This window comes from Ovis aries, chromosome 17 (assembly GCF_016772045.2).
Source record: "Ovis aries strain OAR_USU_Benz2616 breed Rambouillet chromosome 17, ARS-UI_Ramb_v3.0, whole genome shotgun sequence".
Classification (NCBI taxonomy): domain Eukaryota; kingdom Metazoa; phylum Chordata; class Mammalia; order Artiodactyla; family Bovidae; genus Ovis; species Ovis aries.
In genome coordinates, this window is record NC_056070.1 from 38,655,866 (window position 1) to 38,727,954 (window position 72,089).

Below are 72,089 nucleotides of genomic sequence, written 5' to 3' on the forward strand. Positions count from 1 at the left end.
TTATTCTCTCCCTCAGGTGAAAAATGAAGATTTCATTGGTGCTCAAGCCTCAGTGAGGAAGCAGATGGAGCAGACTGTAGGCTTCCTGACCCTGAATGTACATGAGTTATACTGACTGGCATGTAACCTTCACTGGCTCAATTAATGTCTGAGTCCCAGATGCCCTGACCAAAACTGCCTTAAAATTCAGGATGGAGCTGAGGTCAACCTTCACCAAGGAACTAAGGAGGCTAGAGATTTGGCAGAGAGATTTGAAGTTACATTTCTGTTGAACATGGATACCGAAGTACCAAGTCCTATGGGGGAAATGGTTCTAGACTTGAAGGGGGCTCAAGATGATGAGAAATGCAAGGTAGAACCATGGTAACATGGGAGGGGCTAAAAGAGAGAAGCCTAGAGTCCTGGGTACTTCCCCGACTGTGGGAAGTATTCAGGGGAGAAAGTAATCATTTAGCTAGAAACTAAAGAGGAAACAACAACAACAACAACAACAACAACAACAACAACAACAACTGTCCAACCATTTTTTCTTAAAAAAAATTTTTATTGGAACACAGTTATTTGCAATGTTGTGTTAGTTTCTGCCGTACAGCAAAATGAGTCATTTATACATACACAGTTATCCACTCTATTTTAGATTATTTTCCCATATACGTCTTTACAGGGTATTGTATATAGTTCCCTGTGCTATATAGTAGGTTATTATTAGTTATCTAGCCATTTCTGCCACCTAATTTCTTTTCACCTTCATTCCTGCAATAGATTTCCACCTTTGAGATAATAGACAGCTATGATTTTAACCTTTGAAATGCTGACTAAACAGTCAGAGATTTGAGTAAATATGCATTGAAAACAACAAATCAGGATTTTGTGTTGTTTTGTTTCTTTTGTTTGTTAGTGCTTGGTAGAAATTGATGTATGCTATTTGCTTGTAGTTTCCCAAATCACAGTAGCTGAATGGGTCATCCCAATTGGGAAAACCTGCAGATAGAGAATTACGTTATTCAGACAAACTATTCTATTTTTGCACCAGTGGATGTGTCAGAATATAGCACAAATGCCACTAAATTTCAGCCAACTATACCTTTTCGAAGTGTTGGATATGGCTACTATTTATCCCTTTTTTGAAAAACTGGCAACTGAGCTTGCACTGAAATAAAAGTCTTCACACAGAGAGACCATGTGATTCCCCCTTTGAATATACACTTAAAGGTGCACTCCATGGCTGACAAGATAGAATATAACTAAAGAAAAAAAACTCAAATAAATGTGTTGCTTTTTCAGTGGACTAATATTAATGCTGAAAGCTCAATGGTGCCAAATTGAATCTCGGAGACAAAGTTTTGGGTGAAGTTTAAAAGAACAGCTTTATTGCTTTGCCAGCCTTAGGGGGACATAGTAGGCTAATGCCCTCAAAAATGATGTATCCCAACCAAGGGGAGTTTGCTGGGGATCTTTGTTTATTTTTATTACATTGATTGATTTGCAAATATTGGAGAATACTTCCATCACTGGAACAAAGCTCACTTGATCATGATATATGATATTTTAAAAATGTTTTTGGATTCTGCTTGTTAGAATTTTGTTGAGGACCTTTGCAACTATGTTCATAGTGATATTAGCCTGTAATTTTGGTTTCTGTGTGTGTGTAGCATTTTTGTCTTGTTTTGGTATCAGGGTGATGGTGGCCTCTTAGAATGAGTTTGAGAGTTTTCCTTCCTCTACAATTTTCTGGAAGAGTTTGAGTAGGACAAATGTTAGCTCTTCTCCAAATATTTGGTAGAATTCACCTGTGAAGCCATTTAGTCCTGGGCTTTTGTTTAGATTTTTTGTTACAGTTTCTATTGGGATTGGTCTGTTCAAATTTTCTATTTTTTCCTGGTTTAATTTTGAAAGATAATACTTTCCTAAAAATTTGTCCATTTCTTCCAAGTTGTCCATTTTATTGGCACATAGATGCTTAATGTATGATTGTATTTTTGTGTTGTCTGTTGTAATTTCTCCATTTTTTGTTTCTAATTTTGTTTATGTGAGTCTTCTCCCTTTTTTATCATGTTGAGTGCTGAGTGTGATAAAGTTTTGCTTATTTCATTTATCTTCTCAAAGAACCAGCTTTTGTTTTTATTAATCTTTGCTTTAGTCTCCACTTATTTTTCATTTATTTCTGCTGGCATTTTTATAATAATTTCTTTCCTTCCAAAAACAAACTTTGGGTTTGTTTTGTTGTTGTTGTTGTTTTTCTAGTTGATTTAGGTGCAAAGTTAGGTTGTTGTTTAATATTTCTCTTGTTTCTTGAGGTAGGCTTGTATTGCTATGAACTTCCCTTTTAACACTGCTTTTCCTAAATCACATAGGTTTTAGGTTGTTGTGTTTTTATTATCATTTGTTTCTATACATATTTTGATATAGTTTTTGACTTCTTCAGTGATCTGTTGGTTATTCATAAGCATGCTGTTTAGCCTCCATATCTTTAGCATTTTTATACTTTTTCCCCCCAGTGGCTAATATCTAATCTTACAGCATTGTGATCAGAAAATATGCTTGAAATCATTACTTTTATTTTTTTTATAAGCCTCGATTTGTGGCCGAGGATGTGATCTATCCTAGAGAATGTTCCATGTGCACTTGAGAAAAAGGTGAAATCCATTGTTTTGGAGTGAAATGCCTTGCAGATATCAATTGGTCTAAATGATCCAATGTATCATTAAAAGCTTATATTTCCTTGTTAATATTCTTTCTGGATGATCTGTCCATTGGTGTGAATGGGGTATTAAAGTTTCCTGCTATTATTGTGTTACTGTCAATTTCCTCCTTAGTAATAGCAATTGCCTTGTGTATTCACGTGCTCTTATGTTGGGTGCATATATGTTTATAATTGCTGTATCTTTTTCTTGGATTGATCACTTGATCGTTATGTAGTGTCCTTTGTCTCTGTTAACAGTCTTTATTTTAAAATCTCTTTTATCTGATATGAGCATTGTAACCCCTACTTTTTTTGGCCTCTATTTGTATGAAATATCTTTTTCCAGCCCCTCATTCTCAGTCTGTATGTGTCCTTAGGGTTTGAGGTGGGTCTCCTTATAGACAGCATATATAGGGGTCTTGTTTTATATCCATTAGGCAGTCTTTGTCTTCTGTTTGGAAAATTTAACCCATTTATATTTAAGGTAATTATTGGTAAGTATGATGCTGTACCATTTACTTTATTGTTTGGGGTTCAATTTTATAAACCTTTTTATATGTTTCCTATCTAGAGAAGAAAGATCCTTTAGCATTTGTTGAAGAACTGGTTTGATGGTGCTGAATTCTCTCAGCTTTTGCTTATTGGTAAATCTTTTGATTTCTCCTTCAAATCTGAATGAGATCCTTACTGGATAGAGTAGTCTTGTAGGTTTTTCCCTTTCATCACTTTAAATATGTCCTACTATTTCCTTCTGGACTGCAGTTTCTGTTGAAAGATCAGCTGTTATCCTTATAGGGTCCCCTTGTAAGTTATTTGTTGCTTTACCCTTGCAGCTTTTAATATTTGCTCTTTGAGTTTAATTTTTGTTAATTTGATTAGTATGTGTTTTGGAGTGTTTCACCTTGGGTTTATCCTTTATGTGACTCTCTGGACTTCTTGGACTTGAGTGGCTGTTTCTTTCCCCATTTTAGGGAAGTTTTGGACTATTATCTCCTCAAGTATCTTTTCATGCCCTTTCCATTTGAGTTCTTCTTCTGGAACACCTATGATTCAAATGCTGGGGGGGTTAACATTGCCCCAGAAATTTCTTAGGCTGTTCTCATTTCTTTTTATTCTTTTTTTCTGCTCTGCTTCATTTATTTCAACCACTCTATCTTCCAACTCACTTATCCTTTTTTTCTGCTTCAGTTACTCTACTGTTGGTTCCCTCCAGAGTGTTTTTAATCTCCGTTATTGCATTGTTCATTACTGATTGACTATTCTTTATTTCTTCCAGGTCCTTCTCAAGTGTTTCTTGCATCTTCTCAATCTGTTTCTCTAGCCTATTTATCTACAACTCCATTATTGTTTTCAAGATTTTGGATCATCTTTATTATCATTATTCTGAATTCTTTTTCAGGAAGACTCCATATCTTCTCCTCTTTGGTTTGGTTTGATGGATTTTTATCATGTTCCTTCACCTGTTGGATATTTTTCTGCATTTTCATTTTGTTTAGTTTGCTATATTTGGGGTCTCTACCCAGGATTTGATCCCTGGGTAGGGAAGATCCTCTGGAGAAGGAAATGACAACCCGCTCCAGTATTCATGCCTGGAAAATCCCATGAACTAAGGAGCCTGGTGGGCTACAGTCCATGGGGTTACAAAGAGTCAGACACGACTGAGCGAGTTTTCTTTTGTCTTTCTTTCTGCAGACTGGAGAATTGTAGTTCCTCTTAATTGTGGAGTCTTTTCCCTGTAGTTTGGTTGGACCAGTGGCTTGTGAAGGTTTCCTGGTTGGGGGAACTTGTGTTTGTGTTCTAATGGATGGAGCTGTATCTCGTCTCTCTGGAAGGCAGTGCAGTGTCGAGCAGAGATGTTTTTGCTGTCTATGGATTTTATATGGCTTTGGGCAGCCTGTCTTTTAAAGTTTAGGATTGTGTCCCTCTTTTGCTGGAGAATTAGTATGGGGTGTCTTGCATTGCAACTTGCTGACTCTTGGGTAGAGCTTGGTCTCGGTGAAAGTATGGAAGTTTTTTGGTGGTTTCTTGTCTATTAATGTTTCCTGGGGTCAGAAGTTCTTTGACTATCCAAAGTTCTGGAGTTGAGCTTCCTGCCTCTGGGTTTCAGTCCCCCTCTTACATTAGCATCAAGACTTTTCTGTCCACACAGAACAGAAGACAAATATCCTAGGTTAATTGTGAAACAACTCTCCACAGCCAGGGACAGCCAAAAAGATTCACAAAGCTATATAGAGAGGAGGGAGGAGACAGACAGAGGTGACCAGGAGGAGACACTGGAGAGTCAAAAGTGAAAAGAGTGATCAAGCCAGTAATGAAATCCCTAAGTGAAAGTGATACTAAAAATTAGAATCTTAAGGTAAAAAATTAATAACAAAATGAAAACCTTAAAATAGAAATAAGACTCAAATTGTCAATATAAAAAAAATTGAACACAAAAATTTTAAAAATATGAAATTTATTTAAAAATAAGTTTTTTTAAAGAAAAATAATAGTAGCCTATAAAAAATGAAAGTTAAAGGAGTGATAAAGAGCCATATTAGGACATTATGATGGGAAAAAAGAAAAAGATGGGGATGAAAGAAAAAAGAATTTTAAAATAATAAAAAATAATAAAATTTTTAAAATTAAAAAAATAAAAATATATCTAGGAATTTCTCTGGAGCTGTTACGAGCAGTGTGGGGTCAGTTCAGCATGAGACAATCCCTTGCTCAGGCTTTTACTTATCTTCAGAGTCTACAGTTGCACCTCAAATGCAGTCTGAGCTTACCTGCAGGATTTTAATCTGTTGCACCTGCCAGTTCTGGGAAAGTTCCCCCTCCTTTTCTGTGCTTAGGTTCGCCTCCTCTGTTTGCAAGTTTCTTCAGTGTCTAATCTCCGCCGTGACATGAGGAGGCAACAGTGGCCACTTATTAGGGCTCACTAGTCCTCTTGTGCTATGGAGAAGGAGGGACACTGCAAACAAATACTGTTGCCATGTGTGGAAAGTGTTCACAGTGGGTGGAGCACATGGGGATTTGCCACAGCCCAAGGCCACATGCACTTCTCAGGTCTAAGCTGCTCAAACTTCCAGGTGCTCCATGAGGGCACAGTCCCAGTTGAGGCATACATCTAGTGCACCTCCCAGGTTCAGCTGCTCAGGCTTTCTGGTGCTGTGTAAGGGCACAGTCCCAGGTCGGCCATATCCTTAGGGGATCTGGTCTCAGGCTGTGACACTCCTGGTACATACGAGCCACCCAAGATCCCAGGAAGATATGATTAGTGACTGGCCGCCTTCTCATAGCTTGGCAGGAGATGTGGTCTTTGGGGCTGAGATTGCAGGGCCCCCTTGCCTTCTGCTTCTGGATGTTGTGCACCTGCTTCTCTGCCTCCAGGGAGAGCCATAAACAGCAGCCAGCTTACTCTCCTTTGGTATTCACTAGGAGGTGATCCTTTGTTCTGTGAGTGAGCCAGGGGTCACATTGTGGCATTAGAGCCTTCCACATTGAAAAGTCCTTGTTTTTCTTTGCTTCTTTGGTGTTTCCAGAACGTCGACATCCCAGGAATCAGCAAACTAAAATGGACTGGAATGGGGGATTTAACTCAGATGACCATTACATCTACTACTGTGGGCAGGAATCCCTTAGAAGAAATGGAGTAGCCATCATGGTCAACAAAAGAGTCCAAAATGCAGTACATGGATGCAATCTCAAAAATGACAGAATGATCTCTGTTTGTCTCAAGGCAAACCATTCAATATCACAGTTATCCACGTCTACGCCCCAAAGAGTAACGCTGAAGAAACTGAAGTTGAATGGTTTTATGAAGACCTACAAGACCTTTTAGAACTAACACCCCCCAAAAAATGTCCTTTTCATTATAGGGGACTGGAATGCAAAAGTAGAAAGTCAAGAAACACCAGGAGTAACAGGCAAATTTGGCCTTGGGATGCAGAATGAAGCAGGGCAAAGACTGATAGAGTTTTGCCAAGAAAATGCACTGGTCAAAGCAAACACTTATTTCCAACAACACAGGAGAAGACTCTACACATGGACATCACCAGATGGTCAACACCGAAATCAGACTGATTATATTCTTTGCAGCCAAAGATGGAGAAGCTCTATACAGTCAACAAAAACAAGACCAGGAGCTGACTGTGGCTCAGATCATGAATTCCTTATTGCCAAATTCAGACTTAAATTGAAGAAAGTAGGGAAAACCACTAGATCATTCAGGTATGACCTAAATCAAATCCCTTATGATTATACAGTGGAAGTGAGAAATAGATTTAAGGGCCTAGATCTGATAGATAGAGTGCCTGATGAACTATGGTTGGAGGTTCCTGACATTGTATAGGAGACAGGGATCAAGACCATCCCCATGGAAAAGAAATGCAAAAAAGAAAAATGGCTGTCTGAGAAGGCCTTACAAATAGCTGTGAAAAGAAGAGAGGCAAAAGCAAAGGAGAAAAGGAAAGATATAAGCATCTGAATGCAGAGTTCCAGAGAATAGCAAGAAGAGATAAGAAAGCCTTCTTCAGCAATCAAGTCAAAGAAATAGAGGAAAACAACAGAATGGGAAAGACAAGAGAACTCTTCAAGAAAATTAGAGTTAGCAAGGGGAACATTTCATGCAAAGATGGGCTCAATAAAGGACAGAAATGGTCTGGACCTAACAGAAGCAGAAGATATTAAGAAGAGGTGGCAAGAATACACAGAAGAACTGTACAAAAAAGATCTTCACGACCTGGATAATCATGATGATGTGATCACTAATCTAGAGCTAGACATCCTGGAATGTGAAGTCAAGTGGGCCTTGGAAAGCATCACTATGAACAAAGGTAGTGGAGGTGATGGAATTTCAGTTGAGCTATTTCAAATCTTGAAAGATGATGCTGTGAAAGTGCTGCACTCAATATGCCAGCTAATTTGGAAAACTCAGCAGCGGCCACAGGACTGGAAAAGGTCAGTTTTCATTCCAATCCCAAAGAAAGGCAATGCCAAAGAATGCTCAAACTACCACACAATTGCACTCATCTCACATACTAGTAAAGTAATGCTCAAAATTCTCCAAGCCAGGCTTCAGCAATACGTGAACTGTGAACTTCCTAATGTTCAAGCTGGTTTTAGAAAAGGCAGAGGAAACAGACCAAACTGCCAACATCCGCTGGATCATGGGAAAAGCAAGAGAGTTCCAGAAAAACATCTATTTCTGCTTTATTGACTATGCCAAAGCCTTTGACTGTGTGGATCACAATAAACTGTGGAAAATTCTGAAAAAGATGGGAATACCAGACCACCTCACCTGCCTCTTGAGAAATCTGTATGCAGGTCAGGAAGCAGCAGTTAGAACTGGACATGGAACAACAGACTGGTTCCAAATAGGAAAAGGAATACGTCAAGGCTGTATATTGTCACCCTGTTTATTTAACTTATATTCAGAGTACATCATGAGAAAAGCAGAAATGGAGGAAACACAAGCTGGAATCAAGACTGCCAGGAGAAATATCAATAACCTCAGATAAGCAGATGACATCACCCTTATGGCAGAAAGTGAAGAGGAACTAAAAAGCCTGTTGATGAAAGTGAAAGAGGAGAGTGAAAAAGTTGGCTTAAAGCTCAACATTCAGAAAACGAAGATCATGGCATCCGGTCCCATCACGTTATGGGAAATGGGTGGGGAAACAGTAGAAACAGTGGCAGATTTTATTTTTTAGGTCTCCCAAATCACTTCAGATGGTGACTGCAGCCATGAAATTAAAAGATGCTTACTCCTTGGAAGAAAATTTATGACCAACCTAGATAGTATATTCAAAAGCAGAGACATTACTTTGCCAACTAAGGTCCATCTAGTCAAGGCTATGGATTTTCCTGTGGTCATGTATGGATGTGAGAGTTGGACTGTGAAGAAGGCTGAGCGCCAAAGAATTGATTCTTTTGAACTGTGGTGTTGGAGCAGACTCTTGAGAGTCCTTTGGACTGCAAGGAGATCCGACCAGTCCATTCTGAAGGAGATCAGCCCTGGGATTTCTTTGGAAGGAATGATGCTAAAGCTGAAACTCCAGTATTTTGGCCATTTCATGCGAAGAGTTGACTCATTAGAAAAGATTCTGATGCTGGGAGAGATTGAGGGTAGGAGGATAAGGGGATGACAGATGATGAGATGGCTGGATGGCAACACTGACTCAATGGTCGTGAGTCTGAGTGAACTCTGGGAGTTGGTGATAGACAAGGAGGTCTGGTGTGCTGCGATTCTTGGGGTCACAAAGAGTTGGACACGACTGATCGACTGAACTGAACTGAACTGAATGACATATTAATCCCCTCAGAGTATCCTCAGGGTATTCAACACTAGTCCTTACCCTAAGGACCAACAATGCCTCCCACCCTTCCACACCCAGCCCCCACTCACTGTGGACAGTTGTGGTCTTGTGAGCTGCAATTTCTGCTGGTAATTGCCATTCAACATGAATTCTGTGTTGATTTGTTTGTTTGCTTATACTGCCTTCTGAGATCCTAAAACTGCCCCACTGACCCCAATTGTGAGAGACTTTTCTATTCTGCGGAAACTTTTCCTCCTTCACAACTCTGTCCCCAGGATGGGTCTCCATCCCTAAATCCTTTGTCTCTCTTTTTGCCTTTATCTTTTGTCTACCTCATTTCAAAGAGATTTTTTGTCTTTCTAGGTATCTGGGGTCCTCTGCCAATGTTTGGAAGTTGTTTTGTGGAAGTTTCTCCACATGGAGATGAACTTTTGATGTGTTTATGGGGGAGAAAGTGATCTCCCCATCCTATTCTTTTGCCATCTTGGGACTGCTCCCCCCCACCCCCCCCACCCCCGCCAATAAGTTTTTTGACAGTGGGTTATAGCTCAAATGATCCTTTATTGGCAATTTACACAAACCACATATAAGTGCCATGCGACCCTTTATGAGATCAGGAAAAATGTTATCTTTAAGGAGTTGTCTTACTCATGCTAGAGAATTATTCCCTTTATGGTTTTGCAGGTATTCCTGCCAAGGAAGGAGGTCTGATCAATCCATAAATCAGATACACAATGCACAGTGGGGAAAAGAGTGTGCTATAAGGCAGAGAAAAAAATTATGGCTAAATTTTTCTTGTCTTGCCATAAAATATGATCTTTATTTCACAGTATACTAAAGAATTCAATTCTTCTGTCTCACAGTTATTTTGTCTTTACATAATTATCACAAATTATCACAAAACATGTGGGGAAAAAAGTTTTCTGCACCCGTATACCTGAAGTAGTATTTTGAACATTCTTTGGAATTGCCTTTCTTTGGGATTGGAATGAAAACTGACCTTTTCCAGTCCCGTGGCCGCTGCTGATGTTTCCAAATTTGCTGGCATATTGAGTGCAGAACTTTCACAGCATCATCTTTCAAGATTTGAAACAGCTCAACTGGAATTCCATCACCTCCACTAGCTTTGATCATAAGATGCTTCCCAAGGCCCACTTAACTTTGCATTCCAGGATGTCTAGCTCTAGGTGAGTGATCACACCACTGTAGTTATCTGGGTCATGAAGATCTTTTTTGTAGAGTTATTCTGTGTCTTCTTGCCATCTCTTCTTAATATCTTCTGTTTCTGTTAGGTCCATACCAGCTCTGTCCTAAATTTTGCCGATTTTCTGCATGAAATATTCCCTTGGTATCTCTAGCTTTCTTTTTTTTTTTTTTAATTTTAGTTTTTATTTTTTAAATTTTAAAATCTTTAATTCTTACATGCATTCCCAAACATGAACCCCCCTCCCACCTCCCTCCCCATAACAACTTTCTGGGTCATCCCCATGCACCAGCCCCAAGCATGCTGCATCCTGCGTCAGACATAGACTGGCGATTCAATTCATATGATAGTATACATGTTAGAATGTCATTCTCCCAAATCATTCCACCCTCTCCCTCTCCCTCTGAGTCCAAAAGTCCGTTATACACATCTGTGTCTCTTTCCCTGTCTTGCATACAGGGTCGTCATTGCCATCTTCCTAAATTCCATATATATGTGTTAGTATACTGTATTGGTGTTTTTCTTTCTGGCTTACTTCACTCTGTATAATTGGCTCCAGTTTCTTGAAGAGATCTCTAGTCTTTTCCTTTCTATTGTTTTCCTCTATTTCTTTGCATTGATCCCTGGGGAAGGCTTTCTTAGCTCTCTGTGCTATTCTTTGGAACTCTGCATTAAAATCAATATAACTTTCCTTTTCTCCTTTGTCTTTAGCTCCTCTTTTTTCCTCAACTATTTGTAAGGCATCCTCAGACAACCATTTTGCCTTTTTGCATTTCTTTTTCTTGGGGATGGTCTTAACCACTGCCTCTTGCACAATGCCATGAGCCTCCAACCATAGATTTTCAGGCACTCTGTCTATCAGATCAAATTTCTTGAATCTATTTCTCACTTCCACTGTATAATTGTAAGGGATATGATTTATGTCACACCTGAATAGTCTAGTGGCTTTCCCTGTTTTCTTCAGTTTAAGTCTTAATTTGAAAGGTCAGTTTTCATTCCAGTCTCAAGAAAGTCAGTGTCAAAAATGTTCAAACTACCACACAGTTGCACTCATCTCACATGGTATTTGAGTAATGCTGAAAACTCTCCAAGCCAGGCTTCAACAGTATGTGAATCATGAACTTTCAGATGTTCAAATTGGATTTAGAAAAGGCAAAAGAACCAGAGATAAAATTGCCAACAATAGTTTGATCATCGAAAAAGCAAGAGAGTTCCAGAAAAACATCTACTTCTGCTTTATCGACTATACCAAAGCCTTTGACTGTGTGGATCACAACAAATTATGGAAACTTCTTAAAGAGATGGGAAAACCAGACCACCTGACCTGCCTCCTGAGAAATCTGTATGCAGGTCAAGAAGCAACAGTTAGAACTGGACATGGAAGAAAAACTAGTTCCAAATAGGGAAAGGAGTACATCAAGGCTCTATATTGTCACCTTGCTTATTTAACGTTTATGCATGCAGAGTACATCATGTGAAATGCTAGGCTGGATGAAGCACAAGCTGGAATCAAGGTTGCTGGGAGAAGTATCAATAACCTCATATAAGCAGATGACACCACCATTAAGGCAGAAAGCGAAGAAGATTGAAAGAGCCTCTTGATGAAAGTGAAAGAGGAGAATGAATAACTTGGCTTAAAACTCAAGATTCAGAGAACTAAGATTATGGCATCAAATCCCATCACTCATGGGAAATATATGGGGAAATAATGGAAACCATGAGAGACTTTATTTTGGGGGGTTCCAAAATTACTGCACTTTGTGACTGCAGCCATGAAATTAAAAGATGCTTGCTCCTTGGAAGAAATGCAATACCAACCTAGACAGTATATTAAAAAGCAGAGACATTACTTTGCCAACAAAAGTCTGTCTAGTCAAAGCTATGTTTTTTCAGTATTCATGTGTGGATGTGAGAGTTGGACTCTAAAGAAAGGTGAGCACCAAAAATTGATACTTTTGAACTGTGTTATTGGAGAAGACTCTTGAGAGTCCTTGGACTGCAAGGAGATCCAACCAGTCCATCCTAAAGAAAATCAATCCTGAATATCCATTGGAAGGACTGATGCTAAAGCTGAAACTCCAATACTTTGGACACCTGATGCAAAGAACTAACTCGTGGAAAAGATCCTGATGCTGGGAAAGGTTGTGGGTGGGAGGACAAGGGGATGACAGAGGATGAGATGGCTGGATGGCTTCACTGACTCCATGGACATGAGTTTGAGTAAGCTTTAGGAATTGATGATGGACAAGGAGGCCTGGAGTGCTGCAGTCCATGGAGTCACAGAGTCAGACACAACTTAAAGACTGAACTGAATACCTGAAGCCAAACTAAAGCCACTGGCTAGTCTGGGGCCTTTGAGTGAGGTTCTCCTGAAGTCATGGGTGTCTCCCAGAAATATCAATTAAGCTTAAATATTATATTATATCCCATAGCTGTTCTAGACTTTTGAACTAACTGTGATTTGTGTCTAGGGGCTTCCCAGGTGGGGCAGTGATACAGTCTACCTGCCAATGCAGGAGATGCAAGAGACTTAGGTTTGATCCCTGTATTGGGAAGATCCCCTGGAGGAGGCAATGGCAACCCATTGCAGTATTCTTGCCTGAAAAAGCCCATGGACAGAGGGTCCTGGCAAGCTACAATCCAGGAGGATACAAAGACACAACTGATCACATAATCACTGATGATCACTGTAGTTTTCCGAAACACTCAAGTATTTAAGAAAATATGTCATAGTCTGTGGGCAGTTTTATCTACATGGGAGTTATTTTTCTTGAAAGGGTAATGTGAAATTTGGCTCTAACTTTAGCTGAAGTGATAAATGACAGTATCTGTACCCTTGAAGGTATCCATGTCAGCCCCAATTTACTAGCCAGTTTTGCTCTTGGTGACAGTCTTGTTCTAAACTTCCTTATTGTAGGTCAAGGTGACATATGTGCCAGTTATGATGATACCTTGTTTTATTTGGCTTTCCTGGTGGCTCAGATGGTAAAGAATCCTCCTGCAATGTGGGAGACCCAGGTTTGATCCCTGGGTCTGAAAGATTCCCTGGAGGAGGGAATGGCTACCCACTCCAGTATCCCTGACCAGAAAATCCCATGGAGAGAGGAACTTGGTGGGCTACAGTCCATGAGGTCACAAAGTGTCAGACATGACTGAGCAACTAACATTTTCATTTGCATTAATACCTTGAACCAGACAGATAGGTCTAATCACCAGACTTTCTCTGGTAGACTCTGAAAGTTAATGTAATTTCCTTAATTCTTTGAATCCAAGATCCTGATATCCACACTACGTGGTGGTCTCCCACTATTGCACTGAGCTCTGCTGCTACAGCCTTGATAAATACTGTGTCAGACAAAGAAAATGCTTGGTGCTCTCCCCTGCTGGTGACAGTAATCAGGATGGCCTATGAAGTAGCAAATAAATAGAAAATTTGACATAAGTAGTACCATATAAAATAGAAGGCAGAACTTTAGGACACCATTTTTTTTTTTGTTTGTTTGTTTCATAATGGTCAGGGCTTTCAGAATAAAAATTCCTGACAATCTGGCTTGCAGGATGCTTGAATGGTAAGCACTCTTTGCAAATGGAGCCCTACAGAGAGATTTATACGTTTATTTCTCCCCAAGCTTTTCTATTTGTTGTAAACATTAAGAGGCCTTCCCTAATTCTCCCAGAGAGGATTTTTTCACAATAGCAGGAGGAGGATTTGTTCCCTCTCTCAAGGCGGCACAGAGTTGCTGTGAGACAACACTTGTGATTTCAGGATTTTTCCCCATCTGTTCTTCACATGGCATCCCTAGAAGGGGGAGTGTGGAAGGGACTAGAAGAACAGGCTAGGTTATTGGTAGAAGTAATAATAAATGTGATCTGTGGACCAGAAACTTCATGTAGATATTAAAACTCTTCATTTAGTTGTTTATCCTTGCACACCAAGTTACCTGTTAATGAGAGGGCCTGTGAAACACCAGCTTAAAATTGCCTAGGTATTATTAGGTTACTCACTAGATTTGAGTTTTCACTATGAGGCCTTTCTTAACTCTAGAAATTTTTGCTGCCTGGAAATGTTGGAAACAGGAAACAGTTTTATTTTCCAATTCAATAAGTTACATAAAATGTTCTTGAAAAGGAAACCCAATTCTTAATCTCTTATTTCTTTAGCAATATCTTATCTTTCTCCACTAAAAGAAGCCAATTAGTAGTCTCAAAATCTTGCCTATAATTCTTCTTAGATCCACAAGTTCAGTGAGCAGATCTTCCATCTCTCAAGTAACCAGAGGTAACATTCTTGTAATTGTGCCATTGATATATAAAATATATCTGCTCCATTGTGCAATATTAACTTATATATTGCACTTCCTAGTCTCTTTCCACCATTCAGAGTTCAAACAAATGCTGTAATTTTTGTAAGTGGGACATAATCTTTACATACTTAGGAGAAGCTTTAATTTCCTCTAATTTTTGAGTGATTTCTTCTCACCTATTAACTATTTTACTATTTTCAGTATTTCTTCATTGATATGTGGTGGCTGAGTTTCCCTTTACACCATTGACTTATATTTTTTCTTCAGAAAATAGTTTTTTTTTTTTTTAAGTTATTACTCAAGTTCTACTTTATATTTTTACCAAGGAAAAACATGTTCAGTAGAAAAGCCAGCCAATAGTGTTGGTTATTGGCTTAATTGGAAGTTTACATTTAAACAATATTTTTAGCATTTAGAATTTGTATTTTCTAACACAAAAAAATAATATGTTAAAGAGCTGTATTTTATATTTAACAATTTAAAATATATCTAGCTGTATGGGTTATAGAAGTTAAAAAAGTGAGTTTGTTGTATGAGAAAGAATGCTTCCATTCTGGGGGAGGTTGTTAATGAAAACTTAGAGTTGCAAATCTAGTATTGAAGCTCAGAGTTGACTAACATATTTACTCTCTGAAATAGTAAGTTCAGCTAGCTGATGTTGATGTTTAATTACTCAGAATTTCTCTTGCTTATTTGTAGCATATCAACAAATATTTAAATTCCTTTAAAACCCCAAGGACTATTTTAATTTTATGGAAGTAATTGTTACCCAAAATATGTGCATATTTAGTGTATACAATCTGAGGAGTTTGTAAAATGCATACTCCTGATATCATCTCTACAGTCAAGATAATTGATACATCCACCATTACCAAAGTTTCATTCCCCTTTGTTTTTTGTTTCCAGGGGTGGTGTTTAACAGTGCATAATATGAGATCTATCATCTCAACAAATTTTTTTAAGTGTCCAATATAATACTGTTAACTATAAGCAGTATTGTGTAGCAGATCTCTAGTATATATTCATCTAGCAAAACTGAAATTTTATACTCACTGAACAACAAATATCCATTTTCCCCTCACTCATGCACTGGCAACCAAGATTCTATTCTCTGTGTCCATGAAATTTTAAGAAATATAAATTCATACTCCAAGATGCCAGTAACTTAAAATCAAAGTAGCCATGTGTACCAAATACATAAATAGATAAGGTGAAATGTCGTTCTGACAGATATGGACATAGTCAATTAAAGGCATAGACTCATTCTAAAAAAAAGATTAAGTGAAATGTCAAATATTGTAATGAGTTGTAAGCCACACAAGTGTAGGTATACCCTCTGTACAATAAGGAGCAGACTGCTTGTTCCAAAGTACTCTTCATTAGCCTTATCCACAAGCAATGTATACTTTCATTTCTTAATGTTTGGGAAAGGAAACTTTATTTGCTTCCTGATTTTTCCCCAAGGTTTCAGTATAATAATGCATCTAGCATTATTTCGCTTTTGTGATCTATGTCATTATTATCTTCAGTGTTATACTTCAAGATTTAAATAAAAAACTTATAGAAGTGATATACACATATAAACAAAAGTATGACATAGTATGTTTTCTTACTCTTATTTCCACATTGCACTCATTAAGGCATACCTTTTATTATACAAATAAGATAATATTTAAACATTTGTGCATACATGCTGAGTCATGTCTGACTCTTTATAACCCTATTACTATAGCCCTTCAGGCTCCTCTATCTATGGGATTCTCTAGGCAAGAATACTGGAGTAGTTCACCATGCCCTCCTCTAGGGGATCTTCCTGACCCAGGGAATAGAACCTGAGTCTCTTGCATCTTCTGCCTTGGCAGGCAGGTTCTTCACTAGGACCACCTGGAAAGCCCATTCTGGTTAATTATTTACTCTTCCTTTCTTATAGTTTTGGACTTCCCTGGTGGTTCAGATGGTAAAGAATTCACCTGTAATGTGGCAGACCTAGGTTCGATATGTGGATTGAGAAGATCCTCTGGAGGGGGGCATGTCAACCCACTAGGATATTCTAATTTCTTAAATATAAATAGGAAACTTCTGATTCAATACACACAGGAAAAAGGAGAAATTAAACACCACTTATGATTAAAAATGTTAGAAAACTAGGAACAGAGGGAAATTTCTTATGTTAGTTTTCTACTGGTGCCTTGCAAATTTCCTCCAAATTTCCAGCTTAATAAAATAGCCATTCATTTTCTCATGTAATTTCTAAGGTTTCAGAATTTAGAAGTAAATTTACTGGGTGTTTCGGCTTAGAGTCTTTCCCAAGATTGTGGTCAAGCTGCAAGCCCAGTTACACAGCCATCTCAAGACTTAACCATAGCTGTAGAATCCTATTCAAGATCACTCACATGGGTTTTGGCAGGTTTTTGACTGTTTGCTGGAAGCCTCAGGTTCTCGACATATGGTTCTCTCAATAAAGTTATCACGGCATGGCAGCTGGCCTTGTGTGGAACAAGTAATCCAGTAGAGAGCAAATCCACGTTTTACATCCATCTTTTAAGTCCCTTCTGTCATATTCTATTGATTTGAAGTTAGCCAACAAGCCTAGCCCATGCGCAAAGAAGAAGTACTTAAAATTATTCACGTGTGGATAATTCAGAGTCTTCAACTTGGAGGCAAGTAAACACATCCTTTAATTGTACAAAGACAAAACGTTAGAGCAAAATCACATTCAATAATGAATTCAAGAATTTTTGTCTCTGTAATGGTTAATTTTACATGCAAACTAGTTTGAGGGACACTCAAACAGCTGGTAAAATAATATTTCTGGGTGAGTCTGAGGGTGTCTCCAGAAAAGTTTAGGATTTGAACCAATAGAAGAAGATTACCCTCACCAATACTGATGGGCATCATCCAATTGGTTGGGACCTGGATAGAACAAAGAAGTTGGAGGAAGAGGAAGATTGCTTTGTCTGCTTGAGCTATTTTGCCCTTGACATCAGATCTCCTGGTTCTCAGGCCTTCAGACTCAAATTGGGATACAAACCACTGGATCTTGACTCAGACTGAATTACCAGGCATTTCTGGTTCTCCAGCTTTAAGACCACAAATCCTGGGAACTCTCATACTTTATAGATATTTGAGCCTGTTCCTGTAGTAAATCTATCATCTATCTATCTATCTAGCTAGCTATCTATGTATATATCCTATTGGTTTTATATCTCTTGAGAACATCAACTAATATATCCCTTGGAATCAAGAATGGAATTGTGATGCACCTAATTATGACTTCTACCCAATATTGTAGTGGAAGTTCTAACCAGTGTGATAAAGGAAAATAAACAAAAGTAAAAGGCATGAGGATTCGAAAGAACCAAATGAAATGGAGGCATTTACATACATGAAAGTGAAAGTTGCTCAGTCGTGTCCGACTCTTTGCCACCCCATGGACTATACAGTCTATGGAATTCTCCAGGCCAGAATACTGGAATGGGTCAGTTCAGTTCTGTCACTCAGTCATCTACAACTCTTTGTGACCCCATGAATTGCAGCATGACAGGTTTTCATGTCCATCACCAACTCCTGGAGCTTATTCAAACTCATGCCCATCCAGTCAGTGATGCTATCCAACCATCTCATCCTTTGTCGTCCACCTCTCCTCCCACCTTCAATCTGTCCCAGCATCGGGGTCTTTTCCAGTGAATCAGTTCTTTGCATCAAATGGCCAAAGTATTAGAGCTTCAGCTGCAGCATCAGTCCTTCCAATTAATATTCAAGACTGATTTAAGATTGACTGGTTTGGTCCCCCTTCAGTCCAAGGGACTCTCAAGAGCCTGAATACCCTTCATACTCAGGAGTCTGAGTGCTGGAGTGGGTACATATTTCTTTTTCCAAGGGATTTTCCCAACCCAAGGATAGAGCTCAGGTCTCTTGCATTGTAGGCAGGTTCTTTACCAGCTGAGCCACGAGGGAAGCCCAAGAATAATGAAGTGGGTAGCCAATCCTTTCTTCAGTGGATCTTCCTAACTCATAAATTGAACTTAGGTCTCCTGCTTTGCAGATGGATTTTTTAACAGGTGAGCTACCAGGGATATTATATATATAATAAGAAGGCTGAGTGCTGAAGAACTGATGCTTTTGAACTGTGGTGTTGGAGAAGACTCTTGAGAGTCCCTTGGACTGCAAGGATATCCAACCAGTCCATTCTGAAGATCAGCCCTGGGATTTTGTTGGAAGGAATGATGCTAAAGCTGAAACCAGTACTTTGGCCACCTCATGCAAAGAGTTGACTCATTGGAAAGGACTCTGATGCTGCGAGGGATTGGGGGCAGGAGGAGAAGGGGACAACAGAGGATGAGATGGCTGGAATGCATCACTGACTCGATGGACATGAGTCTGAGTGAACTCCAGGTGTTGGTGATAGACAGGGAGGCCTGGCATGCTGCAATTCATGGGGTCGCGAAGAGTCGGATACCACTGAGCAACTGAACTGAACTGATATATATATATATATATATATATATATATATATATATATATATATATATAACAGGTCATAAAATATTATTAAAGTACATATGAATCTAGAAATAAGGCTTTTAAAAGATGTTTGTCTAGATGTCCATCAGCAGATGAATAGATAAGAAAGCTGTGGTACATATACACAATAGAGTATTACTCAGCCATTAAAAAGAAAACATTTGAATCAGTTCTAATGAGATGGATGAAACTAGAGCTGATTATACAAAGTGAAGTAAACCAGAAAGAAAAATACTAATGCAGTATACTAACACATATATATGGAATTTAGAAAGATGGCCATGATGACCCTGTATGCAAGACAACAAAAGAGACACAGATGAGCAGAGTGGACTTTTGGACTCAGAGGGAGAGGGAGAGGGTGGGATGATTTGGGAGAATGGCATTGAAACATGTATACTATCATGTAAGAAACGAATCACCAGTCTATATCCTATGCAGGATACAGCACGCTTGGGGCTGGTGTACGGGGATGACCCAGAGAGATGTTATGGGGAGGGAGGTGGGAGGGGGTTCATATTTGGGAACGCATGTACACCTGTGGTGGATTTATGCCAATATATGGCAAAACCAATACAGTATTGTAAAATAAAATAAAGTGAAAATAAAAATTAAAAAAAAATAAAAAATGAAATTAACTTTGAAAAAGTAAATAAATAAATAAAAGATGTTTGTGATCCCTGTGTGCCTGCTAAGCCGCTTTAGTCATAGCCAACTCTTGGCAACCCTGTGGACTCTAGCCCATTAGGCTCATCTATCCATGGGATTCTCCAGGCAAGAATACTGGAGTGTGTCTTCTGCAGCTCCTACACTGCAGGCGGGTTCTTTACCACTGAGCCACTGTGAAAGCCCCTTGTAATCCCTACAATAAAGCAATCTATTATGGAGAAAAATTAAAAGAAACCTATGTAAACGGAGGAATGTATTATTTCCATTCTTTTAAAAACTTAATATTGCAAATTATAATTAATATACTTCCAAACTGATTTACCTGTTCTATGCAATCCCAGTCAAAATATCAGAAGAAGTTTATTCCTTTAAAAATCAACAAGCTGATTCTATTATTTAATACATAGAAATACGCCTGTTCAGTCACACAGTTGTGTCCAACTCTTTGCAGTCCCATGGACTCTAGACCCCCAGGCTCCTCTGCTCATGGAGTTTCCCAAGCAAGAATATGGAGTGTGTTGCCATTTCCTACTCCAGGAGATTTTTCCAACACAGGGATCTAACCTTCATCTTCAGAGTCTCCTGCACTGTCAGGTGGTTTCTTTACTATCAGTGCCTCCTGGGAATATAGGTAAATTCAAAGAAGAAGATTAATATGACTGCAAGAATAATCTAATTATATCTACTTACTCAGCAATATAAATTAAACAGTGTAGTATTTGCACAAGAATGGAAAATAGTACAAAGTAAAGAATAGGGAGTCTGGATACCAATATTTCACTTGATTGATTATAAAGGTATGCTGAATTACAGCAGAGATTTCTGAGTCAATTGGATATTCACTTCAAAACAAACTAAAAAGCAAGAATCTTGACCTTTACCTGACAACAAAAGACACATGCAAGCTTTTCATGGCAAAAATATTTTTAATAATGAATGAAATTAAATACATAACCCTGAATCCTAGAATGAATTACTACATTGAAATTAACAAAGCAGGATGCTATACACTGCAATAAATACTAATGAAATAAGACTATATGCAAGACTGACTATCACAACATATGCTGAGTAAAATAAGCCACAAACAAGAATGCACCTTGTTTGATTCCACTTCTACAAAGTTCAAAAACAGAAAATATTAATCTATGGTGCTAGACATAGGATTGTGGTTATTCATGTCACAGGGGTGGACTGAATGGAAAGAAACTCAAGACGGGCTTCTGGATTTCAAATAATTTTTGTTTGACTGTTAAAAAAACATTCTAGATGCTTATTACAAAGCATATTCACTCTCCAGTTTTGATATGCATGTTTACATATGAGTGTTATTCTTCAATAAAATTAGCAAACTAGGCTCCTTTTGAAAAGGCTGGAAATGGAAAAAATATAAATAGAGAATAATATAAAGGTCTTATCTTTTGAAGTAGTTTGAATTTTTAGTTTGTGTTTTACATCAGAAAAAAAAAACTTTTGCTAATATAATAATAATTTAAGAAAATCTAAAACATTCATTTTTTATTATTTCATCAGGTAAAATTTTAAATAAATATGAGTAATTGTTAAGTTAATGTGTCATTATTCTCTTTGAATAAGCAAAAAAAAATCAGAAATAATAAGTAAAAGAGATGACTCTGTCACTTTCTTAGTGTTCTTCCAGACTTTTCTTGATATCATAAAGATCTCCAGGCAATTTATAAATGAATTGTTATAATACACGAGGTATTCAGTTTTGCAATTTGACTATTAGAAATTGGATTCTGGGAGATCTGTCCTGGGTGTTCATTGGAGGGACTGATGCTGAAGGTGAAACTCCAATATTTTGGCCACCTCATGTGAAGAGTTGACTCATTGGAAAAGACTCTGATGCTGGGAGAGATTGGGGGCAGGAAGAAAAGGGGACAACAGAGGATGAGATGGCTGGATGGCATCACCTACTCGATGGACATGAGTCCGAGTGAACTCTGGAAGGTGGTGATGGACAGGGAGGCCTGGCGTGTTGTGATTCATGGGGTCGCAAAAAGTCGGACATGACTGAGCGACTGAACTGAACTGAACAGAGGAATACGCTTAATTTAAATAAAATCAGTGCTAGAAATCTAAAGACACAAAGTCAACAATCAAATCTACTTGCACATAATGGAAAGAATTACAGTAGTTTGAAATTATAATAATTATGGAAAGAAGTATTAAATTTGGAAATTATTAGGTTTAGCAAAAGATTGTGGGAGATTATTTAGTGGAACACAGTAAAAAAAGCACAAAATCCAGGCAAATTGGTATTCAGTATTCGGATCTGGTGAATATTTCTACTTCTTAAGCACAAGCGCAGGAGTTGCAACCGAGGAAATATTTATAGATGAGAATACAATGCAAACTAGCAACAGAGGAGCAATAGAATGTTCAATTGAAACTAAATCAAGAGAGCAAATAATTGTCTTATTTTTAAAAAATAATCATTAGGTTGATGCCATATCTTGAGAAATGTTTTGTCTTAAATATGGCAGTCATGTGACTCTAACAGTGAAGATTAGAAGAATTGCGGGTCCAAGGTTGGGATGGTGCAGATTCAGCTGGGTTATGACACTGACTTGGGAGAACTACTGTCAGTAGAGAACTACTGACAACCATGCTTTCTTTGCCCAAATGCAATGTGCCACATACAGAGACTGGTTAATTTATTTTGAAATCTTTCTAAATAACAGTATTTTTAAAGTTTTCTATATTTTATATCAAAATTGTCTTAATACTCATTTATAAATATGATGAACTGTCTACTTCCAAGTGGTTTCATGAAGTAATTACATTTTATCTGACAGCAAAGTTGCCAATGACATTAAATAATTTGCTGTTATTTTAAAAAGCTGAGCATCTTTTGAGGAAAACTATGTCTAGGGTTTTTCATATTCATAAGTATAGCAATAATAACTAGCTCGTATACTGAATTAATAACTTTCATCTTTACCTTGAGAATAATATCTTTGCCAAAATTTCATGGTAGATATATGTTAATAATAATTCCAGTTAAAATTTTAGCTTTTTTGTTCAATCACATTGTCCAAAGAAACAGCAATATTTTTCTTTACAATTGCTCTAAATTTGAATATTTTCTTCAATGAACTTGGCTTCAAATGTTGTAGCAAAGTAAGATACATTCCTTATCCTATAGCCCAAGGCAAATTTCAGCTCACCTGACTGATTTTAGGATTAAATCAGTATATCTACTTATAAGTAACACAGCCAGAACACTGATCTGGTAATAAATAATGTAGCTTGTACTTGAAAGCCATGGAAGTTTCCTTTTGCAACCTCTTAAAGTACAATTTACTTAGTCTCCTAGGAAACATGATGGGCAAATCGCTCAAGTGAAAAAATAGTTAAAATAGAGGTAAAATAGAATAGATATTTCACACAATTTATCAATGTCTTCTTTTACTCAAGACCTGAGAATGCTTTTACATGATATCTGTAATCAATAATTTTCCTAAATTGTAATTATCATAATACAAGCTACTTCCTAAAACATAAACCTATTATGTATTTAAAAGATAAAAATAAGGGGCATAATAATGGCACACACTTCTTGAGCATATACAGTGTACATCTCCTATAAAATAACTCTTGAATTCTCATGTGCTAGGCAGAATTCTAAGGCAACCATCAATGATTCTGCCCTGGTGTAATGCCCCCATACAATGAGATTGGGATGCACATGATGGATATTGTAATAGGAAAGAACAAATCTAACCCTACAATTGATCTCTTTTACTTTAATTTGGTATCGCATTGATTTTGCTACAAGAGTGTTGCTTTTAGCATGCAATATACATGTGAATAACAGGTAATAGCATGTAACATGAAATATACATGACAGTCCAAGTTCTCAAGGTTCTGACCTTTAAAGGTATAACACATTTCCATTAATGTGTGTGTATTAAGTTGCTTTAGTCATGTCCAACTCTGTGGGACTCTATGGACTGCAGCCTATCAGGCTCCTCTGTCCATGGGATTCTCCAGGCAGGATTACTGGAGTGGGTTGCCATGACCTCCTCCAGGGGATCCTCCCAACCCAGGGATCAAACCTGCATCTGTTACATCTAACCTTCATTGGCAGGCCAGCTGTTTATCATTAGCACCACCTGATAAGCCCTTTCCATTCATAGAGAGACAAAAAGTTGAAGAAAGAGAATAACATTTGTCTTGTTGGAGGCTTACAGGAATATTGTGACCTGACCTATGTGGTAGCTGCAACAACAAAGAATTCCTACATCAAGAAGTTTGTAACAAATGACCACACCCCCTTCCCCTTTAAGTATAACAAAAGTGTGAATTTTAACTTGGGGAAGGTGATTATTTGGGACACTAATCTACCATATCCTTGATCTGCTGTTTTTCCGAATAAAGTCATATTCTTTGCCCCAACAACTCATGTTTCGATTTATTGGCCTGTTGGGTGGTGAGTCTGTTATGTAGGATTTGATACAATATTTCCTTCATTATTATGTGATATGGTAAAATAGATTTTGTAAAAGAAATTAAGGTCCCTAAATCAAAGCTATGGTTTTTCCAGTAGTCATGTATAGATGTGAGAGTCAGACTATAAAGAAAGCTGAGCACTAAAGAATTGATACTTTTGAACTGTGGTGTTGCAGAAGACTCTTGAGAGTCTCTTGGACTGCATGGAGATCCAACCAGTCCATCCTAAAGGAAATCAGTCCTAAATATTCACTGGAAGGACTGATGCTGAAGCTGAAACTCCAATATTTTGGCCACTTGATGAGAAGAACTGACTCATTTGAAAAGACCCTGATGCTGGGGAAGATTGAAGGCGGGAGGAGAAGGGGATGACAGAGGATGAGATGGTTGGTTGGCATCACCAACTCAACGGACATGAGTTTGAATAAACTCTGGGAGTTTGTGGTGGACAGAGAGGCCTGGCGTGCTGCTGTCTACGGGGTCACAAAGAGTCAGACACAACTAAGAAACTGAACTGAACTGAATCACTTGACTTAAGTCAATCCAAAGGGAGATTATGCTGCGTGACCTGCTTAAGTGGGTCCTTAAAAGAGAAAAGGGGTAATACACACTCTGCATCTGGACTGCTCCTGCTACTGCTAAGTTGCTTTAGTCATATCCGACTTTGTGCGACCCCATAGATGGCAGCCCACCAGGCTCCACCGTCCCTGGGATTCTCCAGGCAAGAACACTGGAGTGGGTTGCCATTTCCTTCTCCAATGCATGAAAGTGACAAGTGAAAGTGAAGTCGCTCAGTCGTGTCCGACTCTTCTGAGATCCCATGGACTGCAGCCCACCAGGCTCCTCCGTCCATGGTATTTTCCAGGCAAGAGTACTGGAGTGGGGTGCAAGCAGTCTTGTGAACTGCCTCTAGTGGGGGCCTTGCAGCCAGGAGCTATGGGTGACACAGAGGAGGTAAGTGTGAATCCCAGCAGACAACCAACAAGAACAGAGACACCTCAGTCCTACAATTACAGGGAACCAGATTCTACCAGCTTGAAGGATAAGAGGAAACAGAGATCTAGATGAGAATCTCAGTTCTGGGCAAATCCTTGATTTCAGTTTTGTGAGAAATGAGACCACACACAGGAACTGTGTGATAACACTCTTGTGTTGCTCTAAGACATTAACTTCGAGGTAATTTATTACAAAGCATAGAAAACTAATATATCTCACAGCAGCCTTATAATTGTAACTTATATCCTCATTTAGGGCGATAAGAAAACTGAAGCTCAATGAGGGTATGTGAAGAGCTGAGATTTGGAAAAGCTCTGTGTTAAATATACACATGCATACGTAAATACATACATACATAACCTATATTCCTCAAAAATCACACTATTGCCTAAATAACTCACAAAATTTTATTTTATTCAAACATGAATCATGTTACTATAATGCTATAATTCATAAGAGAAATAAAACAGCAAAAACACTCCCTGTGTTTCAAGGGATAGAATTAATCTTAGAGATTTGTGAAATAGTACAATAATTTTTTTTTTTTTTTTTTACTGATTCCATACATTTGCTTTTTCCAATATGTCATATAGTGGGTTTCACATAGCTTGGCTTCTTTCACTTAGTAAGATGCATTTAAGTTGTCTCCATGTCTTTTCACAGCTTGATAGCTCATTTCTTTTTAGTGCTGAATAAAATTCCATTATCTGGATGTACCGCAGCTTATTTATCCATTTTCCTACTGAAGAACATCTCGGTTGTTTCCAAGCTTCTGCAGCTATGAATAAATCTGCTATAAATGTTAGTATGCAGGATTTTCTGTTGACATATGTTTCCGTTCCTTTGAGTACATAAATACTAAGCAGAATGTTTGCTAGATCATATGGTAAGAATATGTTTAGTTTGGTAAGAAACTGCTAAACTGTCTTCTAAATTGACTATACTATTTTTCAATCCTACCCAAAAATATGAGAATTCTGGTTGCTCCACATCCTTACTACTTTTTGCTGTTTTTAGTGTTCCAAATTTTGGCATTTCTAATAGATGTGTGGTGGTATCTCATTGGTGTTTTAATTTGTATTTTGCTGAAGACATATGATATCATGTTATACACTCCTCTTTATATATGCTTTGCTTATTCATTATCCATATATCTTTTTTATAATCAGATCCTTTGTTTACTACTGTTAAGTTTTAATATTTCTGAAATATATTTTGGAAAAAATCCATTGAAGATGTTTGTATTAAAAATATTTTCTATCAGACTGTGGTTGGTCTTTTTATTATCTTTCTTGATAATAAAGAAATAATAATATTGGTCTTGATAATAATATTGGTCTTGATATCTTTCACAGAGTAGAAACTTTCAGTTTTAATGAAATCAAGTTATTAATTATTTCTAACATAATTGTATTTTTAGTATTATATCTAATAAGACTTTGGCATACACAAGGTCATCTAGGTTTTCGCCTATGTTATCTTCTAATAATTTTATAGTTTTGCATTTTATTTTTAGGCCCAGTGATTCATTTGGCATTGATTTTTTTTTGAAGAATTTGATATTCATATTTAGAGTCTTTTTCGCAGGGGGAAGGGGTGAGGGTAGGTATGCGAAAGTCTGGTTGTTACAGCACCGTTTGTTAAAGAGACTGTCTTTGCTCCATTGTATTACCTTTGCATCTTGTCAAAGATCAGTTGTAAATATTTATGTGGGTTTGCTTCTGGGATCTTGATTCTATTACATTGATCTATGCATCTGCTGTTTCACCTGTGCCATACTATCTTCATTACTGTAGTTGTACAGGAAGTTTTGAATTCGGTAGCATCAGTCTTGCAGCATTGTTTTTTTTTTTTTTTTCATTATTTTTTTTCATTTTTTAAACTTTTTATTTTTACTTTATTTTACTTTATAATACTGTATTGGTTTTGCCATACATTGACATGAATCCACCATGGGTGTACATGCAATCCCAAACATGAACCCCCCTCCCACTTCCCTCCTATCCTAGTCTTTTACCTCATCACATAACCATAGAAGCAGTTTGTTGATATCCATGAAATAAAATGCTGATATGTTGATTGGGATTGCATTGAATCTGTAGGTCAACTTGAAATAACTGACATATTGACAATATTGAGAAAGAGTTAACTTTTTCTCCAGAATGTAAGAGAAAAATTCAACTATAAGGTGATATTGGAATAGGAATATGAAAAACCTAAAGGCAGGTTTTAAAAATTAGGATTTCTGTTAAAATCTGAATGCAAGGGTGGTGGAAAAATGCTTGTTGTGCTATGTGAATTTCATAGGATTCAGAGTGGTTGTAACCCAGTGAACAATGGTGAGAGAAACAGAAGTTAAGGTTGGAGAAGTAATGAAGGTTCATACACTTTGGACTAAAAGAATATTTACTTTGAAAGAAAAAAATGAGATGCCACTGGAGAGTCTGATCACAGAGGTAGCATTATTTGTTTGACATTTTAAAGTTTCATTCTTATTTCTGTGTTACAAATGGATTGGTGGAAATAGAAAGAAGTACTCAGAGGAAGGAGGTAAATTAGAAAGCTATTGTAATTCAAGCAAGGGGTGATGGTGCTTTGGATAAAGCTAAGAGAAAAGGAATAGGTGAAAATGCCTCAGCCCCAGGAGATATTTCAAAGGAGCATCAACAATAGACAGAGTGAATATGAGAGGTAAAGAAAAATGAATCTTGCTTACTCTGAGTTGCTTGTTCTGAGTAACTGAAAACGTGAAGTATCTCTTTTCAGAGATAGGTGAGAATGTGGAGAAGCATGTTTGGAGGTTAAAAAAAAAAAAGACAATCAATAAACCTATGGACACCAAGGCAGGGAAGGGAGGATGAGATGAATTGGAAGATTGGGACTGACATATTTACAATGCTATGTATAAAATAGATATCTAATGAGAAGCTACTGTATAGCTTGGAGAACTCTACTCAGTGCTCTCTGGTGACCTGATGTGAAGTAAAAAATGAGGCTATATATTGACTCACTTTGCTGTACAGCAGAAACTAACACAACATCATAAATCAATGATACTCTCAACAAATTTTTTAAAGTCATTATTGCATATATATACATAATGCATATTATATATATATATATATATGACATTTATCATGTTTGAGTGTAAGACATCAAAATAGAGATGTCAAGTAGGCAGGGTATAAACATATCTGAAGTTCAAGGGGCAGGTAAATAAAATTTTTGCATCCTGGTCTGTGAGTCATTGGTACAAAGAGGATATTTACAGCCAAAGACTCCAAAGGTGTGAATGAGGAGACAGAAGAGAACATCTGGTGTCTGAGTCCTGAGATGTCAAAGTGATGAAGCAAAGTCAGCAAAGAATATTGACAAGGGACAGCCAGTGCAGTAGGGAAAGTAGCAGTAGTTTTCTGAAAGTCATGATAGGCACATCTTGATTTATCAATATTCATCAACAACTGCCACGTGGAGTTGTCAATGGTATAGCAGAAGCTCTGAGACTTATGGGCAGAGAGTAAGAATAAGGGGAGAACTGAGAGCAAGTAAGAACAAGGAGCTATGAAAATTTATTTCTGCATTGCAGCTGGGGTACATCTCAACATTTACCAGCACTCATATCTGTCTTGCTCTTCACAGTTAAAAAAGATGATTTTATTTTCTGTTATTTATAAAGCTGGAATTTGAAGACCTTATTTAGAAGTATTTTAACTAAACTCTATCACAAGCTATTCTGATGTCCATGTATTTTAACTTTGAGAATTAGCATTATTTTGATTCTAATTTCCTATCTGGTTTGAATGAAAAGACATGAAACTTGGCATCAATTTTTTTTGATGAATTATCTAAGTATGAACTGAAGGTTATATGCAAGTCTAAACAATGAGCTCTTTCTATCTTACACTCCTCATTTGAACACTGATTCTTCTAGAATACAGTAAAATGAGGATAAAAATAATGATACATGCAGTTGCACAGAATGGCTGATTTAAGCTATAGAACACATATTTACAGTGTTATACTCTATTCAAACAACAAATATACATGATTTTTTAAAACACACATGAATTTAAATATTTAAAATCATCTGAACTTAGATAAGTTTAAGTAGGTATCTAAGGCATTATATTTACATTTTACTGTGAGGTGTGACATTGGCTTTTAAAATATTGTTGTTCTATTTGCAATTTTTTAAGGAATCTCCACACTGTTCTCCATAGTGGCTGTACTAGTTTGCATTCCCACCAACAGTGTAGGAGGGTTCCCTTTTCTCCACACCCTCTCCAGCATTTATTGCTTGCAGATTTTTGGATCGCAGCCATTCTGACTGGTGTGAAGTGGTACCTCATTGTGGTTTTGATTTGCATTTCTCTAATAATGAGTGATGTTGAGCATCTTTTCATGTGTTTGTTAGCCATCCATATGTCTTCTTTGGAGAAATGTCTATTTAGTTCTTTGGCCCATATTTTGATTGGGTCATTTATTTTCTGGAGTTGAGCTGCAGAAGTTGCTTGTATATTTTTGAGATTAGTTGTTTGTCAGTTGCTTCATTTGCTATTATTTTCTCCCATTCAGATGGCTGTCTTTTCACCTTGCTTATATTTTCCTTTGTTGTGCAGAAGCTTTTAATTTTAATTAGATCCCATTTGTTTATTTTTGCTTTTATTTCCAGCATTCTGGGAGGTGGATCATAGAGGATCCTGCTGTGATTTATGTCTGAGAGTGTTTTGCCTATGTTCTCCTCTAGGAGTTTTATAGTTTCTGATCTTACATTTAGATCTTTAATCCATTTTGAGTTTATTTTTGTGTGCGGTGTTAGAAAGTGATCTAGTTTCATTCTTTTACAAGTGGTTGACCAGTTTTCCCCAGCACCACTTGCAACCTAGATGTCCATCAGCAGATGAATGGATAAGAAAGCTGTGGTACATATACACAATGAGTATTACTCAGCCATTAAAAGAATTCATTTGAATCAGTTCTGATGAGATGGATGAAACTGGAGCCGATTATACAGAGTGAAGTAAGCCAGAAAGAAAAACACCAATACAGTATACTAACACATATATATGGAATTTAGGAAGATGGCAGTGACGACCCTGTATGCAAGACAGGAAAGAGACACAGATGTGTATAACGGACTTTTGGACTCAGAGGAGAGGGAGAGGTGGGATGATTTGGGAGAATGACATTCTAACATGTATACTATCATGTGAATTGAATCTCGTCTGACGCAGGATGCAGCATGCTTGGGGCTGGTGCATGGGGATGACAGAAAGATGTTATGGGAGGGAGGTGGGAGGGGGTTCATGTTTGGGAATGCATGTAAGAATTAAAGATTTTAAAATTAAAAAAAAATTAAAAAAAAAAATAAAATAAAATAAAATAAAATATTGTTGTTCTTCTAATATGAAAAAATAGTGTAGAATTGGCACAGGCATTAGAAATTCAGAATAAAACTTAAATAAGCAACAAGTTTATACTGTAATCCTGATTAATTCACTAACTTATTTCAAGAAGAATTGAGCAAAAGCAGATATTTTGAGTCACAATTTTGCAAGTACCTGAAGGTATGACTCTATGTATATCTGCATGAGTAAAACATTGATGTTTTTAATCTACAGCAGTATATGAATAGATTAATGAATTAAAAATTGAAATTTTAGGTACATCACAAGTCTTGCAATTACAAACATGCTAAAAGAATATTAAATATCTTCTTTAAAAATGTACAAATGTATGTCGATGCATACATTAAGACGTGGTATTCTAAGAGGCCTTGAGTTTGGGGAGCGCTGTGCTTCTTTTCAAGTGCACACATATATTTTCCTGATATTATCTGAGTGAACTCTCCTCGTCAAGTGCCTCAAATTTGTAGCTTTCTATCTCAACAATAAACCCTCTGATTCACCAGAGTGAGCTGATTATATTCAGCACAGATCAGTTTGCCAGTTCAAGAATGTACTAGAAATTGAAGCATATGACTCTTTGCTTTACTAGCTCCATTCACAGAGCACACTGCTGTTGCAGGTAAGAGCATTACATACCACAATTTGTGTATTCATTTCAGTAAATGGATTGTTTGAAATTGTGGTCTATTAGAAATAATCTTGCCTGGAGAATCTCCATGGACAGAGAAGCCTGGTGGAGTACAGTCCATAGGGTCACAAAGAGTCAGACACAACTGAAGTGACTGGGCATGCATGCACGCATGTTTTATTCCTCTTGGATTAGAATACATAAAAGTGGAATGTCTTGCTCAATTTATAAGTTCATGTTTAAAGTTAAAAAAAAGCAAAGCTTTCAAAACTTTTTACAAAAGTTTTACAATTTCAGGTTTATTATTTTACATTCCTGTCAGCCATATATATCTTTGTTGGTTCCATATCTTAACCAGGACTGTATGTTCATCAGTGTTTTATTTAAATAGCTTTACTGAGATGTAATACATGTACTATAAAATTCACTTATTTAAAGTGGTCAGTTTCTTTGTTTGGGGTATTCTGTGGAGTTGTGTGTAACCAAGAGAAGAACTCCATTTTGGATGCTCAACCTGAACGCAACTTTTTCACCCTTCATCTACCTCTTTGGCCTCACATTTGGACCAAACAATAAGACAGCCCTGTACATTCCCTCCCTGGCACTGGTTCAAAGTTCTAACCATACAGACCCTGACCCACGTCCCAGAGAGAGTAAAAGCCAAAGTCACTTGTCTCTCTTCACTTCTTTCACATGGACTGGCTTGTGCCAGTAGTCATCTCTGGATGTGAGAGTTGGACCATAAAGAAAGCTGAGTGTGTAAGAATTCGTGCTTTTTAGCTGTGGTGTTGGAGAAGACATTTGAGCATCCCTTGGACTGCAAGAAAATCCAACAAGTCCATCCTAAAGAAATCAATCCTGAATATTCAGTGCAAGGACTGATGCTGAAGCTGAAGCTCCAATATTCCACCTGATGCAAATAACTGACTCATTGGAAAAGACTCTGATGTTGTGAAAGATTGAAGGTAGGAGGAGAAGGAGATGACAGAGGATGAGATGGTTGGATGGCATCACTGACTCGATGGATATGAGTTTGAGCAAGCTCTAGGAGTTGGTGATGGACAGGGAAGCTTGAAGTGCTGCAGTCCATTGGGTCGCAGAGAGTCGGACATGACTGACTGAACTGATATATATATATATATATATATATATATATATATATATATATATATATACACACATACACACACACACACATATATATATGCATACAATAGAATATCAGTCAAAAGAAAGAAAAAAAAATTCTGCCGTATGCAACGATGAGGACATTTAGGTTGCTCCCACGTCCTGGCTATTGTAAACAGTGCTTTAATGAGCACTGCGCAGCATGTTTCTTTTCAAATTCTAGGTTTTCTCCAGAGGGCAGGCCTATGAATGGAATGGGTCTTATCATAGATCTACTTTTAGTTTTTAAGGAACTTTCATACTATTCTCTATAGTGTCTGTAACAATTTTTATTCCCACTAACAGAGCAAGTGGATTCCCTTTCTCCACAACCTCTCCAAGATTAGGTTTGTAGATATTTTTAATTATGGCCCTTCTGACTAGTGTGAGGTGATAACTCATTGTAGTTTTGATTTATGTTTTTTTAATAATTAGTGATGTTGAACATATTTTCATATGCCTCCTGGCCATCTCTGTGTCATTTTTGGAGAAATGTCTATTTATTCATTCTGCTCATTTTTTGATATGGTTATTTCCTTTTATTGAGCTGCAAGAATTTTTTGTATATTTTGGAGATTAATCCCTTACCAGTTTTTTTTTTTTTTTGGTAAATATTTTTTCCCAGTCTAAGAGCTGTCTTTTCATCTTGTTTTTGGTTTCCTTTGCTATGCAAAAGCTTTTAAATGTAACTATGTACCAATTGTTAATTTTTCTTTTCATTTTCACTTTTTAGGGAGTGTATGAAAAAAGATCTCGCTGTAATTTATGCTAAGGAATTTTCTGCCTATGTTTTCCTTTAAATTTTAAAGTATCATAGTATCCAGCAATTCATTTAGATCTTTATTCCATTTTTAGCTTATTTTTGTATATGGTGTTAGGTAGTATTCTAATTTCATTCTTTTACATGTAGCTGTCCAGTTTTCCTAGAATGTATTAAAGAGACTTGTCTTCTCTCCATTGTATATTCTTGCTACTTTTGTCATAGATTAGGTGACTAAAAGTCCATGCAGAAATGGATAAATTTATAATGTAGGTGAATAAATGTCCACAGAGAAATTACTAAAGTAGACTTTGAATACAGTGGAATATTACTCAGTCACAAAAAAATGAATGAAATTAGTACCATTTCTAAAGCCATGGATAGACCTAAGTATTGTCATACAGAGTAAAGTTAGTCAAAAGACAAAATTAAAAAAAAAAAAAAAACAAACACTTGTCACTTATGTGTGGACTCTAGAAAGATGGTAAACATGAACTTATTTGCAAAGCAGAAATAGAGTCACAGACTTAGAGAACAAATTTATGGTTACCAAGGAGGGAAATGGAGGAGGATGATCTGGAAGATTGCGACTGACATATATATGTTGTTATTATTTAGTAACTAAGTAGTCTGACCCTTTTGCAATTCCATGGACTGTAACTCACCAGCCTCTTATGTTCAAGGGATTTCCCAGGGAAGAATTAGAGTGGGCTGCCATTTCCTTCTCCAAGGGATCTTCCCAACCCAGTGATCAAATACGGGTCTCCTGCATTGCAGGCTGATTCTGTACCATCTGAGCCGCAGGAGAAACCCTAGAATATTTTAATAAAGTTATAAATATCCTTGGATTTCCAATGAGAAGAATTCATAAACTTGGATAAACAAAGCTTCCAGAATATTAGTCTCACTGTTTAACTTAGGTGTTTTATATTGTATATAAATGCTAGACACAATACAGAAAGAAAATACATTCTGTCTTATACTGCAAACATTCAGAAATCAAAGTTGTACTTATATATGAATATCTCCTGGCCTTTATCATATTATTAGTAATAGAAAATAAAACTAATGTAAGCCTCCATGGGATTGCAAGCTTGGTAAAATATCAAGGTATTTACAAAGGTGAAAGCCATTTGAAATTGTGTATCATTTTCTATTTTTAGTTATGATTAGACATTAAATTTTTTATGCTGTCTAATGTACTTAATTTTATTCCAGGGAATGCCTTAGAATCTGAGTACATTTTTATTTAACGATCTGATTTATAAATGAGCATTCAGTTTAAACCTACAAAAATGTTAATTGTTAGATTTAGTACATTTATTACACTATTTTAGTGATTTTTCAATAAAAAATTGTGATAAATCATAGTCAGGGGATATTGCTTATTGGTCATATGGTAGGAAACACTGACAAGATTGATTTTAAAATATTTATAGAAGATGAATATCACCACATTTGACTTTAAATTCAACTTTTGTTTCAATTATTTTTCCACAATGGATGTTATTTGTTTACATAAGAGCAGTGACTATATATTTTAAATTAAAATTATGTATATATATATGTGTGTGTGTGTGTGTGTGTGTGTGTGTGTGTGTGTGTATAGCCATGCTTGTTTTACCTAAGCACATTCAATTTATAATAAAAGCAATTTTTTCTTTCACTTTTGTCATGATGAAGTTATGAATAAAATCTGATGGATACTACACAATACACTTCCCTACAGAGGGTACCAAATACTCTTTGATCAAGTGAGAAATGATCAAAGTCTAAGCCTCTTTTAGAAAGCCATGAAAATATAATATTCAAGTGATTTCTTTATATTTCTCTTTGAGTTGGCCTTTTGATGATCCATTTTACTAAAAAGGAAGAAAACTCTTCTAACATAGAGAATAAAGCTATGGAAACATCATATGGGTGATATTTCGTTACAGATGGATTTATCCTGACACTGAAAAATCAGCATTTTGAAGTGCAAGCCATTAGTGATCTAAGGCATGTGTTCCCTTCAGATGTCACAGTTGCTCATTTATGTCAGTTAAAGATTTCATTTTTATAGTGTAATTTTATTACTATTTAGATGCATGTTTGAGTGGAGAGAATCTTAAACTTAATTTATCACAGATAAACTAGTCAGAAAGATCATTTATTCCCACAAGGAAGGACAAAATATCATATCTAAGTGCAGATCACTATCAGCAGCTCTCTATCAATTCACAAAATTATCAAAAGCAAGAATTATCTGAAATTGTTTTTGCTAATACTATGCCACATGTTTGTGTCTTCAGCGAACCAAATCCTGTTAATAGATAGCATTCATTAATGTACTTTTGCAAAGCCTGCCCACATTGGACTTATGAAATCTTTGATCCAATTCAGATTTTTTTCTTGCTATCATAACACTATCTTGTCATGTCCCTAAAAGACAAATATGTATCTTTAATCTTACAGAATATATTACAGTGTAAGAAATACTTCTCACAAGTAAAATAGAGACAGGGGAGCTATTTATAACATCTTAAGAGACAGTGCTAAAATGGAGTTGCTCCTGATGCTATAATTGGTTATGCTCTCCTAATGAAAGATGATGCTGTTAAAGTGCTGCACTCAATATGCCAGCAAATTTGGAAAATTCAGCAGTGGCCACAGGACAGGAAAAGGTGTTTTTATTCCAATCCCAAAGAAAGGTAAAGTTAAAGAATGTGCAAAGTACAACACAATTGCACTCATTTAACACACTAGCAAAGAAATGCTCAAAATTCTCCAAGCAAGACTTCAGCAGTATATAAACTGAGAACTTCCAGATATTCAAGCTAAAATTTAAAAAGATAGAGAAACCAGAGATCAAATTGCCCACATGTGTTGGATCATAGGAAAAGCAAGAAAATTCCAGAGAAACATCTACTTCTGCTTCATTGTGTATGCTACAGCCTTTGACTGTGTGGATAACAACAAACTGTGGAAAGTTTTTCAAGAGATGAGAATACCAGACCACCTTACCTGCCTTTTGAGAAAGCTGTATGCAGGTAAAGAAGAAACAGTTAGAACTGGACATGAAATAAGGGACTGGTTCCAAATTGAGAAAGGAGCACTTCAAGGTATGTAGTCACCATGCTTATTTAACTTACATGCAGGGCACAAAATGCAAAATGCAGGGCTGAATGAAGCATAAGTTGGAATTAAAATTGCAGGGAGAAAAATCAATAACTTCAGATATACAGATGAAACCACCCTTATGGCAGAAAGGAAAGAAGAATTAAAGAGCCTATTGATGAAAGTGAAACAGGAGAGTAAAAAAGCTGGCTTAAAACTCAACATTCAAAAAACTAAGTTCATGGCATACGATCCCATCACTTCATGCCAAATAGATGGGTAAACAATGGAAATAGTGACACACTTTATTTTCTCAGGTTCCAAAATCATTGCAGATAGTAACTGCATCCATGAAACTTAAAAGATGCTTGCTCCTTGGAAGTAAAGCTATGACCAAACTAGATAGCATGTTAAAAAGCAGAGATATTACTTTGCCAACAAAAGTCCGTCTAGTCAAAGCTAGGTTTTTTCCAGTACTCATGTATTGATGTGAGAGTTGGGCTATAAAGAAAGCTGAGTGCTGAAGAATTGATCCTTTTGAATTGTGGTATTGGAGAAAACTCTTGAGAGTCCCTTGGACTGAAAGATCAAACCAGTTAATCTTAAAGGCAATCAGTGCTAAATATTCATTGGAAGGACTGATGCTGAAGCTGAAGCTCCAGTACTTTGGTCACCTGATGAGAAGAACTGAAGAACTTTTCATTGGAAAAAACCCTGATGCTGGGAAAGATTGAAGGCAGGAGGAGAAGAGAACAACCGAGGATGAGATAGATGACTGTATGGAAAACTCGATGGAGTTTGAACAAGCTCCGGAAGTTGGTGATGGACAGGAAAGCCTGCCATGCTGCAGTTCATGGGGCTACATAGAGTCGGACATGATTAAGCAACTGAACTGAACTAAACGACAGAAACAATGTATATGGGTTTATCATTTATTATGGGGGGGTGAGAAAATCACAAATCTCATCTATCCAGTTTCTTAGAATAAATAAGGAAAATATTAGCCATCTATGAGTTGATGGAATTCTATGAAATGGTATCTCATTTCTGACTTTCCACTTACCACGCTCTTCTTTTTCTGTGCCCAAGCACACAATGTAGTATTCATTATACACTCCAGCACTAATAACACTAGCTCCCACTTACAAAGCAGTTCATCTGTGCCAGCACAGTGGAGTGGATGTACTTGTGTATGTTTTCGAGGACCCAAGGGCAAGTGCTGAATTTCATAATTTTTCTCCTACAAACACTTGTATATTATCAATCTTATTCTTTAGATCAGTGAACTCCTCATTCTATTCTTCAAAGACTCCATTCCATGGAAGAGTCATCAGGACACTGAGAGGCTTTGTGAAATATGCAGAAATCCAAGCAACCTGGATAGCAGGCTGTCTGTTTTCACTTTTTACAAAGCAAAATTATTTTTAACTCTTTTGTATATAATTGTGCCTCACATTTAATTTTCAAACTGTTTTATTGTGAATAGTCTTAAATTTATTGAGGAAAAAATGTGACAATAGTGCAAAGATTTCCCATTTGCACCAGACTCAGTTTCCCCTTGCTTCCCTGGTGGCTCAGAGGGTAAGAATATACCTGCAATGCGGGAGATCCAGGTTCAGTTCCTTGGTTGGGAAAATCCCCTGAAGAAGGAGAATCAAGGGAATCTTGCCCATGAGATCACAGAGTTGGACATGACAGCATATTCAAAAGCAGAGACATTACTTTGCCGACTAAGATCCGTCTAGTCAAGGCTATGGTTTTTCCTGTGGTCAGTATGGATGTGAGAGTTGGACTGTGAAGAAGGCCGAGCACCCAAGAATTGATGCTTTTGAACCGTGGTGTTGGAGAAGACTCTTGAGAGTCCCTTGGACTGCAAGGAGATCCAACCAGTCCATTCTGAAGGAGATCAACCCTGGGATTTCTTTGGAAGGAATGATGCTAAAGCTGAAACTCCAGTACTTTGGCCACCTCATGTGAAGAGTTGACTCATTGGAAAAGACTCTGATGCAGGGAGGGATTGGGGGCAGGAGGAGAAGGGGACGACAGAGGATGAGATGGCTGGATGGCATCACTGATGCGATGGACATGAGTTTGAGTGAACTCTGGGAGTTGGTGATGGACAGGGAGGCCTGGCGTGCTGGGATTCATGGGGTCACAAAGAGTTGGACACGACTGAGTGACTGAACTGAACTGAACTGAGCAACTAATACATACATACATACAGTTTTTCTTAGTATTTACAAGTTGGTAAGTTTGTCACAACCATAAACCAGTCTTCATATATTCTTATTCTTTAGAGTCATACATACATACAGATATATGTTTTCTTGGTTTTTGCTTAGCATTCTTTCTGTTTCACAATGATATCCAGGATTCCACATTTGAGTGAATATTCATGAATCCTTAGGTTCCTCTTTGTTTTGACAGTGTCTCAGTGTTTCCTTATTTTTGATGACCTGATAGTTCAGAGAAGTATTGATTGTTGTCTAGAATGTCCTCAATTAGGTCTCTCTGATTGGGCTTCCTAATTGGCGCTTATGGTGGAGAATCAGTCTGCCAGTGCAGGAGACGCAAGAGAGGCAGCTTCAGTCCCTGGGTCAGAAGATACCATGGAGAGAGCATGGTAACCCACTCCAATATTCTTGCCTAGACAATCGCATGGACAGAGGAGCAAGGCAGGCTACAGTCCATGGGGTCACAAAGAGTTGGACATGACTGAAGCTACTGAGCAGGCAAACATTCACAATTAGGATGAAGTTATGTGCTTCTTGGACAGAAGATCAAATAAGTAAAATGATGTGTTTGTAACATCATGTTCAGTTCAGTACAGTTCAGTTCAGTCACTCAGTCGTGTCCAACTCTTTGTAACCCCATGAATCGCAGCATGCCAGGCCTCCCTGTCCATAACCAACTACTGGAGTTCACTCAGAATCACATCCATTGAGTCAGCGATGCCATCCAGCCATCTCATCTTCTGTCGTCCCCTTCTCCTCCTGCCCCCAATCCCTCCCAGCATCATAGTCTTTTCCAATGAGTCAATTCTTCTCATGAGGTGGTCAAAGTACTGGAGTTTCAGCTTCAGCATCATTCCCTCCAAAGAAATCCCAGGGTTGATCTCCTTCAAAATGGACTGGTTGAATCTCCTTGTAGTCCAAGGGACTCTCAAGAGTCTTCTCCAATATGACAGTTCAAAAGCATCAATTCTTCGGCACTCAGCTTTCTTCACAGTCCAACTCTCACATCCATACATCACCACTGGAAAAATCATAGCCTTCACTAGGTGGACCTTTGTTGGCAAAGTAATGTCTCTGGTTTTCAATATGCTACCTAGGTTGGTCATAACTTTTCTTCCAAGGAGTAAGCATCTTTTAATTTCATGGCTGCAGTCACCATCTGCAGTGATTTTGGAGCCCCAAAAATAAAGTCTGACACTGTTTCCGCATCTATTTCCTATGAAGTGATGAGACCAGATGCCATGATCTTCATTTTCTGAATGTTGAGCTTTAAGCCAACTTTTTCACTCTCCTCTTTCACTTTCATCAAGAGGCTTTTTAGTTCCTCTTCACTTTCTGCCATAAGGGTGGTGTCATCTGCATATCTGAGGTTATTGATATTTCTCCTGGCAATTATGTTAAGAATAGATATTACCAACATCTTGTCAGTGTTGATGTTAAACTTGATCACCTGGCCCAAGTCGTGTTTGTTGTGTATATTCATTGTTAAGTAACTTTTTTCCTCCTTTTCACACTTTATTTTTTGGAAGTAGTCATTATAAGTAGCCCCATTTAAGGAGGGCTCTGTCTTTTTGAGAAAGGAATACCTACATTAATTATTTAAAATTCTGTGTGGGTTATCTATCTATTCTCTTCTATTTATTCAATTACTTTATATGATTTTCTATTTAAATGTAATTGACACAAAACATTATAATAGTTTTGGGTGTACATCACAATATTTTATATTTGCATAAGTTGCAAATACATATAATCAACTATTTATATAGGTAAGGACTCATGGATATATATTTATACTTTGGGTTATAAGCCAATAGCACTTTAAATTTTTGTTCAAATTTTTCCATCTTTGGCCACTGAGAGGTGTTTCAGTTGGCTCCTTTTTCCTTTTGACATCTGTCATCCAAGAGCTCTTGGTTCTTTGCATTTTAGAATAGTATTATAAACCCCATATATCAGTGTTGGATATGTTTTTTGCTACTGGAAGTCTATATTCAAATTTAATACAAAAAACTCATTACTGTTGATTCCAAAGTTAAAGTATTTCTCTATGTGAACTTGCTCTGTTTATTCTCTCTCTCTCTCCTTTCCATTTCTCTCTCTGAGTCAAATATCTGGTTTTATAAAGTCTGTTCCCACTGCATCACAACTTCTGGATCAAAATATGATCTCTGCTCTACCTCTAGATTTTTTTCCAACCTCTTTTTTTCCCTAAGAAAGTCAAGTTCTTTTCCTTCAGGGGTATGTTTTCTCCTAGAAGTCATCTAATATTATGAAAGCAAGTATTTATTTATATAAATATTGTGCTAATGTATTATCTAAACTACTTAAAAATGCTAATTTCTCTATTTTACATAGAACTAGAAAAATAGTTTAAAAGAAATTAAGGCAAGCTTATCTGATTTAAAAATGCATTCAATAACTAAGAGAGCAGAAAGAATATCTATTTTTCTATAAATATCAGGAAAAACACTAAAATAATTATAGTACTGAAGTTTAGATTTTTCTTAAAAGGAAATTTGGGAAGGGAGAAGGCTCCCAATCTATTTCTTGATACAAAATGTTAAACTTTTCAATTTCTTATACAGTCACTGTTTTTCCTTTCTTTTAAAACTAATATTCAAATAACTTGTACTCTCCTCTTCACTTTCTACTTATTGGCATAACTTAAATTAATTTTACTTTGCTCTTAAAAAATCACTAGGGTCTCTACATTGCAATCATTGAATTTAAAAGGATGATACATCTCAATTTCAGTTCACAAGAGCTTTAAATCTTATTATTAAGCTACAATCTTCAGTGTTCCCAAACTATTCTTCATCTCTTCCTTCATATTCTTGGTTAAAAGAAGTCTTAAAATCTGGCAAATTGAAGAATTCTCTAGTAATCTGATAGCCATAATAAGCCAGTTATTGCATACAGACAGTTTTCCCCTAGTTTCCTAAGAGTCTAATAGCTAGAAGTTGTTGTCTATATCTTGACCCCTTCTTTCACATTTGAGCAGTAAGAACAACTGCAACCTATCACAGTAGCTTAAAAATATATGCCATTATTGTTCTCATGCCTATGGGTGACTGAGGAAGTTCTGCTGGTGTAGACTAGATTTATTTGATCCGGGGTGTCCTTGTTCATAAGTCTATGATGAACTCTTTGTCTGACCAGAAGCCAGCTCTTTTAGGTTGGCTTCCTTTATATAGCAGACAATTATTTGTCACTCAGCTGGCACAACAGATAAACTGTTTATCCCTTCATCCAGAAAGCTAATCCAGCCTTGTTCATGTGATGGCTATAATGTTTCCACAAAGAAAGTGAAAGTGTGCAAGTTCTCTAGTGGCTTGGACTCAGAAATAGCGCACTACTATTTCTGTCTCATTAAAGACAATGCAGAATAAAGTGATTAGGAAATAAACCCTACATTTTAAAGAAAGAACCACAACATGATGCTGCGGATGCATGACTTCAGGTGAGGGAATAAATAAAGAGAATTCTTACAGTCAGTCTACCACACTATCCAAACAGGGAATGAAAAAAAGTCTAATATCAGCATACATCAGTATTTAAATGTCAGAAGAAGGTATGTATGTCTGTGAAAATGTCTCCATCATATCCGACTCTTTGTGAACCCATGGACTGTAACTGACCAGGCTCCTCTGTCCGTGGAATTCTCCAGGCCAGAATACTGGAGTGGGTAGCCATTTCCTTCTCCAGGGAATCTTTCCTAGCCAGGGACTGAACCCAGATCTCCTGCATGGCAGGCAGATTCTTTACTGTCTGAACCACCAGGAAAGCCCAAAGAAAGGTATAGGAAATATCAAAGGAAGTTGAAAAACTGAAGCCAGTGAGGTATAATGAAAACAAAATAATAGCTATGTCTTCAGTGAGGAGTAAAGAATGTGTTTCAAGAAGAGAGAAGTGATCAGCCTCTCAGATGGTGCTGACAGGTCCAGTTAGAGGTAGTCTAAGAAGTAATCATTGAAACCAGCTATGTAGAAATCAACACTTGGGTAAAGCCTGGTTGGAGTAAATTTGAGAATGAGAGCTGAATAATAAAAACTATTGTTCAGACATAGTTACCAATATTATTAACTATTATTTTTATTCTCAAGCTGGTGACACAAAAGGCGGCTCTACACCCAAATTTCAATGTGTGGAGAGGGGATTTTCCCTACACATCAAGCAGCTATCCAAACCAAAGTTTCTTAAAATTTAACTCATTCCTTACACTATCTATCTGGAGATAATATCAGATTCCACAGGTTAAGGGTTGAGTACCCACAAGATTTCCCCTCACTCCCATTCAGATGAAAGTCACAAGTCCAGATTATCACCTGTGCTTCCAAAGAATTACTACAGATCTGAGATTCAACAATCCTTACCTTGGGTTCAATTAATTTGATAAAGTGGTTTATAGAATTCAGAGGAACAGTTTACTTACTAGATCACCAGTTTATTTTAAAGGGTTATGACTTAACAACTGCCAGATAAAAGAGAAGCGTAGAACAAGGTACAGGAAAAGGGCACTAACTTCCTTGCCCTCTCCAGGCATGACACTATCCCAGAATTTCCACCTACTAACCTACCTGGAATCTTTTCAAACTTTGACTTTTTGTTTTTTTTTACAGAGGCTGCTTTTCATAAGCCTAATTGACAATGTTTTGCCATTGGTGTATGAAGTCAACCTACAACCCCTCTTTCCTCCCATAGGTGGATGGTGTGGGTGGGACTGGAAGTTTCAATACTTTAATTGTAAGGTTGGCTCCACTGACTACTGCCTCCATCCTTAGGTTCTGGCCCTTAACAAAACAGAAGACACTTTCATAGCTCTCACTACTTAGGAAGCTCCAAGAGATTAAGGAGAGCTTTGCCAGAAATGAGAATGAAGACCAAATATGTATATATCTCATTATAAATCACAGCATCAAATGGGTAGATCAAGATGGTGGGGTAGGGAGCTGGGCTCACCTACTCTCATGAGCACGTCAAAACCACATGTGGAGTGATTCATGCTGAAGTCAACCTGGGAATTAGCAGGGTGACTCTTCTACCACCAAAGCTAATAAGGGATCTGCTGGGACCCACACCTCTATCAGGAGATTCAGAAAACTAGAGGGATATTACAGGCTCAGAAATTCTCCCTGGGGAGCAAGGGGTTCAGGACACACATAAGACATCTTAGCCCTGGGTCCAACATCAGGATAATTAACTCCCTTAGGTGGTTTGAAAACCAGTGTGATGTATAAGAAAGCTGTAAGAAATTGAGGATCCATCCTTGAAGAGCATATACACAAGCTTGCTTACTTCCAGTCCTAATGCAGAGGTAACAGACTGAAAACTATCCAGGTATCTACTTGGCTTGCCAGGAATGCCCTAGCTTGTCTCCTTCACACATTGTGCTTCTCCAGTCTTTTTTCTTTGAGACTGCTCTCCACTAAGTCAGAGGCTGCTATTTCCAACTACTGTATGCACACTTGGGGTTACAAACCTGGTTCCAATCCCTGCCTTATCTCTGACAAAATAGAGGCAGAGCCATACCAGCTCATACATCCCTGGACATATTCCAGAGGGAGCAAAGCTAGCTGCATATGGGAGACCACCACTACTGAAGGGTGTGTCTGTATGCACACTTGAGAAGGGTAAATAGCAGCCAAGTTGTGTGACACCAAACCCAGACTCTAACCAAGATATCCACGTGGGAAAAAAAGTAAAACCAGCATAAAGTTCAACCTGAAGCCCTTAAGCCTCAGCAATGTCCCAAACCAAACTGGAGATATCCATCATACTTGTAAAAATACCTAGCTCCCTCTGGGATCCTACTCCAAACCATGGAACACTTAGCTCACCCTTGATAGAGTGGTAATGTCACTGAGCATAGGAGAAGCCCCAGCTGCAGCTCTGGCTCTAGCCCCTGCAACTATCAAGGTGGTGGCTAACAGTGCACTCCCAGAGAAGACATAGCTTCCTGCTCATTTCAGAACCCAGCTCCCACAAAAGCCACCAAGCACACAGAGACAGCATAAAGATACTCCCACAGAAAGACATGCCTTTGAGATGATCCATACTGTCAAAGCTATGAGCCATTTGTGAAGAAAACTGAAGACAATACAAATAAATGGAAAGCTGTCCCATGTTCATAGATTGTAAGAATTAATGTAGTTAAACTGTCCATACTACCCAAAGCAATGTACGTATTCAGTGCAATATCTATTAAAATACCTATGACAGTTTATTCACAGAATGAGAACAAATAATCACTGAAATAAAGCAATCAAAAAAGTATGGTACTGGCAAAAAAACAGACACACAGATCAATAGAAAATAATAGTAACCCACAAATAAACCCATGCAATTAATCTATAATGCAAGAGGAAAAATATACAATGGAAAAAACTTGATAGCTACATGTAAAACAATGAAACTATAGCATTTTCTCACAGCATATACAAATATCAACTAAAAATGAGTTAAAAGGTCTAAATGTAAGACTTGAAACCGTAAAACTGCTAGAAGAAAACATAGGTAGTATATTATTTGACATGTCAGGAATTTTTTTTTTTCTTGTATCTGTCTTTTTACACAACAGCAACAAAAGTGAATGTAAACACATGGGACCTAATTAAAACTTAAAAAGTTTTGCGCAGTGAAGTGAACCATTAACCAAATGAAACAGAAAATCTTCTTAATAAGAGAAGATATTTGCAAATGTTGTGTCTGTAAAGGGGTTAATATCTAAAATACATAAAGTTCTTGTATAGCTCAAAAAAAAAAAAAAAAGAAAAAGAAACAAAACTTCACCACAATCTAAGTCATGGGCAGAAGATCCCAAAAGACATATTTTCAAAGAAGACACACCACTAGCCAACAAGTGCATTAAGAATAGTCAATATAACTAACCATTGGGGAAATGCATATCAAAACCTCAGTGAGATATCATCACACAACTTTTATATGGATATTGTAAAAATAACAACAAATAATAAATGTTGAAGAGTATGTGAAGGAAAATGAACTTTGTTCACTGTTGGGAGGGATTATAAGTTAATGTGACAAATATGGAAATCAGCATAGAAGTTCCTCAAAAAGTTAAAAATAGAACTACAATATAATCCAGAAATTCCATCTCTTATATATTCAAAGAAAATGAAAATACTAATCTGAAAAGTTATATGCAACTCAGTGTTCATAGCAGTATTATTTATAATAGCCATGATATAAAAGCAACTTAAGTATCCATCAACAGGTGAACAGATAAAGTAGATGTGACACAGACATATTTGATGAAATATTACTCAGCCATAAAAAAACAGAATGCAATCTTTCCACTTACAGTATCATGGATGGACCTGTAGGGTATTATGCTTAGTGAAGTATAATACTGTAAGTTTTCACTATGTGACATGCAAAGATAAAACAAGCAAGTGAATATAACAAAATAGAAAATACTCATAGATACAGAGAACAAACTACTGGTTTGTGAAGAGAAGGTCTATGGAAGGACAAGATATGGTTAGAGGATTAAGAGAGACAAACCACTAGGAAAAAATAAATAATATACAATAAATAGTAAATCAGAACAAGAGTGAGTCATTAGTAGAAGACTGTGCCAGGAAAGATGGTGTGGCTATAAATTGATGATAAGAACATTGGATCTGAGTGTTAAGAAGGAGTAGGTTAATTATATGGAAATGGAAATGAAAAGAAGATAGATCACTCTTCTAGCTACCAAATGACAGGGCAACAGAGGAAGCCCAGACTTCCCACATGAAACAGCTTTCATGTTGAGTAATGAAGTGAAGAAATGATTGGAGAGATAAACAAGGTCTTATTGTTGATGGACTGTGAACTGCAGGGACAAAGAACACTTTAGTGTTTGAAAAGAAATAAGAGAGGGGGCAGATTAGAAATTGAAAAGGTATTTGGGAATGAAAATTTGAGTGAGAGTTTACCTGGGACCTTTGGTACCCCTATTTTAATTGATGTGAACTAGGATAATGGGTGTAATAGAATTAGTTCTGATAGCACATGGAATTAAATGGTAGTGAGGATGAGAAACACTGGGCTGGAAGAATCACAAGCTGGAATCAAGATTGCCGGGAGAAATATCAATAACCTCAGATACGCAGATGACACCACCCTTATGGCAGAAAGTGAAGAGGAACTCAAAAGCCTCTTGATGAAAGTGAAAGTGGAGAGTGTAAAAGTTGGCTTAAAGCTCAACATTCAGAAAACGAAGATCATGGCATCTGGTCCCATCACTCTGGGGAAATAGATGAGGAAACACTGGAAACAGTGTTAGGCTTTATTTTGGGGGCTCCAAAATCACTGCAGATGGTGACTGCAGCCATGAAATTAAAAGATGTTTACTCCTTGGAAGAAAAGTTATGACCAACCTAGATAGCATATTGAAAACCAGAGACATTACTTTGCCAACAAAGGTCCATCTAGCCAAGGCTATGGTTTTTCCTGTGGACATGTATGGATGTGAGAGTTGGACTGTGAAGAAGGCTGAGCACCAAAGAATTGATGCTTTTGAACTGTGGTGTTGGAGAAATCTCTTGAGAGTCCCTTGGACTGCACGGAGATCTAACCAGTCCATTCTGAAGGAGATCAGCCCTGGGATTTCTTTGGAGGGAAGAATGCTGAAGCTGAAACTTCAGTACTTTGGCCACCTCCTGTGAAGAGTTGACTCATTGGAAAAGACTCTGATGCTGGAAGGGATTGGGGGAAGGAGGAGAAGGGGACAACCGAGGATGAGATGGCTGGATGGCATCACTGACTCGATGGACATGAGTCTGAGTGAACTCTGGGAGTTGGTGATGGACACGGAGGCCTGGCATGCTGCAATTCATGGGGTCGCATAGAGTCGGACACGGCTGAGCGACTGAACTGAACTGAACTGAACTGAGGATGCTGCTAAGTTGCTATGTCACTTCAGTCGTGTCCGACTCTGTGCGACCCCAGAGATGGCAGCCCACCGGGCTCCTCCATCCCTGGGATTCTCCAGGCAAGAGTACTGGAGTGGGCTGCTATTGCCTAGAGGTGAAGGATGGAAGGACATATACTCTTACAATAACAATTTCTATAAATTGTGTTAAATATAAATGGTACAAGTTGAAATATGAAATTAATTATTCTACTTTTTCATGTGTAACCACTGAAAACAGTATTTTACTTTTCAAGCAGGCTTTCCAGGTGGCACTAGTGGTAAAGAACCTTCTTGCCAATGCAAGAGACATAAGAGATGTGGGTTTGATTCCAGTTGGACATGACTGAACCAACTTAGCACACATGTATGCACTTACTTGCAAGCATACATTTAAATATAGATGGATTATACAGATCTCTGTCTAACTTGATATATTTTGCATATGCATAGAAATTCCTGGATTAATACATTTGATTTCTGCTTTGGAAGTATCTCCTGGAGGAGGGCATGGAAACCTACTGCAGTATTTTCACCTGGAGAATCCCCAAGGACAGAGGAGCTTGGCAGGCTACAGTCCATAGGGTAGCACAGTTTTGGACATGATTGAAGTGACTTAGCATGCACCCATGCATAAGTAAGTACATGAAAATTTCTGGGTTTTTTTTTGTTTTGTTTCTATTTCTGTTTATTTCTGTTTATCCCTTTAAAAATTTTGCAAGTATACTCACATAGAAAATAATCACACTACCTATTCTGTTTTATCTCACTCAATATTTTATCTTAGCAATTTTTCTTCAGTAAGCACATATGGATACATTTTTCAAAGATTTCTGCATTATATACCTTTGCATTAATTTTTTAGTCTTTAATCTACTAATGAGCACTTAGATTATTCACAGTTTCCTTGGACTTATAAGCAATAAATATTGGTGCATATTTTATTTCACAATTTGTAATTTCTGTAGTATATAGTATGAAAATTTTAAAACCAACTTATTAAATAAAATGGCATTTTCATTTTAATGTTAGTACTTATTTCTAAATTTTCCCTCTTAAAAAGTGTGAAAGCATGCAACAGAAGTACATGATTACACTATGCAATACAAATGTTATCAACCTTATTAAACTCTGTCAATTTTCTTTTTTGAAATAGAAAATTGCATTGTTTTAATTCAAAAGCTTCCAGTGTTAAAGGTGGAAATGTAGGCAACCAGACACCACACACACAATGACATACACATACAGGCATATTTTAAGATAAGTTATTTGGTCAAGTTGACAGCATTTGGTATTCTATAAATCACTCCACCTAAATAGTTTCTTACATCTTTTTATATAACCAGTCTTGCATCTGTGAGGAAATAACGTCCTTATCACCGGCTGTGAAGGAGAAACAATTTATTTTGTATCTACTTTGGATATGCACAAGCCAATTAGGGAAACCATTGTAATGTGGTGTGAATAACTGAAGCCTTTTTCTCTTCTCTCTAGCATGAAATATTGAAACCTTTAGCACATGTCAAAGAGCACTTTACATCTGGCAACATGACCAGGTCATTAAAGGGATGCTTAGTCTGGAACCCAGCCCTGCCTGATGTCATATCATTATAAACCCATTTTCCAACTTCTCAGTTATCCCTTGAACATGAACTGAAAACTTCAACTTCCTTTTCTTAACATAAAGTGTCTTACTGATATATTTCAATTTTTTTCCAACTATTTAGGATTTCTTATTTTCCACTTCATTGTTTCTTGCTGTATTTAATCAAGATAGATAATTAGAATAAAGAAAAATTACTTAATGAAAACATATGTCTAAATTTTAAAAGCTGGTTAACCTTCTATCACCTCACATAGTTCTTTATTACTAGGCAGCCGTGAAGAAATACCCCACTACCAAGGTAAGAGAAACCCAAGTAAGATGGTATGTGTTGCGAGAGGGCATCAGAGGGCATACACACTGAAAGCATAATCACAGAAAACTAGCCAATCTGATCACATGGACCACAGCCTTGTCTAACTCAGTGAAACTAAGCCATGCCATGTGGGGCCACCCAAGATGGACGGGTCATGGTGGAGAGTTCTGACAGAATGTGGTCCACTGGTGAAGGGAATGACAAACCACTTCTGTGTTCTTGCCTTGAGAAGCCCATGAACAGATTGAACAGGCAAAATGATAGGATACTGAAAAAGGAACTCCCCAGGTCGGTAAGTGCCCAATATGTTGCTGGAGATCAGTGGAGAAATAACTGCAGAAAGAATGAAGGGATGGGGCCAAAGCAAAAACAATACCCAGCTGTGGATTTGACTGGTGATAGAAGCAAGGTCCAATACTGTAAAGAGCAATATTACATAGGAACCTGGAAATTTAGGTCCAGGAATCAAGGCAAATTGGAAATGGTCAAACAGGAGATGGCAAGAGTGAACGTCGACATTCTAGGAATCAGCGAACTAAAATGGACTGGAATGGGTGAATCTAACTCAGATGACCATTATATCTACTACTGTGGGCAGGAATCCCTTGGAAGAAATGGAGTAGCCATCATGGTCAACAAAAGAGTCTGAAATGCAGTACTTGGATGCAATCTCAAAAATGACAAAATGGTCTCTGTTGGTTTCCAAGGCAAGCCATTCAATATCATGGTAATCCAAGCCTATGCTCCAACTAGTAACACTGAAGAAGCTGAATTGAATGGTTCTATGAAGACCTATAAGACCTTTTAGAACTAACACTCAAAAAAGATGTCCTTTTCATTAAAGGAGACTGGAATGCAAAAGTAGGAAGTCAAGAAACACCTGGAGTAACAGGCAAATTTGGCCTTGGAATATGGAATGAAGTAGGGCAAAGGCTAACAGAGTTTTTCCAAAAGAACACAGTGGTCATAGCAAATACCCGCTTCCAACAACACAAGAAGACTCTGCACATAGACATCACCAGATAGTCAACACCAAAATCTGATTGATTATATTCTTTGCATCCAAAGATGGAGAAGTTCTATACAGTCAACAGAAACAAGACAGGGAGCTGACTGTGGCTTAGATCATGAATTCCTTATCGCCAAATTCATACTTAAATTTAAGAAAGTAGGGAAAACCAGTAGACGATTCAGGCATGACCTAAATCAAATCCCTTATGATTATACAGTGGAAGTGAGAAATAGATTTAAGGGACTAGATCTGATAGATAGAGTGCCTGATGAACTATGGACAGAGGTTCGTGACATTGCACAGGAGACAGGAATCAAGACCATCTCCAAGAAAAAGAAATGCAAAAAAAGCAAAATGGCTGTCTGGGGAGGCCTTACAAATAGCTGTGAAAAGAAGAGAAGCAAAAAGCAAAGAACAGAAGAAATGATAAAAGAATCAGAATGCAGAGTTCCAAAGAATAGCAAGGAGAGATAAGAAAGCCTTCCTCAGCGATCAATGCAAAGAAATAGAGGAAAAGAACAGAATGGGAAAGATGAGAGATCTCTTCAAGAAAATTAGAGCTACCAAAGGAACATTTCATGCAAAGATGGGCTCAATAAAGGATAGAAATGGTATGGACCTAACAGAAGCAGAAGATATTAAAAAGAGGTGGTAAGAATACACAGAAGAACTGTACAAAAAATTCAAGACATAGATAATCACGATGGAGTGATCACTCACCTAGAGCCAGACATCCTGGAATGTGAAGTCAAGTGGGCCTTAGAAAGCATCACTATGAACAAAACTAGTGGAGGTGATGGAATTCCTGTTGAGCCATTTCAAATCCTGAAAGATGATGCTGTGAAAGTGCTGCACTCAATATGCCAGCAAATTTGGAAAACTCAGCAATGGCCACAGGACTGGAAAATGTCAGTTTTCATTCCAATCCCAAAGAAAGGAAATGTCAGACAATGCTCAATCTACAACACAATTGCACTCATCTCACACGCAAGTAAAGTAATGCTCAAAATTCTCCAAGCCAGGCTTCAGGAATACGTGAGTGGTGAACTTCCATACATTCAAGCTGCTTTTAAAAAGGCAGATGAACCAGAGATCAAATTGCCAACATCTGCTGGATCATGGAAAAGCAAGAGAGTTACAGAAAGAGGTATATTTCTGCTTTATGGACTATGACACCTTTGACCATGTGGTTCACAATAAACTGTGGAAAATTCTTCAAGAGATAGGAATACCAGACCACCTGACCTGTCTCTTGAGAAACCTGTATGCAGGTCAGGAAGCAACAGTTAGAACTGGACATGGAACAACAGGCTGGTTCCAAATAGAAAAAGGAGTACGTCAAGGCTGTATACTGTCACCCTGCTTATTTAACTTCTATGCAGAATATATCATGAGAAACACTGGGTTTGGAAGAAGCACAAGCTGGAATCAAGATTGCTGGGAGAAGTATCAATAACCTCAGATATGCAGATGACACCACCCTTACGGCAGAAAGTGAAGAAGAACTAAAAAGCCTCTTGATGAATTTGAAAAAGGAGAGTGAAAACGTTGGCTTAAAATTCAACATTCAGAAAATGAATATCATGGCATCTGGTCCCATCACTTCATGGGAAATAGATGGGGAAACAGTGGAAACCATGTCAAACTTTATTTTTCTGGGCTCCAAAATCATTGCAGATGGTGATTGTAGCCATGAAATTAAAAGACTTACTCCTTGGAAGGAAAGTTATGACCAACCTAAATAGCATATTCAAAAGCATAAACATTTTGCCAACAAACTTCCATCTAGTCAAGGCTAAGGTTTTTCCAGTGGTCATGTATTGATGTAAGAGTTGGACTGTGAAGAAAGCTGAGCACCGAAGAATTGATGCTTTTAAACTGTGGTGTTGGAGAAGACTCTTGAGAATCACTTGGACTGCACAGAGATCCAACCAGTCCATTCTAAAAGAAATCATTCATGGGTTTCATTGGAAGGAGTGATGCTAAAGGTGGAACTCCAATACTTTGGCCACCTCATGCAAAGAGTTGACTCATTGGAAAAGACCCTGATGCTGGGAGGGATTGGGGCAGGAGGAGAAGGGGACGACAGAGGATGAGATGGCCAGATGGCATCACTGACTCGATGGACATGAGTTCAGTAGACTCTGGGAGTTTGTGATGGACAGGGAGGCCTTGCATGCTGCATTTCATGGGGTCACAAAGAGTCGAACAAGACTGAGTGACTGAACTGGAACTGGAAAGATTATTATTTTGAAAATGCTTAAAATGCTTAAGATCTATTCTCTTAGCAAGTTTCAAGTGTATTATTCAAATATCATTAACTACAGTCACTGTACATTTTTAAAAAATCAATTAAAGGAGAGAATCATAGAAGAAAATAAAGTGTTCATAAAATATTTTACACAAAAATATTTGCATTGTAATGCAATTTATAAAAATTATAAGTAGATAGGCTATTCTCCAAACATTCAGTAAAAATCAAGGTATCTTCTTAATTATGCACACTCTAATGGACATTTCTGATATTTTTCTTTCATAAACTACATCCAAGATACACTTGAAGTTATTTCCTCCTATTCTGCAAATAATATTTCTTTCCCAAACCCAAATGTCTCCTCTTTTCAAGTTAACTCATAAAGTCTGCAATTGGACCAAAATCTTCTATCTTCATATCTCAGGACATTCAAATTTAGAGAAAGGCTTAATTGCCTGAAGAGGAGAGAAGAGAGACAAAGGGAGAGAGACAGGAAAAGGCTGAGGGCAGGAGAAATGAGAGAGAAAAAGAATAATTAGAGGAGAATATATGACATATAAACAATATTGGCACTATATATAAAATAGTTAACTAATGAGAACCTGAAAAACATCTACTTCTGCTTCATTGATGATGATAAAGCCTTTGACTGTGTGAATCACAACAAACTGTGGAACATTCTTAAAGAGATGGGAATACCAGACAACGTTACCAGCCTCCTGAGAAATCTGTATTCAGGTCAAGAGCAGTTAGATCTGGAAAATCAGACTGGTTCAAAATTGGGAAGGGGTACTTAAAGGGTGTATACTGTCACCCTGCTTCTTTAACTTATATTCAGGGTACATCATGAGAAATATTGGGCTGGATGAAGCTGGTCTGGATGAAGCTCACCTGGAATCAAGATTCCTAAAAGAAATATCAGTAACGTTGGATATGCAGAAAACACCACCCTTATGGTAGAAAGTGAAGAGGAACTAAAGAGCTTCTTGATGAAAGTGAAAGAGGAGAGTGAAAAAGCTGGCCTAAAACTCAACATTCAAACAGCAAAGATATGGCATCCTATCCCATCACTTCATGGAAAATAGATGGAAAAACAGTGGAAACAGTGACAGACTTTATTTTCTTGAGATCCAAAATCACTTCAGATGGTAACTACAGCCATGAAACTTAAAAGATGCTTGTTCCTTGGCATAAAAGCTATGACAAACCTAGACAGTGTACTAAAAAGCAGAGACATTAATTTGCCAACAAAGGTCCATCTAGTCAAAGCTATGTTTTTTCCAGTAGTCATGTATGGATATGAGATTTAGACCATGAAGAAGGCTGAATGCTGATGAATTGATACCTTTGAACTGTGGTTTTGGAGAAGACTCTTGAGAGTACCTTGGGCTGCAAGATTAAACCAGTCTGTCCTAAAGGGAATCAGTCTTGAATATTCATTAAAAGGAGTGATGCTGAAGCTGAATGAAGCTCCAGTACTTTGGCCATCTGATGCAAAGAGCTGACTCATTGGAAAAGACCGTGACGCTGGGAAAGACTGAAGGCAGGAAGAGAAGGGGACAATAGAGGTTCATATATTTGGATGGCATCACCAATTCAATGGACATGAGTTTTAGTAAGCTTCCATAGTGGCATTGAGTTATTTGGATGTATACTTTATTCCTTCTACTGAAATGTAACTCATTTAACATAACTTTTTCAGTATTCAAAACAATGGTTTCTATGTTTTATGTGATATGAGGATTTACTTCATTAAATATCTGTTGAATTAATACAAAAAGTTACTAATAAACTATAGTATTGAGTCATAATTATTCTCAAAATATGGAGACATAGTAAAAGGAAAAAAACATTAACATAAATGAGCTTTGGATCAATGTAGTTATGCACTAGAAATAAATTATAATGCTTCTGCATACAGCACTAAGTAGAAAGCACAGATAGAGCAGGTTTACTACTTGTAATAAGATAAAGTAAGGTAAAATTTTATTCCTGTTGAAATTATTCTTATTACTGTTTACAAACCCACTCTTTTTATGACTGTTGTAATTTTTAGTAAAGAGTTACAGTTCAGTGATTAAAGCTCTGATTCAGGGAAAACTAGAAAACCAAAGATGTAAATTTGAAACTTCTGGATTAAAAACTAAGAAATATAGTCTATAAGAAAAGAGTTTGATGTGATTCTTCACAATAAAGAAAACCTTATTAAAAAAAGAATAAAATAAATTTAATGAAGCTCTTAAATATGAAATTGTTGATTTGAAAGGAAATTTCAAAATTGAGGAGCTTGGAGAAAGAGGATAATATAGAGCTTAAGTAAGACACACGATATCAAAATTGAGAACAAGATTTTTAGTAAGTTATAATCCCATCAACAAAAAAAGTATGAAACTGAGGGAAAGAAGATATCAAATCTTACAGCATCGTATACTACTAGATGATATTTTTCTTCCAAAATTTATTAATTTAAACAAACCTGCCTCATTTTCATTTCTTAAACAAACAGTAATAAACTGTCACTTACAAATTTAAGATGGACATAAAGCATGCTTAATGTTTTTAATAACATGATCAAAGTAATTAAGGATTTCAGAAGGTCCTTTTGGTTTGGATCCACAGCTCTTAAAAATTCTCCCTACGAAGGGCAGTCAAAATACATGCAGTTACTTTATTTTTTTTTTTATTTTTACTTTATTTTGCTTTACAATACTGTATTGGTTTTGCCATAGATTGACATGAATCAGCCACGGGTGTACATGAGTTCCCAAACATGAACCCCCCCCCCAACCTCCCTCCCTATATCATCTCTCTGGATCATCCCGTGCACCAGCCCCAAACATCCTATATCCTGTATCGAACATAGACTGGTGATTCGTTTCTTACATGATAGTATACATGTTTCAATGCAATTCTCCCAATTCATCCCACCCTCTCCCTCTCCCACAGAGTCCAAAAGTCTGTTGTATACATCTGTGTCTCTTTTGCTGTCTCGCATACAGGTTTATCATTACTCTCTTTCTAAATTCCATATATATGTGTTAGTATACTGTATTGGTGTTTTTCTTTCTGGCTTACTTCACTCTGTATAATCGGCTCCAGTTTCATCCACCTCATTAGAACTGATTCAAATGTATTCTTTTTAATGGCTCAGTAATACTCCATTGTGTATATGTACCACTACTTTCTTATCCATTCATCTGCTGATGGACATTTAGGTTGTTTCCATGTCCTGGCTATTATAAACAGTGCTGCAATCAACATTGGGGTACATGTGTCTCTTTCAGTTCTGGTTTCCTCGGTGTATATGCCCAGCAGTGGGATTGCTGGGTCATAAGGTAGTTCTACTTGCAATTTTTTAAGGAATCTCCACACTGTTCTCCATAGTGGCTGTACTAGTTTGCATTCCCACCAACAGTGTAAGAGGGTTCCCTTTTGTCCACACCCTCTCCAGCATTTATTGCTTGTAGACTTTTGGATTGCTGCCATTCTGACTGGTGTGAAATGGTACCTCATTGTGGTTTTGATTTGCATTTCTCTGATAATGAGTGATGTTGAACATGTTTTCATGCGTTTGTTAGCCATCTGTATGTCTTCTTTGGAGAAATGTCTATTTAGTTCTTTGGCCCATTTTTTGATTGGGTCATTTATTTTTCTGGAATTGAGCTGAATAAGTTGCTTGTATATTTTTGAGATTAGTTGCTTGTCAGTTGCTTCATTTGCTATTATTTTCTCCCATTTTGAAGTCTCTCTTTTCACCTTGCTTATAGTTTCCATTGTTGTGCAGAAGCTTTTAATTTTAATTAGATCCCATTTGTTTATTTTTGCTTTTATTTCCAGTATTCTGGGAGGTGGATCATAGAGGATCCTGCTGTGATTTATGTCTGAGAGTGTTTTGCCTATGTTCTCCTCTAGGAATTTTATAGTTTCTGGTCTTACATTTAGATCTTTAATCCATTTTGAGTTTATTTTTGTGTATGGTGTTAGAAAGTGATCTCGTTTCATTCTTTTACAAGTGGTTGACCAGTTTTCCCAGCACCACTTGTTAAAGAGATTGTCTTTAATCCATTGTATATTCTTGCCTCCTTTGTCGAAGATAATGTGTCCATAGGTGTGTGGATTTATCTCTGGGCTTTCTATTTTGTTCCATTGATCTATAGTTCTGTCTTTGTGCCAGTACCATACTGTCTTGATGACTGTGGCTTTGTAGTAGAGCCTGAAGTCAGGCAAGTTGATTCCTCCAGTTCCATTCTTCTTTCTCAAGATTGCTTTGGCTATTCGAGGTTTTTTGTATTTCTATACAAATTTTGAAATTATTTGTTCTAGCTCTGTGAAAAATACCGCTGGTTGCTTCATAGGGATTGCATTGAATCTGTAGATTGCTTTGGGTAGTATACTCATTTTCACTATATTGATTCTTCCGATCCATGAACATGGTATATTTCTCCATCTATTAGTGTCCTCTTTGATTTTTTCATCAGTTTTTCATAATTTTCTATATATAGGTCTTTAGTTTCTTTAGGTAGATATATTCCTAAGTATTTTATTCTTTTCGTTGCAATGGTGAATGGAATTGTTTCCTTAATTTCTTTTTCTACTTTCTCATTATTAGTATATAGGAATACAAGGGGTTTCTGTGTGTTTATTTTATATCCTGCAGCTTTACTATATTCATTGATTAGCTCTAGTAATTTTCTGGTGGAATCTTTAGGGTTTTTTATGTAGAGGATCATGTCATCTGCAAACAGTGAGAGTTTTACTTCTTCTTTTCCAATTTGGATTCCTTTTATTTCTTTTTCTGCTCTGATTGCTGTGGCCAAAACTTCCAGAACTGTGTTGAATAGTAGCAGTGAAAGTGGGCACCCTTGTTCCTGACTTTAGGGGAAATGCTTTCAATTTTTTACCATTGAGGATAATATTTGCTGTGGGTTTGTCATATATTGCTTTTATTATGTTGAGGTATGTTCCTTCTATTCCTGCTTTCTGGAGAGTTTTTATCATAAATGGATGTTGAATTTTGTCAAAGGCCTTCTCTGCATCTATTGAGATAATCATATGGCTTTTATTTTTCAATTTGTTAATGTGGTGAATTACATTGATTGATTTGTGGACATTGAAGAATCCTTGCATCCCTGGGATAAAGCCCACTTGGTCGTGGTGTATGATCTTTTTAATGTGTTGTTGGATTCTGACTGCTAGAATTTTGTTAATGATTTTTGCATCTATGTTCATCAGGGATATTGGCCTGTAGTTTTCTTTTTTGTGGCATCTTTGTCAGGTTTTGGTATTAGGATGATGGTGGCCTCATAGAATGAGTTTGGAAGTTTACCTTCCTCTGCAATTTTCTGGAAGAGTTTGAGTAGGATAGGTGTTAGCTCTTCTTTAAATTTTTGGTAGAATTCATCTGTGAAGCCATCTGGACCTGAGCTTTTGTTTGCTGGAAGATTTCTGACTACAGTTTCAATTTCCATGCTTGTGATGGGCCTGTTAAGATTTTCTATTTCTTCCTGGTTCAGTTTTGGAAAGTTGTACTTTTCTAAGAATTGTCCATTTCTTCCACGTTGTCCATTTTATTGGTATATAATTGCTGATAGTAGTCTCTTATGATCCTTTGTATTTCTGTGTTGTCTGTTGTGATCTCTCTATTTTCATTTCTAATTTTATTGATTTGATTTTTCTCCCTTTGTTTCTTGATGAGTCTGGCTAATATTTGTCAATTTTATTTATCCTTTCAAAGAACCAGCTTTTGGCTTTGTTGATTTTTGCTATGGTCTCTTTTGTTTCTTTTGCATTTATTTCTGCCCTTATTTTTAAGATTTCTTGCCTTCTACTAACTCTAGGTTTCTCCATTTCTTCCTTTTCTAGTTGCTTTAGGTGTAGAATTAGGTTATTTATTTGACTTTTTCCTTGTTTCTTGAGGTATGCCTGTATTGCTATGAACTTTCCTCTTAGCATGGCTTTTATAGTGTCCCACAGGTTTTGGGTTGTTGTGTTTTAATTTTCATTCGTTTCTATGCATATTTTTATTTATTTTTTTATTTCTTCTGTGATTTGTTGGTTATTCAGAAGTGTGTTGTTTAGCCTCCATATGTTGGAATTTTTAGTAGTTTTTCTCCTGTAATTGAGATCTAGTCTCAATGCATTATGGTCAGAAAAGACGCTTGGAATGATTTCAACTTTTTTGAATTTATCAAGGTTAGATTTATGGCCCAGGATGTGATCTATCCTGGAGAAGCTTCCATGAGCACTTGAGAAAAAGGTGAAATTCATTGTTTTGGGGTGAAATGTCCTATAGATATCAATTAGGTCTAACTGGTCTATTGTATCATTTAAAGTTTGCATTTCTCTGTTAATTTTCTGTTTAGTTGATCTGTCCATAGATGTGAGTGGGGTATTAAAGTAACCCACTATTATTGTGTTATTGTTAATTTCCCCTTTCATACTTGTTAGCATCTGTAATACATATTGTGGTCCTCCTATGTTGTGTGCATATATATTTATAATTGTTATATCTTCTTCTTGGAATGATCCTTTGATCATTATGTAGTGGCCTTCTTGTCTCTTTTCACAGCCTTTGTTTTAAAGTCTATTTTATCGGATATGAGTATTGCTACTCCTGCTTTCTTTTGGTCTCTATTTGTGTAGAATATCCTTTTCCAGCCCTTCACTTTCAGTCTGTATGTGTCCCTTGATTTGAGGTGGGTCTCTTGTAGGCAGCATATATAGGGATCTTGTTTTTGTATCCATTCAGCCAGTCTTTGCCTTTTGGTTGGGGCATTCAACCCATTTACGTTTAAGGTAATTATTGATAAGTATGATCCTGTTGCCATTTACTTTATTGTTTTGGATTCGGGTTTATATGCTCTTTTTGTGTTTCCTGTCTGGAGAGTATCCTTTAGCATTTGTTGGAGAGCTGGTTTGTTGCTGCTGAATTCTCTCAGTTTTTGCTTGTCTGGAAAGCTTTTGATTTCTCCTTCATATTTGAATGAGATCCTTGCTGGGTACAGTAATCTGGGCTGTAGGTTATTTTCTTTCATCACTTTAAGTATGTCTTGCCATTCCCTCCTGGCCTGAAGCGTTTCTATTGAAAGATCTGCAGTTATCCTTATGGGAATCCCCTTGTGTGTTATTTGTTGTTTTTCCCTTGCTGCTTTTAATATTTGTTCTTTGCGTTTGATCTTTGTTAATTTGACTAATATGTGTCTTGGGGTGTTTTGCCTTGGGTTTATCCTGTTTGGAACTCTCTGGATTTCTTGGACTTGAGCGATTATTTCCTTCCCCATTTTAGGGAAGTTTTCAAGTATTATCTACTCAAGTATTTTCTCGTGGTCTTTCTTTTTGTCTTCTTCTTCTGGGACTCCTATAAGTCAAATGTTGGAGTATTTCATATTGTTCTGGAGGTCTCTCAGATTGTCCTCATTTCTTTTAATTCGTTTTTGTTTTTTCCTCTCTGATTCATTTATTTCTACCATTCTATCTTCTATTTTACTAATCCTATCTTCTGCCTCCGATATTCTACTATTTGTTGCCTCCAGAGTGTTCCTGATCTCATTTATTGCATTATTCATTATATACTGACTCTTTTTTATTTCTTCCAGGTCCTTGTTAAACCTTTCTTGCATCTTCTCCAGGCTATTTATCTGTGACTTCATTTTGATTTCAAGATTTAGATCATTTTCACTATCATTATTTGGAATTCTTTCTCAGGTAGATTCCCTATCTCTTCCTTTTTTGTTTGGTTTGGTGGGCATTTCTCCTGTTCCTTTACCTGCTGAGTATTCCTCTGTCTCTTCATCTTTGTTATTTTGCTGAGTTTGGGGTGGCCTTTCTGTATTCTGGGAATTTGTGGAGTTCTCTTTATTATGGAGTTTCCTCGCTGTTGGTGGGGTTGTATTAGTGGCTTGTTAAGGTTTCTTGGTTAGGGAAGTTTGTTTCGGTGTTCTGGTGGGTGGAGCTGGATTTCTTCTCTCTGGAGTGCAATGAAGTGTCCAGTAATGAGTTATGAGATGTCTACAGTTTGGGAGTAACTTTGAGCTGCCTGTATATTGAAGCTCAGGTGTGTGTTCCTGTGTTGCTGGAAAATTTGCGTGGTATGTCTTGCTCTGTAACTTGTTGGTCCTTGGGTGGTGCTTGGTTTCAGTGTAGGTATGGAGGCATTTGATGAGCTCCTATTGATTAATGTTCCCTGACTTCAGGAGTTCTCTGATGTTCTCAGGATTTGGACTTAAGTCTCCTGCTTCTGGTTTTCAGTTTTATTTTTACAGTAGCCTCAAGTCTTCTCCATCTATACAGCACTGATAATAAAACATCTAGGTTAAAGATGAAAAGTTTCTCCACATGAGGGACACCCAGAGAGGTTCACTGTTTTTGAAGACAATGATCTGCTTTTCTGGGTGCCTTAAGTCCCCTGCCAGCATTCAGAAGTTGTTTTGTAGAATTTACTCAGCTTTGAAATGTTCTTTTGATGAATTTGTGGGGGAGAAAGTGATCTCCCCATACTATTCCTCTGCCATTTTAGGACCGCCCCCTCATGCAGTTACTTTAGATTCTCAAATTCTATATATTGTTGCAATATTTAGCTCACTAGACATATTCTGACACATAAAATTCAATTTTACAAGATAGAAGGTACTGTTACCTTTTATATGTACCATAGTACATATACTATTTACTGTATAACAAATAGCCCCCATACTTAGTATCATAAAAATAAGTACACCTTTATCATATCTCACTGTTTCTGAAGATCAGGAATCCAGAGTCCAGGATCCAGAGTCTGCGTAGCTGGCCTGAGCTAGCTAGCCGAGGTTCTCTTGTGGGATTGCAGATGGCTGGGACTGAATATATATGAAGGCTGGACTCAGACTGGATATACTCTTTAACGATGCTCAGCTTCACATGCAGACAGAAGAGCTCAGGTTCTTGTTCCAATTTGGCTGAAAGCCTCAAGACTGCCATGTCGACATCTCCAAAGGACAGCTCTTAGTATGACAGCTATCTTCCCCCAGAGTGAGTCATCTAAAAAAGAACAAGGAAGGAACACAATTATTTTTCAGATGTGACATACCATCACTTTTGCCACGTTCCACTAGCCACACAGACCAATTCTGATACAATGTGGGAGGAAGATATAGTCTGTAAGTATCAGTAGGACAACACCATTAGGGTCCGTTTTAGAGGCTTCTTATAACAGACGTTTTATTTGAATGGGTACTTTATCTGAATAAAAAAACCTTTTTCTGAATAAAACTTTATCTGAATAAAATTTAAAAAAAGAGCGTGAGAGAAAGAAGATATTCTTGTCTCAGCTGTCTAAGGGCAAGAAACAAATGCTGCAGAAGCCAGCTGTGTTCATGATTACCATAGTCAGTGTTACTCAATGTGCGATCTTGAGACCAGTGCTGCTCCACAAATTCTTTGTCACCCAGTACAAAATGAGGTTCCCTAAAGACCCAGGGTTTAAAATTCTGAGAAAGCATGTCACCCAGGTATTTGTGGTGTCTCCAAGAAGGATCGGAGAAGGCAATGGCAACCCACTCCAATATTCTTGTCTGGAAAATCGCATGGACAGAGGAGCCTGGTAGGCTGCAGTCCGTGGGGTCGCTAAGAGTCAGACATGACTGAACAACTTCACTTTGACTTTTCACTTTCATGCATTGGAGAAGGAAATGGCAACCCACTCCAGTGTTCTTGCCTGGAGAATCCCAGGGATGGGGGAGCCTGGTGGGCTGCTGTCTATAGGATCACACGAGTCGAACATGACTGAAGCGACTTAGCAGCAGCAGCTAAGAAGGATGATGAGGTTGGATCTGGGAGTATGTATTTGAAGAAGCTGGAAGTCAAAACCTAATGCCTCTGATGATGTAAAATACAGTGTCTGAGTAGACACTGGCACAAATAGGAAACCAACCAGAGGAACCGTGTCTCTTCTTCCTCCTGTCTTCCATTATTCCCGTTGCCTCACCTATAGGTAGAACCTAACAGGATGTCAGCAAGCAAAGAGAGAATGCAGATTTAAACCCCAGCCTCATAGTGTATTCATCTGCCTAGTCAATATCCATAAGTATGCTCTATGCTACAAGAAATTCAGTCCTTCCAATGGCAAAAGGATGTTTAACAAAAAATCCCAAAACAGGGATACACATTTCAACAGTCAGGTTACTCAAATTCTATTGATGTTAATTATTTCTCAAGTTGAATACCAATTCCATTTGAATATTCCTTAATCTAATGACTACATTGTAAAGTTAATCACCAACAATAATTTTTATGTAAAATAAGAAGGGGAAACACTAATAAGAAGAAAAGGAAAAGAAACACACATACATTTAACAAGTGAGGAAGACAATATGTGTAAGTGCTGCAATTCCATAAATGCCTGTGAAGTGCATTTCTTCATTTTTTCACCTTCCATCCATGTTCCTTTTCTCCTCAGCTACAATCTCAGTAGTTGGGGATTTTTACCCATTAAGATGGACTAAAATTTTGCTCCTGAAGTGCTGGAGTCTTCAGCAGTCTTTTTCTTTCTTTCTTTCTTTTTTTTTTTTTTCCTAACTGTGGCTTTCCTTTAAATTAATTAATATTATTGGAAACAAAGGATCTAAGACACAGCCCAGGAATCATCAGTATTAAAAAAAAAAAAAGAGAGAGAGAGAGAGAGATACCTCTCTGTCACCTTTGCACAACAGAAGCCTAATTTCACTTGGTAACCACCATAAGCCATACAGTGACACTCATATTTGCTGGCAGAGACAAAGGTATGAGATCCCAATAAAGCCAGATATTAGTCAAAGTATTCAATTTCATGGAACCAAAACTTATTTCCTTTTGAGCAAATACTTCCAGTTCGTGCATGTGTGCTAAGTTGCTTCAGTCGTGTTTAACTCTTTGAGACCCTATGAACTGTAACCTGCCAGGCTCCTCTGTTCATGGGGATTCTCCAGTCAGCAATATTGGAGTGGGTTGCCATGCCCTCCTACAGGGGATCTTCTCCACCCAGAGATTGAAACCGTATCTCTTCTGTCTCATAAATTGTCAGCTGGGTTCATTACCACCAGAGCTGCCTGGGAAGTCCCATTTCTAGTTTACCAAATCCCAAAATTTTCAATGCTAGAAACATAAAATTTTTGAGTGAATGCTGAGGAATAATAGTGAAAGTCACCAATCTTCTTTTGATTTCTTCTTTCCTAGACTCATGCACCATGGGTTTTTTAGACTCAGGAATAACACCATACATTTGGTTCAAAAAAAAAAAAAAACTACATCATGTGGTAGAATCTGGAACTTGCAGTAAATTCAATTTTCTCTTCAATAGAAGGACTCCAATCTGTGAAGTGAGTTAGGAATGGAAAAACAGTGAAGACTGTGATTCTCCTTTAACAACTCAAGGATAAGTTTCTGGCATTGGACCTGGAGTATTTCCTTGTTATAGAAGATGAGAAATATTTTAGTAGGCTGCCAGTGTGTTTCATTCTCAGGGACATCATTTTTTATTATCCCCTAGCACAAAGTCCCAGTAGATCAAAACGTTATGTGTATATCCCTGGTAGTCTAGTGGTTAAAAATCCACTGCAGGGGGTGCAGTTTCTACCACTGTTCAGAGAAATAAGACCCCTATAGTGTATAGTGTAGCAAAACAAAACAAAACAACAACAGCAAATTCTGATCATTATTGTCTTCCTGCTTCATGCTATGGTGATTGTGATATCTTGCCTTTAAGAATTAAATATACTCACTTGATCCTTGCAGCTTTAAATTCATATTATCCTCATTAAAAAAGGAGAGATATCTTTATGGCAACAGTTTTCATAGTCACATCCAGCTTGCAGGGGACAGTCACAGAGCTTTCCTTGTTCTGATTTCCCCTTCCCAATGTATTTATCAATGCCTTCGTGAATGGAGTGTCTTCTAGACTCTATTAAGGATGCAGTGGAGGATGGTATGCAGGTCACACATGATAAATGCACTCCAACGTTTCTTTCTTTCAAAGACATTATTTCTGCCTTTGAATTTCTTATAACATTTCCATCATTGTAAAACTAAATTTAAGTCAATTAAACAAGTAAAGAATTGGAGGCAACTCTAGGTGCTTGAGTTGACTGATTAAATCCAGAATCCACAGTAAGGGCAACTGTATCAATGCATTTAGAATCTGAAAACTAAAACCAACTACCACTGAATTGAGAAAGAGGTATAATTAAGGAGCTACAAACCAGGAAGAAGCAAGGACTTTACTCTGTCTTCAGATCCCGTCATCTCTCTCTTGCATTTTTTGTAGGCAGAACTTATTAACAGATCAACTAACCAAGGAGGAGTTAGGTTGAGGTACCTCAGTCCTTCCTTCACAGAAGAGAGTCAGAACGGAAAGACATTGAAATGAGAGACAGTAGCTTAATTAATGATGCAGCTTCTTAAAATAGCTTAAAGCAATTAGCTAGTATTTTACACATTATTAAGCTTACATTGGAAATTTTCATCATCTATTGAAATGTATTTAGTTTTGTGTTAATATAAGTTAGAACTCTTAAACAATTATAAGATTAAATACAATTCAGCTACAACTGGCATAAATTTGTGACAAAATGCTTTACAAGAATAAGTTTGAACTATGGTATTGCATGTCTCATAGTGAATTAAAAATATCATCAAAAGTAAAATTGTATTCAATAAAGTTATATATCTGGAAAACATTCTAAGTTTTGAAAGTGCTGGCTGCTCAGTCATGTCAGACTCTTTGCGACCCCATGAACTTCAACCCATCAGTCTCCTCTGTTCATGGAATTCTCCAGGCACAAATACTAGAGTAGCTAGTCATTCCCTTCTCTAGGGAATCTTCTTGACCCAGGGATGGAACTTGTGTCTCCAGTACTGAAGAAATATTCTTTACCATCTGAACCACCAGTGAAGCCCTAAGGTTTAAAAAAAAGTTAGGCTCAACACCTAAACTAAAATTTTTGTTTTAAATTCAGAACATTTCAACATAGGCCAATAAATATAAATAAAAGTGATATTAGAAATGTGAATGTGGATAAAAGAAAACCTAAAGTACTATGAAATTAAAGTGATATAATTAATTAATTAAAGACATTACCTAAAGCAAATACTATACTTTGAAATACCTATTTAACCTAGTCCTTGTGATATCTTTATGTCTTTGGTCACTGTACCACAATGAGATTCAAGATCAGTGAGGATTCTGGCTTCTGTGCTAGATCCTGTTATTGTCTCCTATCATGAATCCCTGCCAGTCTGTATGTGAATCATAGATCTTTATGTGGAAGAAGAACATCTGTTTGTCCCATGTTCAAGCTTGAACTAAAGTCATTTTTTACTTTAGTCAAATACACAGGGAGGTGACTTTTGGCAGGACCACACAGAAACTTTGAAAACCAGTGAACACATCCATGAGCATGCTTACTCCCTCCCCTCTAAGTCCCAAACATGTGCTGCTCTTTCAGCCATGATCACAGAACTAAGAATATACTTAAGGAAAGTTTAAAGATGAGCTTTACTCTGGAGGTTACCCCTAGATAATCAGAAGCCAATGTGCACCATGAGGACTAAATATATTTATGTAGTAAGGTACTGAAACCAGGAAGATGTTTTTGCTACAATTTAAATTAGTAAAAACTAATGTTTCTCTTTTGATATGCTTGGAAAGAGGAGATTTTGAATGCAGGAAAATTCTAAAAGCATTTTTAGACAAAACATATATATGAAAGTTGAAGATGTGAAAATTAATTCTCTCAAAACTAGCTGGTTGGGACTTGCCTGGTGGTCCAGTGCTCAAGATTTCACCTTCCAATGCAAGGAATATGTATTCAATCCCTGGTTGGGGAACTAAGATCCCACATTTCTCTTGGTCAAAAACAAAACAAAACAAAAACAATATTGTAACAAACTCAATAAAGACTTTAAAATTGGTTCATATATTTTAAAAAAAAAATCTTAAATGAAAACTACTAGCTGGCTGCACTTACTCCTCAGAAAGACTTTATGGAATTTCAGAAGTTGACATCTTAATTTGAAGATGACTTAATTTCACACTAAAAACTAAAGAATAACATGGACCCAATTGTACCTTATCACACCCCAAAGCAAACAGACTACACTCCCTCATATTCTTGCTGATATTTAAATTCATTTAGCAAAGAGGATATATTCCATTATATTTCTTAAAAAGACAAATAACCAAGAAAGCAAACATGTGACACAGTAATATTATGAAATAAAAAAATTATCAACCAATAACAGCCCAAAGATTTTGAGTGACATAGCAATGCCTTAATTGCATTTTAGAAGCTGAGAAATGTTATAATTGGAAACTTGGTATTCAAAAAAGACATATTTTTTACATTATTTTCCAATATTTGCTACAGAAATCATAGTTTATATACCATTATTTAATTCTAAATTGAGAAACTGCATTTTAACTATGGGGAAACATTAATATATTCATAATGAATATTTTGTAAGATAATCTCAGTTTCCATTGCTTCCTCATTCTGCTACAGTCTAACATTCACTACTGAACATGAGCTTTTTCCTACATAATATATCCAGTGTCAGGAAGTAAGAGACAATACTAAAATGGAAGAAGGATCAAGATGTCAAAGTGGGAAGATTCTGAACTTGCCTCCTCCTATGAACACTTCAAAAATATTATTAGATAGTAGTGATAGTCTCCAAGAATAATCTGAAGACCAGAGGACATCTACAACCAGAGATATAAAGAACCACATAGAGTCTGGTAGTAGGGGAGGAGAAATCTAGGGAAATCTAGAAATTTCTAGAAATCTCTGGTAGGTGATCCTAAAGAGGAGAGAAATATCATAGGCTTGGGAACCATCCCTAAGGGGCTAGGTGTTTAAGCACTACATTGGGTACCACAGTCCTGGGGCCTGGCACCAGAAAGACAAAATTCTAGATTGATTTGAAAACTGATCGAGTTTATCCAAGAATTGTAAAAAACCAAGACTCTGAAGAATGTACAGCCATGCTTGCTTCCAATCCCACCACAGAAGGCAGAAACTCAGTATTGTCTGACACTCTGACCAGATCATCAAGACCAGCCCAGCAATCCCCTTATCCTGTACTGGGCACCAGTTTCAGACCATCCTGCTCTGGTTCACTCCCTGCCATGGCAGAGAAAGCCATCACACCAGGGAGAATGTACAGTTTACCCTAGACTGCAGTAAGAGCCACTTGAAATCCTCAAGCTCTGGTCCCAAACCCATATAAGGTCACACTGCCAGTTGGGAAAAGCAGCACACCCCAAACTGAGATATCAGGCCCTCAGGACTTTGTCCTCCAAAAAAAGACAGTGGGCACCATCATGCCAGGGAAAAGCAGTAGCTCATGTAGGACTTAGGCTCACCCTTTGGGAGCCTGGTCCCACACCCTATCAAGATAGCAAATGCCATTGCACCATGCAAGAAGTCAAGACTGGCACTGGGTTTTGACTCCATTACCTCCATCGCTGACTCCATTCCCACCAAGGCAGTAACTTCATTGCACTGAGGGAAAGGCTTTGGCTCACAATCACCTCCAGCTCTAGCCCATCAGGCACAGCCCTACTCTACACCAAGGTGACAGTCACCAGTGCTCACTTTTCACCAAGGCCTCTAGGCATATGCAGACTGCATAAGGATACTTGCACACAGGACATGGCTCAAAGACTGGATAGGTAGCTATTTGGTCTAATTTCCCAATAGACTATATATACGTGGGTATATTTTGGGGCTCTCTATTCTGTTTCATGGGTGTCCCAGGTGGTGCTAGTGGTAAAGATCCTGTCTGTCAATGCAGGAGACATAAGAGACACAAGTTCAGTCCCTGGGTCAGGAAGACCTCCTGGAGGAGGCAATGGGAATACACTACAGTATTCTTGCCTGGGGAATCTCCCATGGACAGAGGAGCCTGGCGGGCTACAGTCCATGGGATCCCACAGAGTCGGGCACAAGTGAAGTAACTTAACATGCATGCATTCTGTTCCTTTGAATACCACCCTATTTTAATACATGGTTTTTAATAGGGATTAAAAAGATTAAAATTTTGTTTTAGAAACTATATGATTTACTGGAGGAACTAGAATAGACATAAGTAGACACAGAGAGTCCAGATAGGGGGATTTGCAGTAGTCCTATTGGGAGATTATATTCCATTGGACTAAGGAGGTGATAAAGAGAACAGAGAAAATCTCAAAACTTTGAGGGGAAGAACAGAGGAGTAGAAAATTGGTGTGACTCTCAGGTTTCTGATGTGAGTGATGCTGGTGCTTACTAAGATGCAGAGAGTAGAGGAAGCAAAGAGGTTTGAACTGGAGAGACATTAAACCACTTTGGGGATAATATTAGAAAACTAGATCCTACAATAAGGAAGACATATACCCATAGACTGTAGCTTTATTGCACGAAATCATGACATTTCCATTGTCAGAGTAGAATACAATACTCTTTGGCTAAAAATTATATAATTACTAGTTTAATCAAACAAATAGTGAGATGGACTGGGCCTTTTTAATTTCATTGTAAATTTGGAGTTTAGTAATTTTTATATTTTTTCTAAATTGTGTCTTCCAGTCATCTATTTAAGCTACAAAGAACTGCGTGCAATTTAAATTACATTTGAAAACAGAAACTCTTTGTAGTACACATGGATTTCATCGGTGGTCAACATGTTTGATATTGAAGAAACTCAGCTAACATTGGGAATAATTGTTTCCTTTTTCCTCCCTTAGCACTTACAGATTAGAGGAACACATTTAGGTAAATTTTTTAATTCAATTCAGTTTTTAAACTATCTCTTTATTCTGCTAACTTGAACACAGCGTGTTTTTACATATTTTAAAGAAAATATCAATACCTCTAAAATAATGGAAGAAAATCATTGGCAAAGAAAGTTCATACATTTGGCAAAGTTAAAAACCCCAAACTTAATAAACTTTATAACTTATAAACCTGTATAATGTAACTGTGAATGTGTATGCTACGTGAAAATGAAATAATAAATATCAGATCAGTTCAGTCACTCAGTCATGTTGACTCTTTGCAACCCCATGGACTGCAGCAGGCCAGGCTTCCCTGACAATCATTAACTCCTGGAGCCTACTTAAACTCATGTCCATCATATCAGTGATGCCATCCAATCATCTCATCCTCTTTGGTCCCCTTCTCCTACTGCTTTCAATCTTTCCAGCATCAGGGTCTTTTCCAATGTGTTAGTTCTTTGCATCAGGTGGCCAAAGTATTGGAGTTTCAGCTTCTGCATCAGTCCTTCCAATGAATATTCAGGACTGATTTCCTTCAGAATTGACTGGTTGTATCTCCTTGTAGTACAAAGGACTCTCAAGAGTCTTCTCCAACATCATAGTTCAAAAACATCAAATCTTCAGCACTCAGCTTTCTTTATAGTCCAACTCTAACATCCAATAGGATATATTTTAGAATTAATCCTGTATTTTAGTAAGAAGTAGATATTATATTAATGGGCAATGTTTAAATATGCCTCTTCTTTAATTTAAAAGTAGCAATAATTATCTATTAAGAAAAAAGGTGTTGACATAATATGAAAATACCTCTTTCTCTTCAAATGTTAACACTTTGTTCATCTCCATATAATACCCTATATACTCTGTTTGCAACATTTTAAAATAACTGTACTTCTTTTGCCTTAATCTTATAAATTCTATATCAGTGGGGTCATATTCATAACATTTTCCTCCATTTTTGCATAATACAAAAGACATAAGGAAGTTGTCAAGGGCAGATAGACTGGCTGTCTGTTTAAGAATGATGTTGCATTTCAATCTCTTATAATTAGACAGGTGTCATGTCCATTCTAAGGAGATCTATCAAAATATGCTTCATTTTTTTCTTTGTTTCCTTCTTGTCTTCTCAGTTTGACAGAATTGACTGAAAAGAAAATTGAATAAAGAGAACATGTTTGTTGTTTTGTTTTTTGTTTTTTTTAACTTGAGCTACTGTCAAAATAGAAAAGCAAAAGGAAAGCAAAAGATTGACTGGTGAATAAGTAATTGCATAAGGGGTAATATTTACCTGGTAACAGAACTTCATTTTTGCAATGGTCCTGCTCAGAAGACAGGAAAGCCTTGGTCTTGATACTAGCTATCTTTCATACATAGATGTATGCTCCTGTATATTGTCAGTTTGATCATTTCTAAGACCAGTCATATTAACTTAAGTAGATGTTAACAAAGAACAGCTTTATAGAGTCAGTATGTATGTGGTAGAAGTCATGGTTAAAGTACATATATAATAATTTAATGAGACTGTTATGTATTTTTCTTTCTATAGAATCTTTAAAGATCGTTATATAGAGCTCATGTTTCACAGTATAGCATGCCAGGCAGAGAAATACTATGTATATAGTATACGTTCAGAAAAGGTATTATTTTTCAGAGGTGTAGCTTATGATCATGAGTCTGCCTTTAATAGATTTTCTATTGATGAGTAATTTTGCCAAAATCATCATGTAAAAAAGGTAATCTAAAAACCTGAGTAACCAAGCCCCAAAACTAAAAGAAGTTCTGTGTTTCCTTGTAGGAGCAGTGATGCATAAGAAACAGCTTCGTTGCATAATTCACTAGCAGTATATCTCCCTGATTTGGGGGCTCATATAGGAGCGATGTGTTTCTCCTTCTTCCAGTTCCTAAGACTGAATAAAGAGGGGGAGCTTTACTTAATCTATCTTGTCTATATCTACCTTTTCTGTAATTTCTATACTGTGAGACACCTAGTGTGAGACATCATTTTTTAAATTATTGATGCAATAATAAATGCATATTTTTGTAAATTTTATAAACAATTAAATAAGAGCTTTCACAGAACAAATGTAAAGTTTGAATGGTAAATCACATTGTAACTTTTCTAGTGCCAAAGAGTGATAATGTTAGAATACTTTCAATTTTAATGTGCAGCATTTATAGAAAAAAAAATCCATTTTCTTACTCATTTTTTCTAAAAAATAAATACATAAGTGCTAAACACTCCACTTAACAGGACAGGAAAATAATATATAGAGCATTGTGTTCTAATGGAGTAAACATGTAAGAAAATATATACTTTCAACTACTGTTAACTGAAATTATACAGAAAATTAAAAAAAATAAACCCAGGTGTATGACAGATGATGATTAGGAAATACTCTACTCTTTAGTAAGATAGTCAGAGAATATCTTTGAGAAAATAAAATCTAAGCTAAAGATGAGTCCAGTGAATCCAAATATGCATAAGTTGAATAATATTGAAGAAATGGATAATTTTTAGAAAGATACAACTTACCATGGCTGAATAAAGAAGAAATAGAAATCCTGTATTGAGTGGGGAGAACAAGATGGTGGAGGAGTAGAAGGATGTGGAGTACATCTATCCACGGATACATCAGTAATACACCTTCAGACACAGAAGAGCTTGCAGAACACCAGCCAAGAGTGGACAGGAGTACATGACCACCAGAAAAGAATGTATAGAGCCATACAAAACTCAGTAGGACAAAGGAAGTAGGGAGAAAAAGAGGAGA